The sequence below is a fragment of the Euphorbia lathyris genome, chromosome 10 (assembly GCF_963576675.1).
Source record: "Euphorbia lathyris chromosome 10, ddEupLath1.1, whole genome shotgun sequence".
NCBI classification, from domain to species: domain Eukaryota; kingdom Viridiplantae; phylum Streptophyta; class Magnoliopsida; order Malpighiales; family Euphorbiaceae; genus Euphorbia; species Euphorbia lathyris.
The window spans coordinates 47070299-47142387 of record NC_088919.1 but is presented as its reverse complement, the minus strand read 5'-3'; the positions used below and the strand labels follow the sequence as shown (position 1 = coordinate 47142387).

The window sequence follows — 72089 nt, the reverse complement described above, 5'->3', positions numbered from 1 at the left end:
CCAACAAAATATTTCAACACATAGTGCTGAAAGGTAAGACCAAAAAGTGCCTAAAAAATTATCAAAAAATTTTAAAACATGTAAAATATCATTTTAAGAAACTTTAATTCTTGGCTCAAAACGAGATTCATTACGGTTTTGACCTAATAAATTGTTGAATCACGTAAAATGGATAAAATTAAGGAAAACTGTAAGAAATCCTACTTCGACTCAAGAATTAAAGTTTCTCCGAATAATAATTTACATTTTATGGAATTTTTTGAGAATTTTCTAGGCTCTTTCGGGTTTCTCACCGGAAAACGCCCACATAGTCGCTGGATTCCGTTGATTTGGGACTAAACCTTAAGGAATCTCAATTTGAGTCAAGAATTAAAGTTTCTCAGAATGATGTTTTACATTTTCTGGATTTTTTTGAAAATTTTCTGTGTATTTTTTCTCACAGAAAAACAGATCGCGGGATTCCGTTCACCCGAAATTTTTTACCCGAGCTTCTAGGATCTTAAAATGACTGTCTAATTAAGACGAGTCCAACGGTATAATTTTTTTTGAAAAACGAGATTGGAAAAGTCGGGAAAATGCATTTTAAAGCAAAAAACTAAAATAATTTTCTCTTTCTTTTTATTTACAAATTTGCCACCTTCCCCTCTTTAATTACAAAATTGGTCATTGTCACATAGGGATGGACAAAAAAACCCAATCAAACCGGTAACCGAACCGAAAACCGACAATCCGAACAGTAAAAAGCGGTTAACCGAACCAGTGGTTTTCTTAATGGTTAAAAAAATAAATAAGTACCGGTTTCGGTTTCGGTTTCGGTTTCGGATTAGCGTGTTGAAAAACTGCGGTTAACGGTTAACCAAAGCGTTTAATAAATATAAATTTAAGAAATAATATATATTATATAACATTGAGTATATTATAAGATTAAAAAAAAAAAGCCTTTAACATCTATTAACATATATTGATGAAGTTCTTACATTATGAATAATTACATTATGTGATGAAGTATGGATTCTGTTCTTTTTGTTGTTAATGAAGTAATGTATAGTAATTAAATTTAATACATTCAGAAAACTCACCTCATTCCCTTGTTAAAAGTATTCAATTCCAAATTTTAGTATTTCATTATTATTTAAATATGGGTAATTAATTTATTAGTCCATATATTTTGACAAAATACACTGTTTAGTCTCTGTGTTTTTAAAAACACATGATAAGGTCCCTAAGTTTTTTCTCAGTGAACTGTTTAGTCATTCCGTCTGTTTGTTAGATTTTTTACCGTTTATGACTTCAGAAATGACTAAATTACCATTTACTATTTATCTCCAAACTTCAGAAGAGGAAATCAAATTTAGAAAAGAAGCTATTTGTATGGAGAACAAGAAAAAGAACAGACCTAATGCTTATGAATTTGAACGATTAAGAAGAAAATCAAGAAGAATAACACTCAAAGTTGATTTCAGATGCATTAGAGTTTAAAGGAAAGGAAAATAAAGGAAAAGAAGAACGCAAATCCAAATTGACTAACAGAAACTTCATGAGAGTCTAACGGCAGAGACTAAACAGTTCACCGAGAAAAACATTAGGGACTAAACAGTTGACCGAGAAAAACGTTAAGGACTTTACCATGTGTTTTTGAAAATAAAATGACTAAACAGTGTGTTTTGTCAAAATATAGGGACTAATAAATTCATTAGCCTTTAAATATTTAGGTTTAGTTAAAAAAATTATGGTTAATGGTTAAAAACTGTTAACCGAAAGATTGAACCGAAAATATTGGTTAACCGTTGACACGGTTAACCGGCATTAATGGACTGGTTTCGGTTCTAACATATTAAAAACCGATAGATTCGGTTCAGTTAATAAATTATTTTAATGGACTGGTTAGCCGAACTGTGCCCACCCCTATTGTCACACCATAAAAAAAAGTGTCACACTGGATCTCTTTTATATATATATATATATATATATATATATAAACATAAGCAATTAAGTTTGCATCTCGTCCCAAAAAGCTAATCAAATTATTCGGGTTCTAATTGATCCATTACTGTCTCTCCGGAGCGCGGTGGTCGGCTGCCGAAAGTTTGCCGGAGATGCCAGAATCACGAACCGAGATTATCACGAGATAGCCAATGAGCAGGGAAGTCCAAAAGTGCGTCCAAAAGTGCACTCATTTCACTACTAAAATCGCTTAAAAGGTCAGAATCTAACACTTTTTCTATAAAAATACCCGCCCGATGACCACATTTTTTTGCTTAGAAAAATACAAAACTAAGAGACAAGGGGACCAATGTTACCCCAATTCCTCACATCTCTTATTTACAATTATGCTATTTTAATCTTATTGTTTGTCCTTTTAGTCTAATTTCCTAAATTCCATATTGCCATTTCATTCCTATTCTACTCTAATATCTGTGGAATCTCAGTGGATAAATAAATAATACAAACAATAACTACTAAAACAGAGAAGATAATGTAGGTTTCCATTCCTTGTTTTCTAGCTTCTCACCTATGAATAAAAGATAAAGATTTAAGCTTTTCAGCTTTTTGGTACCTAAAAAACAAAACATTCACCTTTTTCTTTTGCTCAAACTTGCTATTTAGGTTTCATGATTGAATTTTGAAATTGGGTTGGTCTAATTCCCGCCCATTGATGAAGAATTTCAGTAGGAAAATAGGAAAATGGAGGTCAAATAATTAGAGAAAAAGGAGGAAAAGTGATGCTACATTATTAGCACAGTAAAAACCTATATATGTTCATGTCCTTGTCTCTAGCCATGTGATGCTATACATTTCTTATCTATACCAAATAAATCCACAGCCATATATGGACCATTCATGTACAATAATTAAATATTCTAGCCGCATGTATTACATGTGATAAATTGACTTAAACACTATTTGGTCCCTGATCTATTTGGTCATATTTGGTCCCCTGATCTATCCCAAATTGGTGAACTTTCATCTAATTTGGATTCAAACTTAACCGAATCATTATCTCATTGATAAGTAACGATATTTTGACACTTGAATTTAATAGATTTTAATTTAGGAGTTGTTTTTTTTGTTTTTTTAATCTAATTAATTATTTCCACATAATATGGAAAAAAACTTTAAGAAATATCACGTTTCAAGTTTAAGTGTCAAAATATAGTTATTTATCAATGAGATAATGATTCCGTTAAGTATTTATACAAATTGAGTGGAATTTCACCAAATGGGATATGTCAAGGGCCAAATGTGACTAAATAATAGGTCAGAGGTCAAATGACACAATTTTGGATAGATAAGGGGGCGAATAATGCTTTAAGCCGTGATAAATTAGTACAATATTCTTTGGAATTCTCTTAAATAAATAAATAAACAACTCTTGACATAAAAGGATAATACTTGGATCTAACGGTGAATGACCACAATTCATTTGGTCATCGGGATCCATGTGAATACTACTGTCCCCTTACATATCTCATACTCAATTTAAAATAGGTGTCATAATCATTCTACTTTAACTTTGAAATATAAAATAAAGAAGGTCAAGAGCATATTGAAATAAAATAATTATGTCACGTAAATTTAGTGGGAAATAGTTAAGGTTGTAGGTAGATCTATCTATTCCCATGATCATTCATAGCCCAAACTAGGGATTGGCTACTAAAAAAGTTTAAGAGAGTATTTGATTCATCTGTTGTTATTTACTGTTAATTGTTTGTTGTTAGTAACTAATAGATATAAGACGATTTTTCTTTGAAGAACTGAACCCCAAACCTTCTAAAAAGAGGCACCAATTTTTCACTGCTCCATCCAACCATGGGCGGAGACACGGGACTCGCGACTGTTGGTGCACCCCCAGTTTCCGAAAACCACCCTAAGAGCAACGCCTTTTTCTCCCAACTTTCGATGTCTGTATTTTTCCATGGGCCCGGTCTTTTATTCACATTGATAGTCACACTTTTGGGTTTTCATAGTAATTAAGAAAGGAATACCATAAAACCATAGTCTGGTAGGTCTGATATTTTATGGATCCTAGCAGAAATAAGAGTAAGGACGCTTTAATAAAAAAATTATACTTAAAAGTTTTGTCGTAACGCCTTGAATTAGTATATCCCGTTTCCTATTCGGAGTAGGATTGGGTTTCAGATTCCTAGTTGGATTGGGATTGAGATTGGGATCATGGGCTCCTAGTGGGATTAGGATCATGGGTTCCTAGTGGGATTAGGTTAGATTGGGTATTATAAATACCCCATTATGGAATCTAATCATTGTATTCTGATTTTCACCTCCCAATAATACTATTCTCCTTATGCCCGTGGACTAGCCAACACAACGTTGGTGAACCATGTAAATCTGTGTTTTTCAATTGTTTATTATTTTATCTTTCATTAATTCCGCACAACAAACTAGTATCAGAGCTTTTGGTTTCCGATCGGTGTTTTATTTTCTAGAGAGAAAGATGTCTGCGATGAACGTGAAAATCGAAAAGTTTACTGGGAGAAATAGTTTCAGTCTATGGCAGATCAAGATGCGGGCTTTGTTAAAACAACAAGGTCTGTGGACGCCGTTGAAGAAGGCAACGGGAGAAGTCACTGCTGAGATAACGATTCTAGAAGAAAAGGCACATTCAACAATTATGTTGTGCCTCGCAGATGACGTCATCACTGAGGTCTCAGACGAAGAGACTGCTACCAGTCTGTGGATGAAGTTAGAGAGCTTATACATGACGAAATCTCTAACGAACAAACTTCTTCTGAAACAACGCCTGTTTGGTCTGCGAATGCAGGAAGGTATGCAACTCAAGGATCATTTAGATCAATTGAACACATTATTATTAGAATTACGTAATATTGATGTGAAAATTGAAGATGAAGATGCTGCTTTGATTCTGTTGGTGTCTTTACCGCTTTCATATGAGAATTTTGTTCAATCATTTATTGTTGGTAAAGATTCTGTGACTTTGGAAGAAGTTAGGTCATCTTTTCATAGCAGGGAGTTGGGCTATAAGGCGAGCAATATAGGTGCAGATAATAAGGCCTCTGGATTGGTTGCCAGCGGCAGTAAGGGAAAGGGAAACGGTGGAAAGAAGAAGTCTAAGAAGCCGTTCTCAAAGGGTCCCAAGCCAGACGACACCTGTAATTACTGTAAGGAGAAAGGACATTGGAAAACTGATTGTCCAAAGAAGAAGAAGAAATCAGAAAATCAACCAGGTTCTGCTGCTGTAGTAGATGGTGACACCAGCTCTGAAAACGATATTGCTCTAGTTGCTGATGGACACACTCATCACTCTGATGTGTGGGTTCTTGATTCTGGAGCATCTTACCATATTTGTCCAATGAGAGAGTGGTTTTCAACTTATAAGTAGGTAGATGGAGGTAGCATTTCAATGGCTAATAGTCATGTCTGCAAAGCAGTTGGAATAGGCTCGATCAAGTTGAGGACACATGATGGTAAGTTCTGCACGTTGAACGAAGTCAGGCATGTTCCATTGATGGCGAAGAATCTGATATCTCTGAGTTTGTTAGACAGAAGGGGTCTCAGCTGGTCAGGAAAAGATGGAGTTCTACATGTCTATAAAGGTTCTGATGTGATTCTAAAAGGTGTGAAGCATGGTACTTCGTATTTCTTGTAAGGTTCAACTGTTACAGGTTGAACTAATGCTGCATCATCGGAGATTGATCAGGAGGATATGACAAAGATATGGCATATGCGACTTGGTCATATGGGTGAAAGAGGGATGCAGATTCTATCAAAGGATGATCTTCTTGATGGTCATAAGGTCAAGAGTCTGGAGCTTTGTGAACACTGTGTCTTTGGGAAACTACATCGCAGCAAGTTTCCCAAAGCTATTCACATAACAAAATACACATTTGATTACATCCACTCTGATTGTTGGGGTCCATCTTGAGTTGAGTCTTTGGGAGGTCACAGATATTTTATGTCTCTGATTGATGATTATTCAAGGATGACTTGGGTCATCATGATGAAGCATAAAAGTGAAGCTTTCAAGAATTTCAAGCAGTGGAAAGCATTGGTGGAAAACCAAACAGGAAAGAAGATAAAGAGGCTGCGAACTGATAATGGTCTGGAATTCTGTTCGTCTGAGTTTGATCAGTTCTGTAAGGATGAAGGGATTGCTCGGCATCACACAGTCAGGAATACACCGCAACAGTATGGTGTAGCGGAACGAATGAGCCAGACATTACCAGAGAAGGTGAGGTGCATGCTCTATAACGCTGGGTTAGAAAGAAGATTCTGGGCTGAAGCGGTGAACACAGTATGTTATCTGATTAACCGCGGACCACACACCGATATACAACTCAAGACGCCTACAGAAATATGGTCAGGAAAGGTTGCTGATTACTCAAATTTCAAAGCTTTTGGGTGCATAGTTTACTATCATGTTAATGAGGGTAAGCTAGAACCAAGAGCCAAGAAGGGAGTGTTCGTAGGCTATGTAGATGGAGTTAAAGGCTTCAGGATCTGGTCTCCATCAGAGAAAAGGGTCATTTTGAGCAGAAATGTAGTCTTTGATGAAAAATCTGTGCTTAGACCCATTGTGAAGCCTACAACTGCAACAGAAACTAATACCATTGATAAACAGGTGGAGTTTCAAGTCATACAGAGTGAGAGTGGCTTGAAGGAACAAGAGTTAGAAGCAGAAGTAGAGCTACCAGAGTCTACACCATCAGTTTCTCAACCATCTGAAGCTACACATCGTAGCTTAGCTCAAGATCGGCCAAGGAGGGTTGGAGTTAGGCCACCTAAGAGGTATGAGGACATGGTGGGCTATGCACTACAGGTTTCTGAAGAGGTGGACACTCGTGAACCATCAACTTACCAGGAAGCTGTTTCAGGCGCCAATTCTGAGAAATGGCTTGCTGCTATGGGAGATGAGATGGAGTCCCTTCATAAGAATCAAACATGGGATTTAGTCATACCACCTCTAGGGGGAAAGATTATTACTTGCAAGTGGGTTCTCAAGATGAAGGAAGGGATATCATCTGCAGAGGGAGTCAAGTATAAGGCTAGAGTTGTTGCTAGAGGTTTCAATCAAAGAGAGGGAGTGGATTATAATGAGATATTCTCACCAGTAGTCAGACACACCTCTATTAGAGTGTTGCTAGCTATAGTTGCACATCAGGATTTGGAGCTTGAGCAACTTGATGTAAAGACAACTTTTCTGCATGGAGATTTGGAGGAAGAGATCTACATGACCCAACCAGATGGTTTCCAGATTCCTGGGAAGGAGAATTATGTTTGCAAGTTGAAGAAGTCCTTGTATGGACTTAAGCAGTCTCCTAGGCAGTGGTATAAGAGGTTTGACAGCTACATGATGCAGATGGGCTACACTAGGAGCCCATATGATTGTTGTGTCTATTACAATAAATTGGAAGATGAGTCTTTTATCTATCTAGTATTGTATGTAGACGACATGTTGATAGCTACAAAGAAGAAGCACGACATTCAGAAGTTGAAGGGTCTTCCCAGCGCAGAGTTTGAGATGAAGGATTTGGGTGCAGCTCGGAAAATTCTAGGAATAGAGATTTACAGGGACAGAAGCAAAAGGAAACTTTTTCTGTCATAGAAGGGCTATATTCAGAAGATCTTGTCAAGATTTGGCATGTCTACCGCAAAGCCCATAAATACTCCTAGTGCTACAAGTGCACATCTGTCTATTGCTTTTGCACCTAAGTCTGCTGAAGAGAAGGAGTACATGTATCGAGTTCCCTATGCTAGTGCAGTAGGAAGCTTGATGTATGCAATGGTCTGCACTAGACCTAATCTTGCACAGTCTATTAGTGTTGTTAGCAGGTTTATGGGTGAACCTGGCAAGGAGAATTGGCAAGCTGTGAAGAGGATCTTTCAGTACCTAAAAGGTACATCTGATGTTGGTCTCATTTATAGAGGTGATACAGAGTGTTTGGTGACAAGTTTTTCAGACTCTGATTATGCTGGAGATGTTGACAGTAGAAGATCTATGACTGGTTATGTTTTCACTCTTGGCGGTTCAGTTGTCAGTTGGAAAGCTACTTTGCAGCCTACAGTGACTTTGTCTACTACGGAAGCAGAGTATATGGCACTGACTGAAGCTGCTAAGGAGGGGATTTGGCTTAAAGGACTGGTTAGTGATCTTGGTCTACATCATGATCAGGCTTCAGTGTATTGTGACAGCTTGAGTGCAATCTGTTTAGCCAAAGATCAAGTTCATCATGAGAGGACCAAGCATATAGATGTGAGGTATCATTTTCTGAGAAGTGAAAAGAGGGTCAAGGTGAAGAAGGTAGGCACTGCTGACAATCCGGCTGGCATGTTTACCAAGCCTGTTCCACAGAGCAAGTTTCAACACTGTTTGGACTTGCTAAACGTTAGAGATTATTAGTTGCCCTGTGGGGGCGACTCTGAGGCAGAGAGAGAAGTCTGTTCATCTGGCACTGTCATGGCTGCATCTGTTATGTTTTCAGGAGGATTCAAGTCAAGGTGGAGATTTGTCGTAATGCCTTGAATTAGTATATCCCGTTTCCTATTCAGAGTAGGATTGGATTTCGGATTCCTAGTTGGGTTAGGATTATGGGTTCCTAGTTGGATTGGGACCATGGGTTCCTAGTTGGATTGGGATTGGGATTGGGATTGGGATCATGGGTTCCTAATGGGATTAGGATCATAGGTTCCTAGTGGGATTAGGTTAGATTGGGTATTATAAATACCCCATTATGTAACCTAATCATTGTATTCTGATTTTCGCCTCCTAATAATACTATTCTCTTTTTGCCCGTGGACTAGCCAACACAACGTTGGTGAACTACGTAAATCTGTGTTTTTCAATTGTTTATTATTTTATCTTTCATTAATTCCGCACAACAAGTTTAAAATAGAAATTTGAATCCATTTCAGATCTAAAACATCATATTATTTAGTTCCGTTTTAGGTCTGAATAAGTATTATAACTAGAGTTATAATAAAAAAAGTACTATATATATATATATATATATATATATATATATATATATATATATATTATATGATAGAAAATTTGGGTCCCTTTTATCACTCTGCTGCCACACTCCTTTCTTATGTCTAGGACAGGCCCTGACCGCAGTAGGATTAAGATGCAAAAAATGGGATTAAACCTTTATTTGGGGCATTTTTACAAAAAAAATTACTTTATTGGATCTGATTAGGAAATATTTCTTTCTAAGGGACTATTTTTTTTAACGATAGTTAAAAATTGTATTTTTTTTTGAATTTTTTCTACTCATTCCGGCGCAATAGGCGCCGGAATGAGTAAGTGGACAGGAATCCAAGGATTCTTGTCCAAAAATAGGGCAGTGGCTTCGCCACTGCCCCAACAAATATTTAATTTTTTTTATTTTATAAAAATTAAAATTTTGGGATGTAGTGGTGAGGGGTAAGGGTAGGGGAAGACCTAAGCAAACTTGGAAGAGGGTGATCGAGAGTGATATGAGTTTACTGGGAATTGAGGAAAATATGGTAGTGGATAGGACGGAGTGGAGGGAGCGAATTTGTGTCGCTGACACGACTTGATTTCACGGTTTTATATGATGGTTCATGTTAGCCGACCCCGAATCATTTCGGGACTAAGGCTTTGTTGTTGTTGTTGTATAAAAATTAAAATGTATAAAATAAATCTTAAAAAGAAATTAATTTATCACTTTATAAAAATAAAATTATATATTATAATGATGTTATTAAATTTTTATTTTATAAAATTTTGATTAAAATTAAAATTTAATTTTACTTGAAAACGTTAGGATTAAAATTGCACAATTTCATACGTTATGGCTAAGTATGCACTTCATTTGAAACGTTACGAGTAAATATTTAGTGCATTACTAATAAAAAATATATTTAGTATATTAATAAAAGAGTAAAATATTTTACACATTTTCAAAGAAATTGTGATTAATTTATATGTAACAGATTTAATTTTTTGAAACTGTCTAAAATATTTTACTATATTATTAATATAGTTATGGAAAAAAATATATGAAACTGATTCAATTTATCAACAAATCTGATGTGGCTAAATAATAGTTAAATAAATTTTTTTCAAATTTTCAGTAGCGTATGGTTAAAATTGATCTTCATTGAAAACGTTAGTGCTAAATTTGCACAATTTCATACATTAGGGATAAAACTGCACTTCGCTTGAAACATTACGGTTAAATATTAAGTGCATTACTAACAAAAAAAATATTTAGTGCATTAATAATATAGTAAAATATTTTAGACAATTTTAAAAAAATTATGATTAATTTATACGTAGCAGGTTTAGTGTTTTTTGAAATTGTCTAAAATATTTTACTGTGTTATTAATACAGTTACAAAAAAAATGTATGAAACTGGTTTGTCGATAAACTGAAACAATTTCATACATTTTTTTTATAACTGTATTAATAACACAGTAAAATATTTTAGACAGTTTCACAAAAATAAACCTACTACATTAGAAATTCTAAACCAGTTTATAGATAAATTGAATCGGTTTCATGCATTTTTTTTGTAATTATATTAATAACACAGTAAAATATTTTAGACAGTTAAAAAAAAACTAAACATACTGTACATAAATTAATAAAAAAAAATTTAAATTGTCTAAAATATTTTACAATGTTATTAATGCGTTAAATATTTTTTTATTAGTAATTCACTAAATATTTAACCTTAGCGTTTCAAGCGAAGTGCAGATTTAGGCCTAACGTATGAAATTTTGCAAATTAAAAACTAACGTTTTCAAGAAAAATCAATTTTAACCACACGCTACCAAAAATTTGAAAAGATTTGTTTGACTGTTATTTAGCCACGCCAGATCTTCTAAACCAGTTTGTCGATAAATTGAATCAATTTCATACATTTTTTTTGTAATTATATTAATAATATAGTAAAATATTTTAGATAGTTTCAAAAAAAAACTAAACCTGCTACATATAAATTAATCACAATTTTTTTTACATTGTCTAAAATATTTTACTATGTTATCAATGCACTAAATATTTTATTTTTGTTAGTAATACACTAAATATTTAATCGTAACTTTTCAAGTAAAGTGCAGATTTAATTTTAACGTATGAAATTGTACAAATTTAATCCTTACATTTCCATACAAACTTAAATTTAAATTCTAATCAAAATTCTAAAAATTCAATAACTATCATTATAATATATAATTTTATTTTTATACAATAATAAATTAATTTATTTTATAAATTTTATTTTTATTTTATAAAATAATAAATTTTTTTTTAAATATTTGTTGGGGCAGTGGCGACAGGATTCCTGTCCACTTACTCATTCTGGCGCTTATTGCGCCGGAATGAGTGGAAAAATTGAAAAAAAAATACAATTTTTAACTCTAGTTAAAAAACAGCTCCTTGAGAGGAAATATTTCCTAATCAGATTTAATAAAGTAATTTTTTTTTATAAAAATGACCCCAAATAAAGGTTTAATCCCAAAAAATGAGAGCCCTTCTCCTCATCTACTTAATTAATGTTGTAAGTATTACCGACAAGCCGTCGCCAAATGTTCCCCACAGGTATGGAGAAAAGTGTAAAAGTATCAGCATCTCTTACCCTTTTGGGCTCGACAATCCCAATTGCACAATCAATAATAGCTTTAACTTCTCCTCCAACACTGGTCCTCCGAAAGAACATTCCGATAGTTAATATGTCCATGGACGACAACTTAACTTAACCTCTATAAAACTCCATGCAGTTGTCGAATGTTACAACAAGACAACACAAAACGGATCATAAAGAGGAAGACATAAAATTGGTAGATAATTTCGGATTCTTTGACGAACACGACAAACTTACTTCTTTTGGATAGGATAAGGTAGCTTTATTGAGCTAAGAAAAAGTAAAATTTACGACCAGTTGTCTTTCGATATGTTTTGTCAGAGATTTAATATAAAATTTATTCTTGAGCTTTATCAGCTTACACTTTAAGTTCAAACGGTTATCAGAGCTTCTTGGATGAGATATAAGTCAATCGCAATTTTATTTTGTCAAAGTTCAAAAATGTTTACTATGTTGCTAAATACAAATACTTTATAAGAAATGTATGAAACTACGCTTCAAACTTATAATAATCAAATAACTATCAAACCACTTTGTTAGACTAAAATTGATCTTATTTGGAAATATTTCGACTAAATTTAAACAATTCCATATGTTAAGATCAATCTATAATCCTAAAAAAGTCTAAGATTAAATTTAGCCGTTATCCTTAAAACAGTAACAATAAATAAGAGTAACCCTGATGCAAACAGATATTTTGTGCTAATGAGGGTTGGTCCGAGTGGTAAGTCGTTGTACCTCTGCTTGACAGGATTGAGATTCACTGTAAATTCCACTATCAACCTTCATCGAGGTCAGTGATTTGCCCTGACCTTGGGAGTGGGTAGACCTATTTATTCATGTTCTTGATACTATTCATTTCTTATAAGTCTCCCCATCCATGTGCCTAGTCTTTGATTGATAGTTACATGCTTAGTTTTTCATATTAAGGGAGAAAGGAATAGGATGAAGCATAACATGCAAAAAATGAGAGCTCTTCTCCTCACCTACTTATTAGTGTTGTGGTTTTCTATAGTATCACCGATGAAACTGTCGCCAAATGTTCGCGACCGGTGTAGAGAAAAGTGTGGAGATATCAGCATCTTCTACCCTTTTGGGCTCGACGAACCCAGATGCGCTATCAACAACGGCACCTCTGATTTCCTGCTAAAATGTAACTTCACCACTTCTCCTCCGACACTGGTTCTCAGAGATAACATTACCATCGTTATATGTCCATGGACGACGGCTTAATCTCTGTAAAACTCAATGCAACTTTCAACTGTTACAACCGTACAACACAAACGGAGTATCCCGAGCCAGCCATAATAAAATTGGGAGATAATTTCAGATTCTCCCACGAACACAACAAACTCACTGCTTTTGGATGTGATACCTTGGCTTTATTGAGTAGCGAAAAAATGAACTTTCTGACGGGTTGTGTGTCGGTATGTGGAGATGTAAAATTTGAAGAAAACGATTCTTGCTCAGGTAATGGGTGTTGCCAAGCTTCCTTACCAGAATCTCTTTCCACATTAGTATTTTCTCTTCAAAGCGTATTGGATTCTTCGGAAGCCTTGGGCAAAAATCAGTGTGGAATTGCATTCTTGTCCGATCAAAGGAGTTTTAAAGTTGCTGATTTTAGTCTCCCGATTGGCCGTATCCAGAAGAATATATGGAAGCGGAATCTGTAATTGAATGGGTGGTTGAAGAAAAGACATGCGAAAGAGCAAAGGGTTCAGTTTCATATGCTTGTAAGAATAATACAGATTGCGTCTACTCCAAAAATGGAAAAGGATATCGTTGCTCGTGCAAACCAGGGTTTGCTGGACATCCATATCTTCATGGATGCCAAGGTCTGGTCTAACGTTTTTTTTTTAAAGTATAGATACATCCCCAAATTAAGTAGTTATGGTTATATATCTTTCATATATTTTGTAGACATTAATGAGTGCGAGGATCAAAGTAAGCACCAGTGCCACGGTCATTGCAGGAACACAATTGGGAATTATACATGTCAATGCTCTTTCGGAATGTCTGGTGATGGCAAAGTCGGCTGCCGACGATCACGCTTCATGGAAGTTGCGATAGGTAATTCCCACTTTCTCTTCCACTACTAAGGAGAATTATTAGAATTTTAAGATTAAGAGGGTGTTTGTTTACCTACTTTTCACATCCTGTTTGCCTTTTTATTTTAAAAGGCAGAGTTTTAGATATTTGGCTAGACTTTTCGTGTTTGCCTTTTACAGTTGAAAAACAACATTAAGTGTTTGGTTAGTGGCCTCCTATTTGCCTTTTACACCTGAAAAGCAGCCTTTTGCAAAAACAAATAATATCTGCTTTTTGGAAAAGCAGTCTTCTCCAACAGCAAACATCAAACAGCAACAGCAAACAGCAAACCGTAACAGCAAACAACAAACAGCAACAACAAACAGTAGGTAAAACAAACGGGCCCTAAGCATTGAAACATTTTCTAAAAAAAAAATTTGTCAAACATGATTTCAATAAGAGAGAAAATAAAATAATAGATTTTAGAATTGTGTGTTAAGTTTTGGTAATATTTAAGGTTGTTTGCATTGGAGATGCTCCTACCAAGTCTAAGGTTTTTATTGCATTTTCTCTCGTTTACTAGCTTCCACCTCTATCCTCCTCCTCAAAATTCTACTTTAATTTATATTTTATTTTTTAATTTTTTTGTCCATATAGTATTTATTTATTTTTATCTATATATTATTTTTGTCCATATAGTATTTATATTTTATTTTTACTTTTTTTTATCTATATATTAATTTCAATAAATAAATAAATATATATATACACGCTGATATGTTCTATTTCATTTTGATTTATTGCAGTTGTAATCCTAGTCGTGCTGATTGGGATTTGATAACATGGTCCGGAAAGGCAGAAGGTGATAGAGGAAGAAATCGCCAAGCTCCAAAAGGCGGATGCCATTGAGGAGGTACTATACACCCAGTGGTTGGCGAACGTCGTGCTAGTCAAGAAAGCTGGCGGATCTTACCGCATGTGCATTGACTTTACAAATGTTAATAAAGCTTGCCCCAAGGATAACTATCCTTTGCCATGTATAGACATGCTTGTGGATGGAACTGCCGGTCACGCAATGTATTCCTTTACAGATGTGAAGTCAAGCTATCATCAAATCCCCATGGAGCCCTCTGATACAATCAACACCTCGTTCGTGACGCATCAGGCCACTTATTGTTTTAAAGTCATGCCCTTTGGGCTCAAGAACGCAGGTGCTACTTATCAGAGGATGATGAACAAGATATTCGTGGACAATAAGAACGGTAATTATTCTGTTTATGTAGATGATATGATTATTAAAAGCACAACTGTAGAAAGGCATGCAGAGGATATAAAGGAGGTACTGGACGTACTTCGCCACCACAACATCAAGTTGAATCCAGAGAAATGCACTTTCGGGGTAACATATGGCAAATTTCTAGGATTCATGATCAGCGAAAGAGGAATTAGCCCAAATCCTGACAAAGTCAAAGCAGTCCTAGAGATGCAACCGCCTCGGAATATCAGAGAAGTACAGCGCCTCAATGGGCGTATCATAGCCTTGGGCAGGTTTATCTCTTGCTCAGCTCGTAGATGTCAGCCTTTTTTCGAAGTCATCAAGGGGCAAAAAGCGTTTGAGTGGAATGAGGATTGTCAAAATGCCTTCGAAGGAATCAAACGGTTCCTTACAGAGCCACCCATGATGAGTCGACCTTTGAAAGGGGAGGATCTATACATGTATGTGTCGGTCACGGATAAAGCCGTATGCACGGTCATGGTACGAGAAGAGGATGGCCAACAGTTCCCCATTTATTACGTGAGCAAAGTTTTGAAAGATGCTGAAACCCGATACTCAAAGCTGGATAAAATGGCACTGGCTGTCGTAACCACGGCAATTCGCCTTAGGCCATATTTTCAGGCGCATACTGTAATAGTTCGAACCAATATACCAATGAGAAAGGTATTACAGAAGCCGGACACTTCAGGAAGGTTGATGGAATGGGCGATTCGCCTGGGCGAATTCGATGTAAGATATGAAAGCAGGTCATCTTTGAAAAGTCAAGTCCTGGCGGACTTCGTGAATGAATTCACTGACGAGGGGATATCTCATCCCAAGCCTCCGTTAGAAGAATGGTCAATGTACACCGATGGAGCTTCCTCTGCAGATGGGGCTGGTGTGGGAGTTGTGATCAAAGGTCCCCACTACATAAGATTGCGATACGCAGCAAAGTTAAATTTCCATGCCACTAATAACGCTGCTGAGTATGAAGCTCTGATATTGGGCTTACGTCTACTTCAGGAGATCACCCCAGAGCGGATCGTGATCTACAGCGATTCTAAACTAATGGTCAACCAAGTAATCAAGAATTACAAGGTGAAGGACGAGGTTCTGGCCAAATATGTAGCAGAGGTCAAAAAATTGCTGGATAACCTTGAAGCTAAAGAAACTAAGTGGGAATTGGTTCACATACCAAGAGAATCCAATACAGAGGCTGATCAATTGGCCAAGATGGCTTCTTGTGAGGAAAACTGGGCGGATCCGGATTGTCCCTTCGAAGTGAAAATGGCTCCAGCATTTGCTGCGGAAGAAGTGTCCGTACTCACAACGGTGGAAGATGATTGGAGGTCAGTCATCCGCCAATATCTACTAAATGGAACATTACCTGAAGATAAGGAAGAGGCGAGGAGGATTGTCAGGAGATCAGCTTACTTCTCCTTGATCAATGATGGTCTTTACAGAAGATCTTTTAGTCATCCTTGGCTAAAATGCATTCTACCAGAAGAAGGGCAGCAAATCCTCAAAGAGCTACATGAGGGATCTTACGGGTCGCACGAGGCATCCGCCGCGATCTTGAAGAAATCCAGGATATCAGGTTTCTACTGGCCCACAGCTGAGTTAGATGCCCAGAATTTGGTAGAATCTTGTCACAGTTGTCAGATTCACGCAAATGAGTCACACACTATCAAACATATCCAAAGGCCAATCATTGAAGGCCGTCCATTCGCCCTCTGGGGAATAGACATCGTTGGCCCGTTTCCCCCAACTCGTCGGCAAAAGAGGTATGTAATAGTAGCGGTTGACCATTTCACCAAATGGGTAGAAGCCGAGGCTGTTTCCTCCATTACAGCAGATCAGATAGTAGAGTTCGTCAAGGACAACATTGTGGGAAGATATGGCATTCCGCATACCATCATCATTGACAACGGAACACAGTTTAACTGTGACAAATTCAAGGCTTTTTGTGAGGGATTGGGCATCCTGAATAGATTCGCCTCCGTTTATTATCCTCAGTCCAACGGAATGACCGAAGTTACCAATCGAACGATTGTTAAGGGGATAAAGAAGAGGCTGGGAGAGCACGGCAAGAGATGGGCGGATCAGCTTACAAGTGTTTTGTGGGCTTATCGTACTACCCCAAGAACAGCTACGGGGGAAACACCATTCTCCCTTTCTCATGGAGTGGAGGCCGTGATCCCAGTTGAAATACAAGTCCCCAGTGATCAGGTGACCTTTTATTGTGAAGAAGACAACAACAAACGGCTAAGAGAGCGTTTGGATCAGGTTGAGGATCACAGGAACCAATCCTATCTACGCATGGCAGCATACAAACAAAGGATTGCGGCTTACCATGATAAGAATGCCAAGCTTGTGGATCTAAAGATAGGAGACCTTGTGCTTCGCAAAGCTGATAAGATCCAATCTCGAGAAGGCAAGGGCAAATTGGGACTAAACTGGACATGTCCATACCTGATAGTGGACAAGATCGGGCCAGCTACATTCAAAATACAAGATATGGAGGGCAATACACTACCACGCACGTGGAATCTCCAGAACCTCCGTAAATACTTGGTCAGAAAATGAAGTATGTCCATGGTCTTGAGTACTCTTTTTCCTTTAACAAGCTTTTTCCCACGTGGTTTTTCTTGTTAAAGGTTTTAACGAGGCTCATTTATAAAGACCTATTCACTGTAATAAGGTGTTTCTCCCATTAATAAATATTGTTGGTTTTATTATCCATGTTCTTTTTATAGTTTACTGCTGCAATATCAATATTCCAGTCATAAAAAGAAAGGGGGGCATCCAACGCTCTCCACATTCGCAATGTATCGCTATCTTAAAATACATAAGAGGATCAATCTTATGGGCGGGTCCGTCTCTGGGCGAATCCCAATCTCCAATAAGAGTTAAAACGGTCCTTGGACGCAAGGTCTTTACACTCTCTTATCCTTCTCAGAAGGGAAATCACAAGTCCCACGGGCGGATCATTTCACCTCAAAGATAGGTAGCAAATTGAACCCCTGGGCAGCTTTACTTCCTTCAAGAAAGGAATAGAACAGCTTCAAACCTTCACAAAGGTTCATATCATGGAGTATGGCTGGCCACCTACTCCAAACATAAGTCCTAAACATGCTTATATTTAAAATACTTCCCTGCGCAAGTGTAAAGGTAAAATAAATATATAGCAACGTGAGGAATTAACCAAATTGTACTTAAAGGGTTTTTACAAAAATCTCTAGCAAAAACTAAATAATAATAGGGGCATCCCCTTTTGTGCTTCCTTCGTCCCCGATGCTCGCTTGAGGATCCTTCTTCTCCACAGTCACAGATCCGCCATCAGGAGATACCTCCTTATCCCCTTTTGGTTCTGAATCAGCCTTAGACAGCATCTCTTGAGGGTCATCCACCACAACTATGGTAGAAGGTTTGGTTTCCTGCAGGGTTCCCTTCATCCATCTTCGTACATAGTTGCGGAGGTATTCCTTAGCATCTGGCATCTTCTTGAACTTCGCCACGTCTTCTGGTTCGGGGACGGCGAACTCGGGATCTGTGAAATCAATTCCAGGATGGGCCAAGGAGAAGTACGCCATAAGCATCTCTCCATAAAAAAATGCCTGTTCACCCGTCGTGTATTCAGCTTCCCCGAGAGCATCTTCATGGCTTTTAGCATCAGAAGCTATCTTTGCCTTTAAACTTTGTATCTCCTCGTCTCGGAGAACCAAAGCAGCTGTGGCGGAAGCTAGGTTCGCGTTGGCGGTGGCAATAGTGGAATTGGCATTCGCTATATCTTTCTCTAACTTTTCAATAGTTTCCCTATCCGCCACGTTCTGAAGGAGTCCATTTTCCAAAGTACGCAAGCGGGCATACAGCTGTAAAAGACAAAAGGATTTAGTCCAAAGGCGAAACGGAAGTAAAGAAATCATCACTACCCATATTCTTTTGATACTCACCGAAAGAAGCTCTGCTTTTCCCTTATGGACATGAATTGATCCAGGGATTTGGTCGTAGTTCCTTTGTACCTCTCCCACCTATCCCAGGGCCTCATCTAGGTCATTCAGAAGGGATTCATTCTCAAAAGAACCCTGGGCCCCCAATTTGGTGGACCAATATCCTCCAATATCAGGCTTAGCCATCTGCACAAATAGGAGAAAGCCATACGCCGCTTTAAAATCGGATGAGTAAAGAAGAAATCAAACAATGGATTGCCTGAATTATCTTCTCAGCAGGTTTGGCGGATCGCATCGCGTCTGCCATAATCTTAGTACTACCAACAGTATTAGGCCGCCTCTTCTTCAGTGGCGGATCAACAGCTGTCTCCATAGGACGCTTGCCTGTATCAGGTTGAGGGTTAGCCGCTTGACTTTTCTTGCGTGCTTCATCTTCTAGAAATTTCCTGCGCGTCTCTGCAAGAGCGTGGTTTGCCTTAGATACACCCCTGCCAAAGAAGACATCAAAATAATCAAGGCTCCTGAAGTAGCAGAAAGGTACCTTGATCAAACTGAGTAATTTTTGAATAAATGAATTGATCTTCCACTCGGCGGATCAGAGGAATGTCACTCATCATGAAGGCTGAGGCATCTGCATACGTCCATGCATCCGCCCTGATCTGCTTCATGAGATCCACCACCACTTCATCACTGTTTGTTAAGACTCGCATGTCACCCGCCATGTGTAGCGGACGGGAGTTCCAAACTGAAGGAAAACCTAACAGTTCATCCTCCTTTATCTTCACATAGAAGAAACTCTCATCCCAGCTATGCACGTTGGACATTTTGCGGTAAAAGGGCGAATAAACACCAAATTTGGCGAATGTAAGGTAGGATTCCAACTTCCTCTTAGAAGGCTTATGAAAGGCTCTAAAGATACGGCCATTATACACTACGCCTAAATTTGACGCAAGATAGCAATCTAAAGCCATGTCAAGCCAGCCATTAGGGTGTAGCTGACTGACGGCAATGTCAAAATATGAGAGGATATCCGCCAACATCTTGGGAAGAGGAAGGCGAAACCCCCTCTCAACATGACTACAAAATATGGTAAATAAACCTTTTGGCGGATTAGAGGGACGTTGATGAGAAGCTGCGAGTTGGGTTTCATAATTTTTGATCCACGGAAAGCGATCCGACAGATTCGCCAAATCCGCGGCACTCATACGAGACGGAGTGGACTCCGCTCGAGGATTCTTTTTCCTAAAAGAAGAAGAGGCCATTAAACCCAGAAACCGGTTACGAGCACCGGCCGGAGCAGCACCGGAAAAGAAAGAGGGATTTCCGGTGGAACGAGTCTGGTAACGGTTACGCGCCGAGTTATTGAACTCAGCTAAACCAGAATTAATCTCCCCAACAGAAGGTTGAGAGTTTTCCGATGAAGAGGTGGTCCAACTAAAATCTACTTCAATCTTAGGAGGAGGTATCGAATTAAAAAGTTCAGAAGTTGACCTAGAGGATGAAGATGAACTTCTAATCGTTCAGGATAAAATGAAAAAGCACTTACATGGAAATGCAGAAGCTTGAGTAGGATCTCTGAAAATTCTAGGAGAAAAAGCTTCGAAAAACGGAAGGAGATGAAAAGTGAAGAAGAAAGGGAACTCCGAAGATGAAGATGGTTTTTGAACGTTCCTAGGGCAGTGTGCTATTACACGTGTCGGCCATCAAAGGGAGTTGGAAAGAGTGCACATTAATGGAGAAGCATAAGACGGCGCGCAGAAGTCCAAAAGCCCTAAAGGGCTTTTAAGGCATTTTGGGGGGGGGGGGCTTCTGATAACATTGGGATATTATCATGAGGACCAAAAGAGATAATTGCCTTAAGTATGCCACGTAGCAAAGGAAGCCGGAGGCGGATCTCCCTGGATTAGCTCTAAGAGATCCGCTGGCGGATCTCTAAGGCGAATCTCTCCATTCACCTTGATAACGGCTGGCCGCCGTCTCGGCCATAAATGATCATTAAATGAATCATTAATTGTCTTACCCGCCAGGTTAAAAGTAACTTGTAACCGCCATTAAATGAGCATTAATGGAGACTTTCTAGTTACCTAGAGGTTACGAATTTCTCAACTATATATAGCCTACCTTTCTAGGCTATCAAGGTACACTCACTTTCTTACATCCTCTAAGCTTTGTCAATACAGTTTATTCTCCATATTCTCTACTGACTTTGGCATCAGAGTGTCCCCGACCGATCCCAGCGGCGCCTCACAGGGACGTGATCCGATAAGAAATTTCTCCTTTGTTATCAGGATTATTAGTATTTTAATTACCATAATGCTGAACAAGCGAGGAAAACAAAAAAACTTCTTAAGGAATGGGGGAAAATTATTGGAGCACCAAAGAGTGAGGATTTTTAGCGGCAATGAGCTAGCAAAGGCGATAAAAAATTACGACAAAAGTAACTTCCTCGGTGAAGGTGGCTTTGGATCTGTTTATAAAGGAAAACTTAAAGATGGTACTCAAGTAGCAATCAAGAAGCCTAAAGATTTCAATAAAACACTTATTAATGAAGATTTCCAACATGAAATTGGGATTATTTCACAAAGTAACCACAAAAATGTTGTCAAGATTTTGGGATTATGTTTGGAGACCAAAATTTCGTTGCTAGTTTACGACTTCATTTCAAATGGAAGTCTAGACCATTATCTTCACCATCAAACATCTATTCGGATAGTGAAAAATTGGGAAAATTGCTTGAGAATTGATGCAGAAGCTGCACTTGCATTTGAATATTTACATTCCCTCGCAGATCCGTCGGTGATTCATGGAGATGTCAAGCCAGCAAACATACTCCTTGATGAGCAGTACACTGCAAAAGTTGGGGATTTTGGACCTTCGGTGATAATTCCCCCGGATCATAAAATTATGGCTTCACAAATACGAGGGACTTTGGGCTACATTGATCCAGAGTATTTTACTACGGGTATCTTAACAGAAAAGAGCGATATTTATAGCTTCGGAGTTGTTCTTGTCGAGCTTTTAACCGGGGCGAAGCCGAACTCTGTGGTGAGATGGGGCGGAAAGAATATAATTCAGTACTTTCGGTCGGCGTTGGAAGATAATAGAGTTTATGAAATGCTTTGTTTTGTTGTGAATTCTGATGATGAGATGGAAGAGATTCAAGTGTTTGCAAATCTTGCAAACAATTAAATGAGAATGATTGGGGATGAAAGGCCAACAATGAAAGAAGTTGCTGAAGAACTTGCCAAGTTGAAGCAGCAACATAACAAGACTGAAGAGAGTGGCCACTCTATTGTTATGCAAAGGGATCAACATGATGAGGATGAAGAGACTGACTACTCGGAGACTTTCTACACTATTGCGGACCAATCATGAGAGGACATGTGTTCCGAGACCAAATCCTCCTAGACCAATCATGAGGTTGTGTTGATGTCTCAGTTCCTGAATGGTTCGGGACTAGTTGATCGTGGATCATTGCTTGATTATGACATAATATATTTCATGTTTTTACAAATTCAGATTTGGAATTTGTACAGGTTTATGTTTTCAAGTCTTATAGAATTATTGTGGTTATATATGTAATGTTAATAAACTCAATGGAATGCTTTGTTTTATGGTGATTTCTTGAGATGAGATGGAAGAGATTCCAAGTGTTTGAATATTAGTGTTTAAGAATATATTATATCTCTTTCGCATTTATCATTTAATTCTTTTATTATTTACTTGTATTTATCTTAAGGGTGTTGATTCATAAACAAAGGGTTAGTAAGACCGAGTGCTTCTAATAATTTGCCGAGTTAATGACAACTCTTGTTTGTAAGAGTTCACTACCACTCAATATACATGGTACAATCATCCATTTAATAACTTTATTTTATTAAACTATTCAATGGTTAAAACTCTATAACCACTCATTCATAATGGATCCACCAATCACAAAAGATCAATCAATTAATTAAGCCTATCATATTATTTTAAAATAATCAAAAAATATATAAAAATAATCAAAAACTCAATAAACATTGAATGATTGATAAATGTTCAATATATTAAACTTACTTTAATGAGAGATAATTTAATAAAAAAGTATAATGTGTGGTTCATTATACTCCATTGAAGATACTTTTAGATGAATAAAGAGGGTAAATTTCATCAATGGTGTATAACATTTGCCCTATTTCACATTTTGGTGTACAACCTTCAATTTGTCTCACTAATATGTACGAACTTATAGGTGACCTCCCACTTTGGTGTATAGCAGGTAAAAATGACCGGTCAATATGAAGTCAACGCGTCACATCAGCTACTTTTTACTGGTCAAAAAGTCAAAATTTGACCCCTAATATAAAATTACTTTTATACCCTCTTCTTCCTCCTCCCCATTTCCCTTTCTCTCTCCACCTTATTGCATTGTTTGTAAGAGTTTTGGTTCCCATTTCCAAGCCAAGAATAACGTCAAGAGTAGTAAAGTAAGCTCCTTTTTGGCTGTAAACAACTCCTTTTGTTTCTCAAGTTATTCCTGATGTGTAATTCAATGAAACTGGATCCCATTGGTCTTCGATTTCCTCGCCGGAGTAAGTCGGATCACCTTTCAGAAGGAGTTGTGCATATCAATGTCATCAATTAAAATTGAAGGTAAGGCGAACAGTAAACTGAGCGCCTTTTTAGCAAGAGGAAGAAATTGGTAATTAGCAAAGAAGAGCTTAGCTTCAGAATGGCGAAGAATAGTTGCGATGGTGTTGGCGTCTAGTCTGCAGTTGATGGTGTTGAGCACTGCTCCAGCCTTAGGAACGGTACATAGCAGGAATATTAGGAGCCAGAACAGAGACCTGCAAGGAAAATTCAAAATATGATTGTTTGTTATGATTAAAAAAGATGTAGTGATGAACTTACGACATCGTATTTGGCAATATTGAAAGAGGAAAGAGATGAGGAAAGAGAGCAACAACTTGTGTAAGTTTGAGTTTAGACCAAGTAAAATGGGTGGCTTCACAAATAAGAGAGGTAGATCTGCATACAGAAATTTAGGAAAGTCAAAAGGGTTAATGGAACATAATTTGCTTCACATTTAAAAAGGTTGTCCATTGTTAACTTATTTTCCAAAGATATTGAGATTATATATAAAATAAGTAGTTTTAAATAAGGGTGAATCAATTCTTACAAACAATGCAATAATGTAGAGAGAGAAATTAATAAGATAGAGAGAGGAGTTAGAGAGAAATAAAGTAGAGAGAGAGGAGTTAGAGAGAGAGAAAAATAGGAATGAGGAAGGAGGAAGAAGAGGATATAAAAGTAATTGTATATTAGGGGTCAAATTTTGACTTTTTGACCGGTCAACCGCTGATGTGGTACGTTCACTTCGTGTTGACCGGTCAGTTTTACCTGCTATACACTGAAGTGGGAGCTCACCTATAAGTTCGTATATATTAGTGAGACAAATCGAAGATTGTACATCAAAGTGTGAAATAGGACAAATGATCATTGATGAAATTTACCCTCAATAAAGATGTAGAAAGGTTTATAAGGATAAGACTTTTGGGTTGCGAAAGATTTCAAATTAACTATTCTTATGCACAAAATTAAATTTTCATATAAGTTTTCAATGTAAATATTTGTTAATATGTATCCCAAAATAGAAAAGGGAAAGCAAAAAGAATCTGAGAGTTAGAAAGCATAAGTTAAGTAGTGTTGATCTAGACCTTTAGTGACAAATAAGTTTATTAAATTTAGGTTTAATACATTATTTGCCTTCTGAACTTATCCAAAAAGTTTGATTGGACCCTCAACTTTCAAAGTGTTCTTACATCATTTGTTTTGTGTTTCCTTTTCAAAATTTACAATATCACTTCAATAATCCTCGCTAACGATTTGTTTTGTGTTTCATTTCCAAAATTTAGAGTACTTCAATAATCCTCACTAACGAATGAAACTAGGGATATATTTATCCAAAAGGGATGAACGTGTCTAATTTGATGAGGTGGAAGCAAAGTGAGTCAAATATGTTAATAGATCATTTGTTTTGTTGTTTACCTTTTACTGTTTGCGGTCAGTGTTAGCTGTTGTTAGTAGATAAATATAAGCCGATTTTTCTTTGGACACTAAAATTAACAAAACAGAGAATTGAACCTCAAACCTTACAAACAGAGACACCAATTCTTCACTGCTCTGGCCAACCACATGCCGAGACACAGGCCTCGCGGGTGCGCTCAGTCTCCAAAAACCACCCTTAGAGGATGGTTCAACGCCTTTTTCTCCCAACTTTCGATGTCTGTATTTTCCCAAGGGCATAGTCTTTCATTCCCATTGATAGTCACACCCGTAGTTTTCATATTAATTAAGAAAGGAATACGATGAAATTGGATAAGATGCAAAAAAAAAAAAAAAATTGAGAGCTCTTCTCCTCACCTACTTATTAGTGTTGTGGCTTTCAACAGTATTACCGATAAAACTGTTGCCAAATGTTCCCAGCAGATGTGGAGAAAAAATGTCAAAATATCATCATCTTCTACCTTTTGGGCTCGACAATCCCAATTGCGCAATCAACAACAGCTCTCATTTTCTGCTAAAATGTAACTTCACCACTTCTCCTCCGACACTGGTTCTCGGAAAGAACATTCCAATAGTTAATATGTCCATGGACGACATCTTAACCTCTGTAAAATAGAGGTGGCAATTTCTTACACCAAAACACGATTTACAGAGACAATTTCACTTACACGACATGATTGACATGGAATTCATTTTTTCTTTTTGCATTTATATCATATATGGTCATAGAATATAGATATATATATGAGATAACTCGATTTTGACACGAAACTCGAATTTACAGCATCTACTGTAAAACTCCATGCAGTTGCCGACTGTTACAACCAGACAACCAAAGTATTATGAATAAATTTAAACAATTATCGTCCTTGTGTTTGGCCTTGTTCATATCCTTGATACTATTCATTTCTTATGGAATGGACCATTCCATGTTTATTCCCGTACAATAATTAAAATATATACTCTAGGCACGTGTATATTAAACTTATAATTAGTTTTATTGAATAATTGAGTAGAATATTTTTTGGGAATGGAATCTATCAGAATTGTAACATGAAATTAAACATACAATCAGAATAATAGATTTACATAATTCGATGAAGCCATAGTTGGTAATCTAAAATTTGGAATTTTGTATTTGCCCATGTGCCTAGTTGATTTTTCATATTAAAGAAGAAAGGATTAGGATGAAGCCATAGTTGGTTCAGATGCAGAAAATGAGAGCTCTTCTCCTCATCTACTTATTAGTGTTGTGGTTTCGATAGTATTACCGATGAAACTGTCGCCAAATGTTCTCGACGGGTGTAGAGAAAAGTGTGGAAAATATCGACATTTTCTACCCTTTTGGGCTCGACGAACCCAGATGCGCCATCAACAACGGCACCTCTGGTTTCCTGCTAAAATGTAAGTCCACCACTTCTCCTCCAACACTGATTCTTGGAAACAACATTCCCGTCGTTAATATGTCCATTGACGACAACATTTTAGAGGGATTGCTAAGAATATATTGTATCTCTTTTGTATTATCTTAAGGGTGTCGATTGGATAGAGCGTTTGGACGGCTTCATAAAGAAAGGGTTAGTAAGAGTTAATGATAACTCTTGTTTGGAATGAGGGTAATTAAAGAGTTTATGAGGATAAGACCTTTTGGGATGTGAAGGTTTCAAATTAACTATTCTTATGCACAAAATTACATTTTAATATAAGTTTTCAATGTAAATATTTGTCAATATGTATCCCCAAAATAGAAAAGGGAAATCAAAAAGAATTTGAGAGTTAAATTTAAGTTTATTAAATTTAAGTTTTAGGATATTTTAAATCTCTACTTTCGGATTGTAATAACCCTAAATCCAACGGTGAAAATGCTACTGGAGAAAGCATATATATCACACCATTCTATGAAAAGTGACCATTTATAATTTCTTACCTTTGTTCAGTAAATATTTATGTATTGAAAAGTTTAGTTATGGAGTTAGAGTTTCCAATTATTGTGTGTTTGTAGATCTGATCCTATCTTCATGTGTTCACAAGACTTTTCATTTGTATCGTCTTTTATAATCACTTAATGACGCTTTTCATTTTTGTGAGAATTCTAAAAACTTTAACAACATATATGAAAAAAAATATCGGTATTTTTTTAAATTAAGGGCAGTTTAGAATTTATATCATTAAAAAGTCTCTTAATATTTATTATCTTAATTTGATTTTTTTTGTTCCATATTTAAAAATTCAACCATGATTTTTTGTTTGTGTCGTCTTTTATAATTAATTAATAATGCTTTTAATTTTGTGTCAGCATTTTTTAAAATTCAACTACATATTGAAAAAAACATCAATATTTTTGTTAGGAAAAAGTATAAAAATAAACCTTGTGGTTACACCTGTTTTCGATCGCAGCCTTGTAGTCTAAAAATTTACAAAATGGTATCTTGAGTTTCATTCCGTTAGCAAATACATATCAAATTGACTAATACTGTTAAAAGTTAAAAGGAAAAAGAGTTAATTTTGTCTTTATATTTGTTTATTTTATAAATTAACCCTATTATTATCTAATTATCACAAACAAATCCCAAAATAAAAAATAAAAATAAAAAAACACCATCTTCTTCATGTCTCTTTAATTTCTTATATTTTTTCTTATTCCTCTCTCTTCTCTCTTTCCTCTGTATTAATTTCTCTCTCTAAAATCACCATCTCTTTCTAAATCTATTTTTTAATTAGCCTACCATTCTAAATATATGACCAAATTAACTTAATTTTTGAGGTAATGACATTCCATGATTCTAAGCTCCCTTTATGCTAGTGCATCAGCATTGGCAATTGGATTACAATAAAAAAAATTTGGAGCATGATTTTTCCGTTCAATCGTGCTTAATTAGTTTTCTATGTAAAACTGTTCTTTTGATCCAAAGCCACACACTTTTGCTATTTCATACCTCATCAAGTTTTGCAGGTTGTCTCCAAAAGAAGCCCAAATAGCTTCTGAAAGTGTCTAAATCTTCAAAACAACTCATCTTCAAAATCATAAAAAAAAGTTAAAAATTAGATTTAAAAATAGATGGCAATTCAATTGATTTTAGAGGGAAATTAGCAAAGAGAAGAGAAAAAAAAAAAATTAAAGAGACATGGAGAAGATGGTGTTTTTTATTTTTTATTTTGAGGTTTGTTTGTGATAATTAGATAATAAGGGGTTAATTCATAAACTAAATAAATATAACGACCAAATTAATTCTTTTCTCTTTGACTTTTAACATCGTTAGTCAATTTGGTATGTGTTTGCTAACGGAATAAACATTAAGGTACCATTTCGCAAACTTTTAAACCACATAGGTGTTGTTCGAAAACAGGTGTAACCACAAGATTTATTTTTGTACTTTTCCCTTTTTGTTGTAATGAAAGACGGATTTTGTATTCTTGGTATTTTTTTAATTTAAAGATACTTTTTATTTTTGTTCCAATATTTAAAATTCGAACACTGTTTTTGTAATTATGCAAGTCTTTAATTTGCATCTATATTCTGTGTTGTAACCGTTTTTTTCTTTTCTTCTTTATAAGGTTGTAATCTTTCTTTTTTATGAATATTGAAAAATCCTTGAAGTTTAAGGATATTTTCCTTCATTTATCTTTTGACGGGCCCTAGAAAAAACAAGAAATAAGGACCATTTGAGAAAAAATATATTCATAAAAAGTACATTTGCTCACCCAAAATCAAAATAACGTTTTATAATTTCTTTATATTCAAATTTGTTCAAACCTTTTCGGCTTTGTTTATCCACATGATGCTTCGAACTATCGATGGGGAGAAAGCATGATCGATCCAGGACATCACTATGTTGTTGCAGCGCTCCCACTGGTTATACATGTTGTCTCCTATGACTAGCGATGTGATCGTTCCATCCACAAAGGAGTATTTGTTTTTGGACATCAGCACAACCTTCACCGATCGAGACCATATTGATGATAGTTTGGCCCAGTAAGGACCTGAAAAACCAGAGCCAAAGATAGGATTTCATTCTGTGGGAGATGGTATGGGCTGCTTGTGCTGATTACGGGTACATCCATTGGAGCTTGCTCTCAAATCTTTTAAGATGAGCAGAGTGGTTGCTCTGATACCATAAGAAAATGAATAAGGTAAAAACAGAAAACACTTTTTACTGTTTTGATTCTCAATAATTTAATAACCTATATGAACTTACTTATTTATATTGTTCTTAGATTTGCCTTACAAGTAATGCAATTACACTAAGAAATTAAAGGAAAAAAGGACAGCGACACTTGGAGCAATCTGGTGCTTTGATTTTAGGGCTTAAAATGAATGGTTGGGATTTGTGATGGTTTTGATTGTGTGATTTATGGTGCACTATACCATGTGCTCTCAAGCTTCTGGAACATACTATTAATGTGTTTGGGCACAATTGTCCTTGATTGAGTTGAGAAGACCGAAATGCCCTTAGCAACTCAAAAGTCTATTTCGGTCAGATAAAGACCAATGGCATGCTTGTGGCTCTTCATTTGTACTTTGTGATTTGAGACTCTTCTTCTTCTTCTTCTTCTCTTTTCCAGAAAAATAAGAACTCTTCGAATATGTCTCTGTATCTTGATAGATGATGACTTAATCTCTGTAAAATAGAGGTGGCAATTTCTGATACGAAAACACGATTTACAGAAACAACCCCACTTACAAGACATGATTGACACGAAATTCATTTTTCTTTCATTTACATCATATATGACCATATGGAACATATATATGAGATATCGCGAATTTGACACAAAACCCGAATTTGCCACCTCTGCTGTAAAACTCCATGCAATTGTCGACTGTTACAACAAGACAACCAAAGTATTATGAATAAATTTAAACAATTATTGTCCTTGTGTTTGGCCTTGTTCATATCCTTGATACTATTCATTTCTTATGGAATGGACCATTTCATGTTTCCCTACAATACTTAAAATATATATTCACGTGTATGTTGCACTTTTTGTAAGTTTTATTGAATAATTGAGTACAATATCTTCTGGAATGGAATCAATCTATCAGAATTGTAGCATGAAGTTAAACATAATAATAGATTTACATAATTCGATGAAGCCATAGTTAGTAATCGAAAATTTGGAATTTCATATTAAAGAAGAAAGGAATAGGATGAAGCCATAGTTGGTTCAGATGCAAAAAATGAGAGCTCTTCTCATCTACTTATTAGTGTTGTGGTTTTTGGTAGTATTACCGATGAAACCGTCGCCAAATGTTCTCAATGGGTGTAGAGAAAAGTGTGGAATTATCGATATTTTCTACCCTTTTGGGCTCGACGAACCAAGGTGCGCCATCAACAACGGCACCTCTGATTTCCTGCTAAAATGTAACTTCACCACTTCTCCTCCGACACTGGTTCTCAGAGATAACATTACGATCGTTAATATGTCCATTGACGACGGCTTAATCTCTGTAAAACTCGAAGCAATTCAAAACTGTTACAACCAGACAGCAGAAACTGATAATACCAAGTTAGAAATAACATTGGGAGATAATTTCAGATTCTCCCATGAACACAACAAACTCACTGTTTTTGGATGTTGATTTTAGCCTCTCCGATAGGCGGTATCCAGAAGAATATATGGAAGCAGAATCTGTAATTGAATGGGTGGTTGAAGAAAAGACATGCCAAAGAGCAAAGGATACAGGTACATATGCTTGTGGGAATAATACAGATTGCGTCTACTCCAAAAATGGAAAAGGATATCGTTGCTTGTGCAAACAAGGATTTGCTGGAAATCCATATCTTCCTCATGGATGCCAAGGTCATATTCTGAAATTAAGTAGTTATGCAGAATAATATATGAAAGCATAATCTGTAATTGAATGGGTGGTTGAAGAAAAGACATGTCATAGAGCAAAGAATTCATCAGGTTCATATGCTTGTAAGAATAATACAGATTGCATCTACCCCAAAAATGGAAAAGGATATCGCTGCTTGTGCAAATAATTAAGTAGTTACGCTTATATATCTTTGATATATATTGTAGACATTGATGAGTGCAAGGATCAAAGCAAGTACCAGTGCCACGGTCATTGCAGGAACACAATTGGGAATTATACATGTCAATGCTCTTTCGGAATGTCTGGTGATGGAAAAGTCTCATGGAAGTTTTCGTAGGTAATTACAACTTACTCTTCTGCTACTAATAAGATTCTCCTGTTGTTTTCATCTTATTAGTAACCGACTAAATCAATCACGTTAGATTTAGATTTATTAGAACGGCAGGATTAAAATTTTAATAAGACTAAATCTAATACGCTGATTGGTAAATTTCATTTCATGAGTTATTGACAATGTGAAAACCACCGTGAGATTCTCCAACTCACTGTATTCTTTATTCTTAAGGATAAGATACAAATTTTTAGCTTATAATTATTTGGTAATAGTAAATTTAGTCTACACATATAATTTTATATCTAATGTTTATGAGATGGTTAAATTTCAAGTTCCATTAACGGAAGATGAATTTTTATCATTAGTAAAAGATGTGTAATTTCAAGGGCTAATTACAAATCTAGCCCAATTAAGAGGAGTCTTTTACATATCTAACTCACTTTACTTCCATCTTACCAATTAGACACTTTCAACCATTTTGGATAAAATTACCCTTAGTTCTATTCAATCATCCATCTACTTCTTCTTCTTCTTCTTCTTCTTCTTCTTCTTCTTCTTCTTCTTCTTCTTCTTCTGCTTCTGGTTCTTCTTCAGTTCATCTTCTTCAATTTCTGATACCAATCATTATCGATTTTTGAGATTATTGACGTATTATTTTCAATTTTTCGTAGAAATGGTATGTTTTTAGCTTATACGCTTGTTTTTCTCGTTGGTCTTGCCTCTTTTTTCATCTGTAATAGTATCGTTTCAATTTCCTCTATTTTTCACAATTTTTCACAATTTTCCTCCATTGCTGTCGTTTTTGTGATGAAATTTGTCGCATTTCGTCACAAATGCGACAAGAGTTGTCGCATTTCGTCACAAATGCGACAAGAGCTGTCTAATTTGCGACGAATGTGACATTTGCGACGAATGCGACATTTGCGACGAATGCGACAACTCTTGTCGCATTTGTGACAAAATGGGACAAATTTCGTCACAAATGTGACAGCAATGGAGGTGTTAAAACACATTTCCACATGATTTTAATTTGACAAAATTATTTAAGTACATGATAAAAAAATATTCTAACACATTAAATTTAAATGCTTTGATTTATTCACACTAATGTGTTTGTTCAATGTTGAGTTTATTGATTTATAAGACATTAAGCCTAAAGGCCCACAAGTGTAAGTCAAGCCCAAGCCAACAGATCAAGACCTCACGACCCAAGAAGATAAAACGCAGTCGTATCAAGTGAAACGACGACTCAGCATGAAGAAGGATCGAGAAGCCTTCTAACAAAAGCTTCAAGAGGAAGCTGCTGAGTTAAGCCACAATGCAGTCAGGTCAGCGGCAGAACAGAACTAACTTATAGACAAAGTATTTCTACTTTGGGTAAAGTTCAGAAGGCGCAGGAAGCTGTATGGAAGACTTTGCCGTAAATGTCGAAACATTATGTTTATCTGACGAAAAGCTGTTGAGCACTGCCGTAGACAAAAGATGAAAGAATCTCATTGGCCAACGACACTGAGCACGTCCTGAGTGACAACGACAGGAAGCCATTAGCCTCCAACGCTTATTTCGAAATTCGAAATTACCGGTGCTTGAAGTGTCACTATATAAAGGCCTCTCAATTGCTTCATTCGATGCAGATCTTCAATTAGTCGAAACGCTGACCAAATTCATAGTTGAAGTTCTGTGAGAAAAGCAAAGCAAAATCTTACACCAATTTCCAATCATTGTGTAAAAGTCTAGAGTGATTTCATTCATCTAAAGTGTCTTAGCAATTGTTGTTTAAGACAAACACTTTATCATTTCTAGAAGAATAGAAAGGAGAAGCTGAGTACTCGGTTATAGTACTCAGCGGTAGTTATAGGAGTGAGTAGAGGTATAGAGGAATGTACTCTTGTATACTCAGCTTCTATTGTAAAAGGTTTCGTGCTCTACCTTTAAAGAGGTCAGTAGAGAATTCAAAAAGCTCGGAACGCGTTCCGGGGACTGGACGTAGGCGAAGAGGCCGAACCAGGATATGTGTGCTGAGTAACATATTTCTAACCCTTAAACTCCTTTATATAATTGCTTGCTATAAAACTGACTAAGTAACGAACTCACGCTGAGTTGAGTGCACTAAGAAGCTGAGTTCAAGAATAGACTCAAAGTGCTATCTCCTGACTCACAGAAAGAAACAGTCTTAGTCACCAGTTGACTAAGCTTGTGTCTTAAAAATACTTAGCGCCGCTGTGTAATCCTTTTCTTAAGAAAAGAAGTCAGCCTTAACGGACAAAATTTCAAATTAGTTCCTATCCCCCCCCTTGGAACTAACCTTGTCACGTTATACGGGACTAACAAGTGGTATCAGAGCTTAAAAGCTCACTGAGCAAGATATAACTATCTTGAGCTGATCCCCACAATGGCTGAGAACAACACTCGTTTCCTCCCAGGAAATCAGACAACTCAGATTTTACCTGAGGGACTGTCCATTACTCGGCCTCCTCTGTTCTTCGGGTCTAACTATACCTTCTGGAAGAACAGAATGAAAATTTTCATTCAGGCAACAAATATGAGTGCATGACTTTCTATTATCCAAAACCCATTTGTTCCTGTTGAAACTATTGACAGTCAAACGGTTGTTAAAGCTGAGACTAAGTGGACATAAGATGATCTCAAAAAGCTACAAAATCATGCTTCGGCTATAAACATGCTTAACTGTGCGTTAGATGCTGCAGAGTACAATAAGATTTCAGGTTGTGAGCCAGCACAGGAGATCTGGAAGAAACTGGAGGTCACCTACGAAGGAACCAACAAAGTTAAGGAGTCCAAGGTGAACCAGCACATGAGGTTGTATGAGCTATTTGAAATGAATGATGATGAAGGAATCTCTGACATGAACTCAAGATTCACAAACATAATCAACGAGCTCAAGAGACTTGGCAAGATCTTTACTGAGGAAGAGCAAGTCAAGAAGATATTGAGGAGTCTTCCTAAAAGCTGGCAAGCCAAGAAAACTGCTGTTGAGGAAGCTTAAGACTTAACCACCTACAAGTATGATGAACTCATTGGCTCGCTTCTGACCTATGAGATCTCAATGAAGAACTTTGAGGTGAAGGAGAAGTCTGAAGACAAGAAGCAAAAGTCTCTTGTCATGAAAGCTGACTCCACTGATGGGAGCTCAACAGACGATGAAGAAATGGCAATGTTTACTAGAAAGATGAAAAGGCTGTTCAGAAAGAATGATAAATATTCCAAGAATCCTTACAAGAAGTTTGACAAGTACAAAGCTGAGTCCAGCGACAGCAAGTACAAGAAGGACAGCTCAAAGCCCATCACATGCTTTGAATGTCATCAAACTGGCCATATCAAATCAAGCTGCCCTACCTTGAGGAAGGAAAAGAAAAACGGCAAGAAGGCAATGGTGGCAACCTGGAGTGATAGTGACGAGTCATCATCATCAGGAGACGATGCCACTGAGTCAGTAAAAATCTGCTTCATGGCAGATAAGCTTGCTGAGCCTTGTGTTTCTGAGCATGCTGACCCCTCTGTTGCATCTGACGATGAGGCACACTCAACTGAGGTAATATCACTACCTCTGCTCAGAAATGAAATAATAAATGCCTTGAGTGACCTCTACACACTTATCAAAAAGTGTAACAAGAAGGTAAGAGCACTCAACATGCGATGTGACGAGATTGAGGAGGTCAAACTAAGTGACATTCGTTATCTTCTCCAAGACAACTCAACTCTGCATAGCAACGTAGAAATTATGCAAAAGTTTATCTCTGAGGTCCAATCAGATTCTAAGAAACTGAGAAAGGATGTCACATCTATTTAGAATCAACTCAAGGTTCCGAATAAAAGAAACATTCCTCTGAACACTCAGTACCGAAGTACTAGTCAGCAGAGATGGAATCTTTAGCGGAATGTCCAGTGTGACTTCTATGGGAAGAAGGGACACACCACAAAGGTGTGCTGGCATGCTCAGCACTGGGGTGTTGACCAGTCAGTGAGATATCCCAAACGGAAGGTCAGCTGTGACTTCTGTGGGAAAAATGGACACACTGTCCAAGTGTGTCGTCATAAGATTAAATATGATGCTTTACCTGCTAAGCCTAACAAATAAGGACCCAAAAAGACTTGGGTACCTAAAGATAACTATCTATATTGTAGGTAAGCCTGAGGTGTGCTGAGAAGTCAAAGATGTGGTACATTGACAGCGTATGCTCGAGGCATATGACTGGTGATGAAACTCAGTTCATCACATTTGTGCGTAAACGAGGTGGAAGCGTAAGTTTCAAAGACAACAAAAAGTATAAGATAGTAGGGTCAGGTACCGTTGGTGGTAATCCTACTATTGAGTCAGTCTCCCTAGTCAGCGGACTCAAATATAACTTACTCAGCATAGCTCAGCTATGTGATAATGGGAGAAAAGTTATATTTGATGACACTGGATGTAAAATATTCGAGGGTAAAACAAATGAGTTGATTTTAACTTCCCCTCGTATTGATAATGTCTTTATGCTGAATTTAGAAAAGAAATTTTCAAAAACTGTATGTTTAGTGTCAAAGGAAGAAAATTCCTGGCTATGGCACAGGAGACTTGGTCATGTAAGCATGGACCTCCTGACCAAATTGGCAAGAAAGCAATTAGTTGAGGGACTGCCAGAACTTAAGTTCGAAAAAGATCAATTACGCAACGCTTGTCAAGCTGGAAAACAAACCAAACAATCTTTTCATAGTAAAAACATTGTCTCAACTAAGCGTCCATTAGAGTTGCTACACTTCGATCTCTTCGGTCCAGTCCAACCGCTGAGCTTGGGTGGTAGAATATTTTCCTTGGTCATTGTAAATGACTTTTCTCGGTACACTTGGATCATCTTGCTGAGTAGCAAGGATGAAACCTTTGAGATGTTTTCAACTTTAGTAAGAAAACTTGAAAATGATAAAGACCTTAAGTTAGCTCACATCCGAAGTGATAATGGTGGAGAATTCAAAAACCAACAGTTTGTTGAATTCTGTGAAGCCAACGGCATTGACCATAATTTCTCTGCTCCTAGAACGCCTCAACAGAATGGGGTTGTTCAAAGGAAAAACAGAACCTTGGTTGACATAGCCAGGACAATGCTGAGTGAGCATAGGTAGGGCTGTGCATCGGTTTAAAACCGAACCGAACTGAATTCACCGAATACCGAAATATCTAAAAATCGTGTACCGAACTGAACCGACGTAAGAACATAAACCGAACCGAATCGAACCGAACCAATTTTTTTCGGTTCGGTTCGGTTTTTCCCAAATTAACCGAATTATATAAAACTTTGCAAATAATCTAAAAAGCACAAAGCTTTAATTCATATACTAATAGTTATATTAAATGTTTTTTAAGGTAAATAGGTGTTAGATTAGAATTTAATGGTTATATTAAATTCAAACTTAAGGTAAATAGATGTTAGATTAGAATTTAATGGTTATATTAAATGTTTTTTTTAGAATCATAAATTCAAAAATTAGATAGGTGGTGTGTATAAATTTAGGAAGGATTATAATTTTTTTTTTCCAACTATACATGTTTTATACAACATAGTAACAACTAATCGGTACGGTTCGGTTATTTCGGTTTTTATTAGAAACCGAACCGAAAACCGATATTCACCAAAATAACATACCAAATCCGAACCGTATAATAATAAAACCGAACAGTGTCGGTTCGGTTCGGTTTTGCGGTTTCAAACCGCATAATGCACAGCCCTAAGCATAGGCTTCCAACGTACTTTTGGGGAGAAGCTATCAACACAGCGTGCTACGTACTTAATAGGGCTCTAGTTAGACCCGTATTAAAGAAGACCCCCTACGAACTTTGGAAAGGACGAAAGCCCAACATTGGATACTTTCGTACCTTCGGCTGTAAATTTTTTATTTTAAATACCAAAGACAGCCTATCTAAGTTTGACTCAAAAGCTGATGAAGCTATCTTTTTAGGCTACTCAACAAACAGCAAAGCATACAGCGTTTTCAATAAACGAACTCAGGTCTTAGAAGAGTCAGTACACGTTGAGTTTGATGAAACTAACTCTGCAAGAAAAGACAAGCATCTGACTGAGGATGATCCATACTAGCACCCGCTGACCAAGAAACAGCCGCTGAGTCACTACCTCAAGGGTTGACCAAAGGTAAAAGCGAAACTCAAATTATTTTCACTAACCAATCTACACCTGCAAAGATTGTTGAAACACAACCAGCTCAAGACGTCACTCTACCCAAAGAGATCAGAATACCAAGAGGTCACTCAGAGAGTGCCATTCTTGATGCTGCTGAAAACACCCTGATGACAAGAAATCAACTCAGGAGATACCTCAGCAACGTAGCATTCGTCTCAGTTTAGGAACCAAAGAACTTCGCTGAAACTTAGTACGATGAGTTCTGGATGAATGCAATGCAAGAAGAACTTGATCAGTTCAGAAGAAATGAAGTATGGGACTTAGTGCCAAAACCAAGAAACCAAAAGACCATATGAACAAGATGGGTCTTCCGCAACAAGCTTGATGAACAAGGGAACATGGTTAGGAACAAAGCAAGACTTGAAGCTCAGGGCTACAGTCAGCAAGAAGGTGTTGATTACGGTGAGGCCTTCGCCCCAGTGGCAAGGCTAGAGGCTATAAGAATTTTATGTGCGTATGCAAGTTATATGAACTTTAAATTATTTCAAATGGATGTTAAAAGTGAATTCCTTAATGGAGTTATAAACAAGGAAGTCTATGTTAATCAGCCTCCAGGGTTTGAGGATCCCAAGTTCCCAAACCACGTTTATAAACTCAAAAATGCTCTGTATGGTCTCAAGTAAGCACCACGTGCTTGGTATGAGAGGCTGACCAGTTTCCTGTTGACTAGAAATTATGTCAGACGTAAATCTGATACAACCTTATTCATTAAGAGGAAGGGTAAAGATACCCTACTGGCTCAGATATATGTTAATGACATTATTTTTGGTGCCACTAACGAGTCAATGTGCAAGGAATTTAGTAAGCAGATGCAGACTGAGTTTGAAATGTCAATGATGGTAGAACTCAACTTCTTCCTTGGACTTTAAATCAAACAAGGGAAAAATGGCATCTTCATCAGTCAAACTAAGTATGCTAAGGAGATATTGAAGAAGTATGAACTTGAGAATTGCAAGTCAATATCTACCCCTATGGGCACTGACACTGTCCTCTGCGCTGATGAAAATGGTAAGTCAGTAGACAGCAGATTGTACCGAGGTATGATTGGTTCTCTACTCTACTTAACTGCTAGTAGGCCGGACATTCAGTTCTCAGTATGTTATTGTGCTAGATATCAATCTAACCCTGAGGAATCTCATTACATAGTTGTAAAAAGAATCCTTAGATATTTTCAAGGCTCAGTGAATGCAGGTTTGTGGTATCCTAATACTCATGATTTCACACTCATTGGATACACTGATGCTGACTACGGACGAGACAAGCTTGAACGAAAAAGCACCTCAAGAGGATGCCACTTCCTTGGAAGCTGTCTTGTGTCCTAGTTCAGCAAAAAGTAGGCATCAGTAGCCCTGTCAACCACTGAAGCTGAGTACATTACTGCTGGAAGCTGTGTCGCTCAAGTCCTATGGATTAAGCAACAGCTTGAAGATTATGGCGTTCAGACTAAAACAATTGAAGTCAAATGGTGGCAACCTGGAGTGATAGTGATGAGTCATCATCATCAGGAGACGATGCCACTGAGTCATCAAAAATCTGCTTCATGGCAGATGAGCTTGCTGAGCCTTGTATTTCTGAGCATGCTGACCCCTCCGTTGCATATGATGATGAGGCACACTCAACTGAGGTAATATCACTACCCTTGCTCAGAAATGAAATGATTAATGCCCTGAGTGACCTCTACACACTTGTCAAAAAGTGTAAGAAGAAGGTTAGAGCACTCAGCAATCGATGTGACGAGATTGAAGAGGTCAAACTGAGTGATATTCGATATCTTCTTCAAGACAACTCAACTTTGCATAGCAACGTAGAAATTATGCAAAAGTTTGTATCTGAGGTCCAATCAGATTCTAAGAAACTGAAAAAGGACGTCACATCTATTTAGAACCAACTCAAAGTTCCGAATAAAAGAAATATCCCTTTGAACACTCAGTACCGAAGTGCTAGTCAACAGAGATGGAATCCTCAGCGGAATGTCCAGTGTGACTTCTGTGGGAAGAAAGGACACACCACAAAGGTGTGCTGGCATGCTCAGCACTGGGATGCTGATCAGTCAGTGAGATATCCTAAACAGAAGGTCAGCTGTGACTTTTGTGGGAAAAATGGACACACTGTCCAAGTGTGTCATCATAAGATTAAATATGATGCTTTACCTGCTGAGCCTAACAAACAAGGACCCAAAATGACTTGGGTACCTAAAGATAACTAGCTATATTGCAGGTAAACCTGAGGTGTGCTGAAAAGTCAAAGATGTGGTACATTGACAGCGTATGCTCGAGGCATATGACTGGTGATGAAACTCAGTTCATCACATTTGTGCGTAAATGAGGTGGAAGCGTAAGTTTCAAAGACAACAAAAAGGGTAAGATAGTAGGGTCAGGTACCGTTGGTGGTAATCCTACTATTGAGTCAGTCTCCCTAGTCAGCGGACTCAAATATAACTTACTCAGCGTAGCTCAGCTATGTGATAATGGGAGAAAAGTTATATTTGATGACACTAAATGTAAAATATTCGAGGGTAAAATAAATGAGTTGATTTTAACTGCCCCTAGTATTGATAATGTCTTTATGCTGAATTTAGAAAAGAAATTTTCAAAAACTGTATGCTTAGTGTCAAAGGAAGAAAATTTCTGGCTATGGCACAGGAGACTTGGTCATGTAAGCATGGACCTCCTGGCCAAATTGGCAAGAAAGCAATTAATTGAGGGACTGCCAGAACTTAAGTTCGAAAAAGATCAATTACGCAACGCTTGTCATGCTGGAAAACAAACCAAACAATCATTTCATAGTAAAAACATTGTCTCAACTAAGCGTCCATTAGAGTTGCTACACTTGGATCTCTTCGGTCCAGTCCAGCCGCTGAGCTTGGGTGGTAGAAGATTTTCCTTGGTCATTGTAGATGACTTTTCTCGGTACACTTGGATCATCTTGCTGAGTAGCAAGGATGAAACCTTTGAGACGTTTTCTTGAAAATGATACAGACCTTAAGTTAGCTCACATCCGAAGTGATAATGGTGGAGAATTCAAAAACCAACAGTTTGTTGAATTCTGTGAAGCCAATGGCATTGACCATAATTTCTCTGCTCCTAGAACGCCTCAACAGAATGGGGTTGTTGAAAGGAAAAACAGAACCTTGGTTGAAATAGCCAGGACAATGCTGAGTGAGCATAGGCTTCCAAAGTACTTTTGGGGAGAAGCTGTCAACACAACTTGTTACATACTTAATAGGGCTCTAGTCAGACCCATATTAAAGAAGACTCCCTACGAACTTTGGAAAGGACGAAAGCCCAACATTGGATACTTTCGTGCCTTCGCTTGTAAATGTTTCATTCTAAATACTAAAGACAGCCTTGCTAACTTTGATTCAAACGCCGATGAAGCTATCTTTTTAGGCTACTCAACAAACAGCAAAGCATGTAGAGTTTTCAATAAACGAACTCAGGTCTTAGAAGAGTCAGTACATGTTGAGTTCGATGAAACTAACCCTGCAGGAAAAGACAAGCAGCTAACTGAGGATGATCCATACTCAGCACCCACTGACCAAGAAATAGTCGCTGAGTCACTACCTCAAGGGCTGGCCAAAGGTAAAAGCGAAACTCAAATAGTTTTCACTGACCAATCTATACCTGCAGAGATTGTTGAAACACAACCAGCTCAAGACATCACTCTACCCAAAGAGATCAGAATACCAAAAGGTCATTCAGAGAGTGCCATTCTTGATGCTGCTGAAAACACCCTGATGATAAGAAATCAACTCAGGAGATACCTCAGCAACGTAGCATTCGTCTCAGTTCAGGAACCAAAGAACTTCGCTGAAGCTGAGCACGATGAGTTCTGAATGAGTGCAATGCAAGAACAACTTGATCAATTCAGAAGAAATGAAGTATGGGACTTAGTGCCAAATCCAAGAAGCCAGAAGACCATAGGAACAAGATGGGTCTTCCGCAATAAGCTGGATGAAAAGGGAACGTGGTCAGAAACAAAGCAAGACTTGTAGCTCAGGGCTATAGTCAGTAAGAAGGTATTGACTACGATGAGACCTTCGCCCCAGTGGCAAGGCTAGAGGCTATAAGAATTTTATATGCATATGCAAGTTATATGAACTTTAAATTGTTTCAAATGGATGTTAAGAGTGCATTCTTTAATGGAGTTATAAACGAGGAAGTCTATGTTAATCAGCCTCCAGGGTTTGAGGATCCTAAGTTTCCAAACCACGTTTATAAGCTCAAAAAGGCTATGTATGGTCTCAAGCAAGCACCACGTGCTTGGTTTGAGAGGCTGACCAGTTTCCTGCTGACTAGAAATTATGTCAGAGGTAAAGCTGATACAACCTTATTCATTAAGATGAAGGGTAAAGATACCCTACTGGCTCAGATATATGTTGATGACATTATTTTTGGTGCCACTAACGAGTCAATGTGAAAGGAATTTAGTAAGCAGATGCAGACTGAGTTTGAAATGTCAATGATGGGAGAAGAAGATATTGAAGAAGTATGAACTTGAGAATTGTTGGGGTTTTGTGTCCTATAGTCAATTGTTGCAGGATACAAACTTATTGTAAATGAATTGTTCTTTATATCATTTGTTTTAATGAGATATGTGTTTTATAAATATATAAAGACAATCCCTTTTAAGCACTAAATAAAGTCTAATAAAAGGAAATCCGTAAGTTTGTTTAAAGTGATTATAAAGTGTTCATACAAGCATGAAGTGAGACAAAACTTTATAATAAACTAATAAACTTAAAACCACCCCAAGTCAAGTGATATATTTAGGATTGATATAACACAGTTGAGACTTGTATGTAACAATGTCTTCTGTCCGACAGAAAGCTGATCTCACAAGCTTCACATATATAGATATCTGGACAGTTACATAGATCCGGTGAAACATTGTTCATTAGGATTGGGGATCCGACTTGATATAACAGGATGGGTAGATTCATCCTTGTCAACTGTTCATCTCATTGGTATTAATAGGTATAACTAATCCTCAAACTCAAAGGAATGTTAATTGGTCATCCTGAATTACTGAATGTGAGACTTTGATCCTGTGGTCCCACGATCCTTAACAGAGATGACTCTGGGGTGTGAACTGCAAAGGTTGGGTGTCACAGGAAGTAATTTTAGGGTAGTTATACATTGGATTGAGCATTTATCACTCCCGATTAATGGGAGATACATCCAAGGATCGCTTGTGGAAGACTCGACTCTAAACCCTTGCAAGGTGATAGCTTAAGAGTAGAAATTTGGATTTCACTTAACCTATCTTTTTGAGTTGACTCGGCCAATAACAAGTAAAACGAACGTCTCGCTATATGTGACTTGACATTACCCATAGTCATAAGATTCAGTTCAAGGATGTAGTTGATAAAGGATCGTATTATACCGTAACTAATACGGAAGGGTTAACGACAGAATCAACCTGTTGATTTTCTGACAAGTTCAAAAGCTTTTGACAAGTTCATCGAGGTGGCGAATATGTTTCTGATGATTGCTGAATTATCTAACTGAATGTGGGATATGCTCACAATGGACACCTCCCTATACACCACAACACAATGGTGTATCCGAGAGGAGAAACCGTACCCTATTAGATATGGTACGATCCATGATGAGCATGGCCTTACTTCCAAAGACGTTCTGGGGCTATGCCTTAGAAACTGCCCTCTTCACCCTAAATCGAGTACCGACTAAATCCGCTAGTTCCACACCATATGAATTGTTCGTTGGTAGGAAACCCGTGTTCTCTTTCATGAGAGTATGGGGTTGTTCAGCATATGTCAAACGCGTTGCGTCCGAAAAATTAGATTCTAAATCTGATAAATGTTTCTTCATTGGATACCCTAAGGAAACTATGGGATATTACTTCTATCATCCAGATGATCAGAAAGTGATCGTATCCAAACACGCAACCTTCTTAGAGAAAGAGTTTCTCGAAGAAACACAAAAGGGAAGCGTGATTGAACTCGATGAAGTTCAAGAGGAAGAAACACCGACTGAAACAACGGAGGCGGTCGAGGTACCAGAAGAAGTCCCATTAGATGAGACTCTAGTGGCACCTATTCGTAGATCACGAAGAGTTCGTGAACTCCCAGTTAGATATGGTTTTCTAGTGGGAGATGATGATGAGGTTCCCGTGTTAGACGACGAACCCGAAAACTACGAAGAGGCTCTTACTAGTCCAGATTCTAAAGCATGGCTTGAGGCCATGGATTCTGAAATGGATTCCATGTATACTAACCAAGTTTGGACTTTGGTTGATCCACCCGAAGGGATAAAACCCATTGGGTGCAGATGGATCTTCAAAAAGAAGACTGACATGGATGGAAAGGTTAGCACCTACAAGGCTAGGTTGGTAGCGAAAGGATATCGTCAAAAACAAGGTGTTGATTATGACGAAACCTTCTCTCCCGTTGCTATGTCCAAATCAATCAGAATCATGCTTGCAATTGCCGCTCATTTTGATTATGAGATTTGGCAAATGGATGTGAAAACAACTTTCCTAAATGGAAATCTGCTTGAGGATGTATACATGATGCAACCTGAAGGTTTCATATCAAATGATGCAAATAAAGTTTGCAAACTTAAGAGATCCATTTATGGACTCAAGCAAGCATCTAGAAGCTGGAACAAGCGTTTTGACGAAACCATAAAACAATTTGGTTTCGAACAAAATTGCGAAGAAGCTTGCATTTACAAGAAAGCAAGTGGGAGCTCTATAGAATTTCTCATACTATATGTGGACGATATACTGTTAATGGGAAATGACATTGCTCTTCTACAGTCAGTGAAGATATGGTTATCCGGTAACTTCTCAATGAAAGACCTCGGTGAAGCAGCCTATATACTTAGTATAAAGATCTATAGGGATAGATCGCGTAGACTGCTTGGTCTTTCACAGGCTACATACATTGAAAAGGTGCTAAATCGGTTTAGCATGCTTGAATCGAAACGAGATAACTTACCCATGGTACATGGAGTAAAGTTAAACAATCATCAATGTCCTAAAACTGATGATGACAAACGACATATGGCTGTAGTCCCGTACGCCAGCGCGATCGGTTCGATTATGTATGCTATGCTATGCACTAGACCCAACGTAGCGTTCGCGTTATCTGTAACGAGTCGTTACCAAGGGAATCCGAGAGACGAGCATTGGATTTCCGTCAAGAACATTCTTAAGTACTTGAGAAGAACTAAAGATATGTTTCTAGTGTACGGAGAAGGAGATCTGAAAATACAAGGATTTTCAGACGTTAGTCATCTCACAGATGAGAATGATTTTAAATCCCAATCAGGATACTTGTTTATCCTAAATGGGGGCGCGGTCAGTTGGAAAAGTTCCAAGTAGGGAAGCGTAGCTTTCTCTACGACCGAGTCAGAGTACATCGTTGCTGCGGAAGCAGCAAAGGAAGCAGTTTGGATTAGAAAGTTCATTACAGAACTAGGTGTGGTGCCTAACATTGTCAATCCCATTACTCTGTACTGTGATAACAATGGAGCCATTGTGCAAGCAAAGGAACCACGGTCTCATAATGCATCCAACCAATACCTAAAGCGATACCACATTATTAGAGAGATTGTGGCTAGAGGAGATGTGAGAATAGAAAGAGTACCTACAGAGGACAATGTTGCAGATCCGTTGACAAAGCCTTTAACCTAGAAAGTACATGATCGTCATTTAACTTATACTGGGATAAGTTTTAGAAACAATTGGCTTTAGTCCAAGTGGGAGTATGTTGGGGTTTTGTGTCCTATAGTCAATTGTTGCAGGATACAAACTTATTGTAAATGAATTGTTCTTTATATCATTTGTTTTAATGAGATATATGTTTTATAACTATATAAAGGCAATCCCTTTTAAGCACTAAATAAAGTCTAATAAAAGGAAATCCGTAAGTTTGTTTAAAGTGATTATAAAGTGTTCATACAAGCATGAAGTGAGACAAAACTTTATAATAAACTAATAAACTTAAAACCACCCCAAGTCAAGTGATATATTTAGGATTGATATAACACAGTTGAGACTTGTATGTAACAATGTCTTCTGTCCGACAGAAAGCTGATCTCACAAGCTTCACATATATAGATATCTAGACAGTTACATAGATCCGGTGAAACGTTGTTCATTAGGATTGGGGATCCGACTTGAGATAACAGGATAGGTAGATTCATCCTTGTCAACTGTTCATCTCATTGGTATTAATAGGTATAACTAATCAAAACTCAAAGGAATGTTAATTGGTCATCCTGAATTACTGAATGTGAGACTTTGATCCTGTGGTCCCACGATCCTTAACAGAGATGACTCTGGGGTGTGAACTGCAAAGGTTGGGTGTCACAAGAAGTAATTTCAGGGTAGTTATACATTGGATTGAGCATTTATCATTCCCGATTAATGGGAGATACATCCAAGGATCGCTTGTGGAAGACTCGACTCTAAACCCTTGCAAGGTGATAGCTTAAGAGTAGAAATTCGGATTTCACTTAACCTATCTTTTTGAGTTGACTCGGCCAATAACAAGTAAAACGAACGTCTCGCTATATGTGACTTGACATTACCCATAGTCATAAGATTTAGTTCAAGGATGTAGTTGATAAAGGATCGTATTATACCGTAACTAATACGGAAGGGTTAACGACAGAATCAACCTGTCTTCTTAACGGACTCTGGGGGAATGATTACGGACTTGCCAATAACATACTCTGTACATCATTCCGTTATGCAAGGGATTAAATATAATTCTTGAAGAAATTATTTAATAGGTTGCATACGGCCAGAAGTAGTAAGGACCTAATGGATCACATATAAGACTTGGAACCAAAAGAGAGATGGATATGATTAATAGATGGAAGCCCAATTAAGCCCAGTAAGGCCCAAATACTAGGAGGGGGCTGAAATTTATATATGTTAGTAAGGAATTAATTTTATTCCATTAATCCTAATTAGATTAGGATTGTGAATTAAATTAATTAAGAGATAATTTAATTAGGAGTTTTAATTAGATTAATATTCTTCTATTATTATCCAATTAGGTTATTTATTATTATCCTAATTATATTAGATATATAGTGGATAATAATTAGGAATCCTTTTCCGAATCGGATTCCTATTAAGTAACCTATTCCTATCTAACTAGGGTTTAGATACAAGCTAATATATATACCCCTCCCCTAATGAATTTCGACTAAGCCTATATCCCTCCCCTTTGGCGATTTTCGAAATTGCTATTAAAGAGAGAAAAAGAATTCTATTCCACAAGTTCGTGGATAAGAATTCATTCGGCATTCCATCGATTGATTAATCTTATTCATCCCTCTTTCTCTTTGATCTTGTGTTGGTCTATTAGAGGCAATCTATTTTGGTTGCATCTCATAAGGGTTGATTTCATCTTAGCCTCACCGTATTAAACTTTGTGGTTGGAATCTCGGAGAAGAATTGTGGGCGCTTCTTTAACAACGGTAGATTGTTCATCGAAAGGTATTCCTTCTTATCCCTCCTTATATGAAATAACGATTAACGGATCCTATGGTTAAAAGGAAGTAGGCTAAAAATTTTATATTTCCGCTGCTATACCTTAGCCTTAATTTACTACAAGAATTGCAAGTCAATATCCACCCCTATGGGCACTGACAATGTCCTGTGCGCTGACAAAAATGGTAAGTTAGTAAACAACAAATTGTACCGAGGTATGATTGGTTCTCTACTCTACTTAACTGCTAGTAGGTCGGACATTCAGTTCTCAGTATGTTATTGTGCTAGATATCAATCTAACCCTAAGAAATCTCATTACATAGCTGTAAAAAGAATCCTTAGATATTTGCAAGGCTCAGTGAATGCAGGTTTATGGTATCCCAATACTCATGATTTCACACTCATTGGATACACTGACGCTGACTACGGACGAGACAATCTTGAACGAAAAAGCACCTCAGGAGGATGCCACTTCCTTGGAAGCTGTCTTGTGTCATGGTTCAATAAGAAGTAGACGTCAGTAGCCCTGTCAACCACTGAAGCTGAGTACATTGCTGCTGGAAGCTGTGTTGCTCAAGTCCTATGGATTAAGCAACAACTAGAAGATTATGGCGTTCAGACTAAAACAATTGAAGTCAAATGTGACAACAAGAGTGTCATTGACCTATCAAAGAACCCAATCCAGCACAGTAGGATGAAGCACGTCAGCATAAGACATCACTTCATCAGAGATCATGTACTCAAGGGAGAGATCAAGGTGACCTATGTCCCAACGGATGAGCAGCTTGCTGATATCTTCACAAAGCCACTGGCTCGTGAGCAATTCAACATACTTAGAGAAGTCATTGGTATGTTTAATCCTCTTCAATAAATTCCAAGTATAATATGTGATATATGCATGCTGAGTGAATTACCATGCTGAATGATTTGTGTTAAATCAATGACTATTACATGCTGAGTAGATATACACACTGAGTGGTTATCTTAAACTGAGTGATTAAACACACGAATTATTTCTTTGCGTAACACTGACTACTCAGAACTTTAAACGTTTGGAATCCTTAACACTGAGTAAAGATCTGTTGCAAAATTTAATGCGAAACACACGAATTAAATAGCCACATAGGATGACATAAGCGTAATAATTAGAAAATACATGCGCCGAATGTGTCATAAATGCCAGAATCTTTGTCGATTGAATATATCGAGGTCAAACGTCCACCTCAACGCTTCAGATCAACTCGACACCTCTATAAATAGTGGACGATTTCCCACTTTTACCTCTTTACGCTTAGAAATTTCTGGTATTCAAATCCTCTTCTCTCTAAATTCCCAAACTTCTCAAATTTCTTTGAAAATCATATCGGATTCTCAGAATCTCTCCGGAGGCTGTTACAATGACGATAACCGCTCCGATGAAAACCCTCCATCTTCTGCTCAGCAGGAATATGGCGAGACTCCCACCAAGTCTCAAGAAACTAGTCAGCGTGACCACTCTAAGGTCACTACACCGAGGAAGAAAACCAAAGCTGACCAAGCTACCTCCTCGAAAGGGAAGCAAAAGCAGGATAAGGAAAAGACACCCGTTGAACGCACCTACTCTCTAGTTTACGAGAGTGTGACGGGGTATAAGGTTGACCACTCTCGCTGGTTTTCAAAGGGATTCGTGGAAGCTGAGCAACCTTTCTGTGAGTGGATCTCAAAGAACGGCTGGACCGAGCTGTTCTCGGTTCGAGAAGCCACCTATCCTGAGTTAGTGAATGAGTTCTATGCTAACCTCAGAGCCGCTGATGATAACCGGGACTACATGGTCACCAAGGTTCGAGGGAAGGATATCTTCATCAACCCTTCTTACCTTGCCTCACTGCTAAAACTGGAAAACGAAGGAGCAAAACTTTACAAATCAGGTGACCAAGATAAAGTTGAGTATTCCGCTGATTTTTGTAAACCTCCTGGTCATATAGGGGAAATTTCGAGTACCTCCATAGGTCAACAACAAAAGATGGCCCACTACATACTGACCAATTTCCTCTTTCCAAAGGTCAACTCCACCAACTCAGTGTCAAACTTTGAGCAGTGCTTCATCTGGCACATGCTGACCTATAAGCCAATCAACATGCTTGTCTTTATAATCGGTGGGTTTCAAATAAGTACTGGAACCCTTAGGTTAGGCTCCATTATCACCAGAATCCTTAAAGATCACCGGGTGAGCTTGGTTGAGGAAATCCACACCTGGGGTACATAAATTACTGCAGCTGCATTGTTTGGTCTATTCTACGATCAACCAATTGTGCCCAAGAAAGGAAAAGGGGCCGCTGTTCAGGAAACTGAGGGGATGCAGACCCAAAAAGGGAAGAAGGGAAAGCAAGTTCAAGCTGACAAACAGGACCGAAAGAGAAAAGCTGTTCAGACCTCTTCAAAAGATGTTGCTTCTCCACCGAAGAAGGTTCTGTTTGTGTCCAGAGGAACAAAGCCTCAAGTTGCACAAGGTCAAGCTGAGCCTAAGTCAGCAGAAAACCTCAAAAGGCAAGCTGAGCCTGAGGAAAAAGGAGAAAAAGAGGACACTACTGATGAGCAACCACTTAGGAAGAAGAAAATCTCTTCTGGGTTAAGTCTTATCAACGTAGCCCCACTTGGAGTCGTCATTTATGAAGACTCTCATTATGTGAGAAGTCAGGGCATTGTTCTTGAGAAAAATCCCACTGACCAAGATCAAGAAGAATTGGGTGGTCAGTTTGATGCTGAGGAGACAGCAAATGTTGAGCAACATGAGCCATCAGATGTTGACCAACATGAAACAACCTACACTAAGCAGGTTGAAGAAGAAGCTGAGCCAACAGCAAAGGATCACACTGATCAAGGGACAACTTCACCTACTGACTCAATTGAGTCCATTCCTACTGACCCCTCTCCTCAAAAGACTAAGAGATTAAGGAGACTTAAGAAGAAGGCACATAAATACCCTGTCATTGACCTTATGAGTGACTCACCTCTGCGAGATCAGATCACTGACCTTTCAGATATGCAGTTTAAGTTCTTCTCAAATGCCACTGAGTCTCCACCAGAGCAACAGGAAAAGCAAGCCTTTGTTTTTCAGCCTAAGGAACATGCCGACTCAACTGCTCCTTTAAGCCAAGGTGATACTGAGCAAGTGCTCGAAGTTCCTGCTCCTCAACATGTTGAGCTAGCTAAGGAAATAGCTGCTCAGGTCAGTGCTGAAACACCTCAACCTCCTCAAACCAGTCAGCTTCAGTCTGACTCTGAGAAAGTAGATAATTCTGCCGATCATCCTCTTCCACAAACACAAGTGCAGAATATCAACCAGTCAGCTCCTGCTGGCAATATCAACTCAAGACCAGCTGCTGATCATGCTGTCACTTCTAATATTGAGCAGAACCAAACACCTCCACCATCCGGTTCTACTCGTACTCCGGCAACTGAGCCAAATAATGATGGATCCTACTCTTATCTGAATGCCTCTGAGTCTGGTCGAAGAATCATTGACTCAACTCAAGCTCTACTCCAGGACCTCCATCAAACCAATGCTGATGCCGCTAGGTCAATTCCTATTGAGCCAACTCAACTTCCGTCTGTCACTCAGCTTCTCACAGAAATCAAAGGTCTTAAGGATCTTCTGAGTGTCATAACTTCACTTCAGTCTCAACGGCCCAGACAGGAATCAATAACAAAGCTGGCCGAACTCCAACTGACAATGGTCAATCACATGAACTCTCTTCAGGGTCAACTTAATAATCTGTCAGTTGCGAACACAATGTATGCAACTTCTGCTAAAGTTCATCAACTCTTCAACCAGCTTCACACTGAGCAACGAGCAACTCTCTTCCTCCTCCCAATGCTCCATTGAGTAAATCAGTGAGGCTGTCCGTCTACTCAACTTGAGTAAAGAAGAGATGGAAACTGACCAACTCAAGACGAATGAAATTCTGAAGTACTCTCGAGTCACTTTCAACCATGTGCGCCACTCAAATGTTCAACGTCAATATTATGACTCGGCTTTGCTAAAGATGTTTCATCAAGCCTATGCCATGCTCACTAACAGTATAACCTGAGTTGGAAAGTCTCAAGCATACATCCTGAGTATGCTCAGTGCCTCGGCTATCAGGATTCCACGTTCTGTCTTGGATGAGGGTGTTCCTGTTTTTGATGGCATCAATGAAAGCACGCGCATGCTTAAGGCATTCTCTGGCCGATTAACTCATGCTGCCCTCAACAACACCTACATTCGTCCTCCTCCCGATGCTGACAAAATGGGGGAGAAAGAACAAGCTCAAAGAACTCAACAATCAGAAGAAGCATCATTTAGTCAGCAGAAATCCAAGGGAAAGGGAAAAGCTAAAGATGATGTCCAAATTAACTACAAGAAAAAATAGCTTGACTAGGATTGCTAGATTTAGTTTTTAAAGAACTTATAGTCTTTCCCTTATGTATTTTGTTGTGCTGACCCTGAATACAAAACTATGCATGCATCTACCTTTTTCAAAATTAACCAATCTTATGTGATGCTTACGTATGTTTTGTGCTGAATAGTTAACGCATCTTTATTAAATCAACTGTGTTAATTGTCTACATTGCTTTATGATTGTCTGCTGTGTTGATCTATAAGTTGACCTCTTTTATATGTCTTCATAACTAAAACACATTGAACAAAGATATACTTCGCGCTCTCTGATATCTAAATCTTCCGCATAATTTGAGTTAAAAAGAATATGTTCCATGAGCTGACCTATTTCTGAAAACTGACCTTAGACTTACTTGATTAAACCTTGAAATATTTAAAGTAAAACTAAGTCAGTAGCTCAACCCTTATGGGGGAGTATCTTGAGTAATATAAGGTCAACTATCATTGGGGAGCTCAACACCGAGTTCTTCACTGAATATTTTTGCCAACATCAAAATGGGGGAGTTTGTTGAAACACCTTTCCACATGATTTTGATTTGACAAAATTATTTAAGTACATGATAAAAAATATTCTAACACATTAAATTTAAATGCTTTGATTTATTCACACTAGTGTGTTTGTTCAATGTTGAGTTTATTGATTTATAAGACATTAAGCTTAAAGGTCCACAAGTGTAAGTCAAGCCCAAGTCAACAGATCAAGACCTCACGGCCCAAGAAGATAAAACGCAGTCTTATCAAGTGAAACGACGACTCAGCATGAAGAAGGATTGAGAAGCCTTCTAACAAAAGCTTCAAGAGGAAGCTGCTGAGTTAAGCGACAATGCAGTCAGGTCAGCGGCAGAACAGAACTAACTTATAGATAAAGTATTTCTACTTTGGGTAAAGTTCAGAAGGCGCAGGAAGCTGTCTGGAAGACTTTGCCGTAAATGTCAAAACATTCTGTTTATCTGACGAAAAGCTGCTGAGCACTGCCGTAGACAGAAGATGCAAGAATCTCATTGGCCAATGACACTGAGCACATCCTGACTGACAACGACAGGAAGCCGTTAGCCTCCAACGGTTATTTCGAAATTCGAAATTACCAGTGCTTGAAGTGTCACTATATAAAGGCCTCTCAATTGCTTCATTCGATGCAGATCTTCAATTAGTCAAAACGCTGACCAAATTCATACTTGAAGTTCTGTGAGAAAAGCAAAGCAAAATCTTACACCAATTTCCAATCATTGTGTAAAAGTCTAGAGTGATTTCATTCATCTAAAGTGTCTTAGCAATTTTTGTTTAGGACAAACACTTTATCATTTCTAGAAGAATAGAAAGGAGAAGCTGAGTACTCGATTATAGTACTCATCGGTAGTTATAGGAGTGAGTAGAGGTATAGAGGAAGGTACTCTTGTATACTCAGCTTCTATTGTAAAAGGTTTCATGCTCTACCTTTAAAGAGCTTAGTAGAGAATTCAAAAAGCTCGGAACGTGTTCCGGGGACTGGACGTAGGCGGAGAGGCCGAACCAGGATATGTTTGCTGAGTAACATATTTCTAACCCTTAAAATCCTTTATATAATTGATTGCGATAAAACTGACTAAGTAACGAACTCACGCTGAGTTGAGTGCACTAAGAAGCTGAGTTCAGGAATAGACTCAAAGTGCTATCTCCTGACTCACAGAAAGAAACAGTCTTAGTCACCAGTTGACTAAGCTTGTGTCTTAAAACTACTTAGCGCTGCTGTGTAAACCTTTTCTTAAGAAAAGAAGTCAGCCTTAACAGAAAAAATTTTAAATTAGTTCTTATCCCCCCCCCACCCCTTGGAACTAACCTTGTCACGTTATACGGGACTAACAGGAGGAAAATTGAGAAAAATTATGGAAAATAGAGGAAATTGAAACGATACCATTACAGATGAAGAAAGAGGCAAGACCAACGAGAAAAGCAAGCATATAAGCTAAAAACATACCATTTCTATGGAAAATTGAACATAATACGTCAATAATCTCAAAAATCGATAATGATTGGTATCAGAAATTGACGAACATGAACCGAAGAAGAAGAAGAAGAAGAAGAAGAAGAAGCGGAAGAAGAAGAAGATCGATGATTGAATAGAACTAAGGGTAATTTTGTCCAAAATTGTTAAAAGTGTCTAATTTGGTAAGATGGAAGTAAAGTGGGTTAGATATGTAAAAGGTTCCTTTTAATTGGGCTATAGTTGTAATTAGCCCTAATTTTAGAATATACTAAAAATTAAAAGAGAGATATTAAAAGTCTAGGAGAATACTACATTTATCCCAAAACATATTATGCTAATTATGTGATGAGGGGATTAATGGGAACTACAAATCAGACCTTTGAGCATTCTAAGAACTACACAAAATTATAGGATTAATTAATGTCACAAAATCTAATTTTTTAACATCAAAATTACTCAATTGTACATTTGGATTTTTTTTTGGTAGTCATTTTATCCAGATTTTGGCAATAACAGTTACTGAAAATGACACATAAGCCACATCTTTTAACGTGATTTAAAAAACAATTAAAAAATATCTAGTTTTGCATTGCTAGGTTTTGTTAATTTGAGAAATGGAAAAGGAGGATAAAATCATCATGACTGAGTTGGGTTTGGTATCATGTAAATACGTGTATAAAATCGAGCTTATTGTTCGTGTCTTTTCCAATTACTGTAGTTGTCGGAATCTGTGTAAGTGGACTACATGAGAAATCAAAACTATAACAATTAAGTTTTGTAGTATTAGTGTTCCATTCCTAATACTTGGAGAACCGTTAATATAATTAAAACTATTTATATAGAAGTACGAGACAATCCTCTAATTTTGAGATAGGTTTTAAAAGTAACAACTTCCATATTTCACAATATATGCTAATATGTTCTATTTGGTTTCGATTTATTGCAGTCGTAATCCTAGTTGTGCTAATTTGGATTATTAGTATCTTAATTACCATAATGTTGAACAAGCGAAGAAAACAAAAGAAATTCTTAAGGAATGGGGGAAAATTATTGGAGCACCAAAGAGTGAGGATTTTTAGTGACAATGAGCTAGCAAAGGCGATCAAAAATTATGACAGAAGTAACTTCCTCGGTGAAGGTGGCTTTGGATCTGTTTATAAAGGAAAACTTAAAGATGGTACTCAAGTAGCAATCAAGAAGCCTAAAGATTTCAATAAAACACTTATTAATGAAGATTTCCAACATGAAATTGGGATTATTTCACAAATTAACCACAAAAAATGTCGGCAAGATTTTGGGATTATGTTTGGAGACTAAAATTCCATTGCTAGTTTATGAGTTCATTTCAAATGGAAGTCTAGACCATTATCTTCATCATCAAACATCTATTCGGATAGTGAAAAGTTGGGAAAATTGCTTGAGAATTGTTAGCATATATCACTATACATTTTACTATATACTTCATTTTACTGCATACTCATGGGACTATCAAGTTCCTCACCACACATTAGCTTTGTTTCTTTATTTTTCATCTGTATTTTACTTTTCCCCAAATGTATTGAATCTATTAGCAAGTATAAAAGCAAAGCTTGCCTAATAGTTTTCTTTGAGAGATTATTCAATAAGAATACAATATCTACTCCATTTCTAGATGGTATCAGAGCATTAGGTTTCTAATGGTAAAAACTAGAAGAAATCAGCAGATTCATGATGAGGATGAAAATCCTTTTCATAATGAGGTTGAAGATGATCAATCTTATGAATCAACAAGAAGATTCTCATCCGGATCCGAAAATCCAGGTTTGGTTCTAATCAACATTTCACTAACTAGTACAAACTATCTATCATGGAGTAATGCGATGATTCGTGTGCTCACCGCAAAAGGAAAACTGAGCTTCATTATCGATGATGAAGAAATACCTGCATCTGGAACTCCGGAGTATAAACGATGGCAAAAGAACGATTGCCTTGTGTCATCCTGGATAATTAACACGATTTCGAAGGAAGTCGCAGACGGATTTGTCTATGTCGTTTCTTCAAGAGATCTATGGCTAGAGCTTAAGTGAAGATTCGACGACAGTAATGGTCCCCTGTTGTACAAGATTAAGCAAGAGATCGGGTCATTTCATCAAGGCAATCTTACACTTATGCTTTATTTCAACAAATTAAAGCGATATTAGGATGAATTGTTGTTGTTGCGCCCTATTCCCAAATGTCACTGTAATGCTGCTCGAGAATGTGTTTGCAATGCTTTTAAGAAGATTACAGATCTGACAGAGGAAGATAAGTTGATTCAATTTTTAATGGGCCTAAATGAGTATTACGATCACGTTAGAAGTCAGATTCTCCTTATGGATCCGCTGCCTAATATCAATAAAGCGTATTCAATGATTTTGCGTGTGGAAAAACAGAATGAAGTTTCAATAGATCATCAACTGGAAATTGCTAATTTCAGTAAATCTTCATCTAATCTCAATGATAACAAAGGCAAGGGTAAACGTGATCAGGAGGATCGATTCTGTGACCACTGCAACGTACCCGGACATATGAAGTCATCTTGTTTCAAGATCATAGGTTATCCTGATTGGTGGAAAGATCCTAAATTGCAAGGCAAGAAGCCAGCCAAGGCATGTGCAGTTCAAACCTCAACAAAACAAAATCAAATGAATTGGATGATGATTCAATTGACATCAAAGGCATGAATCGAATGATGGCAGAGATGTATAAAATGCTTAAGGGAAAGGATATTGTAGCTGAATCTCCAATCCTTGATTTCAATGCATTTGCTGGTTATTCAGGTAACAAAATTCCATGTCCCTCGTCTTTTTGGATAATTGATAGCGGTGCCACATCGCATATGTGTTATGAGCAACATTGGTTTGCTGAAATGCACAAAACCACTGCAAATCAGTTGATTACTCTTCCTGATGGAAGTCTTAAAACTGTGAATCATGTTGGTTCAGTTACACTTAACCAGTCATTGACCCTTAGGGGTGTGTTATATATTCCCATTTTCAAATACAATCTCTTATCTGTAGGACAGCTGCTCAGGCAATCTAAAATTGAGATTGTGTTCTCTGAAAATTACTGCTATTTGCAGGACCTCACCTCACATAAAATTCTTGATGTTGCTTGGAAAGTTGCAGGCTTATACCTCCTTGATCATACTTCTTTCTCACCACATGTTATTCATACTTTCCAAACCTGTAATTCAATTCAGTTTCCTATTGCTTGTAGTATTTCAAATACTGTTGACAATTGGCATTTGAAGTTGGGTCATGCCTCTTTTGATTGTTTAAGCCATATTCCTGGTATCAAATTAGTTAGTAATTCCGCTGCTTGTGAAATCTGTCCTTGTGCTAAAATGCATCGAATTCCTTTTGGTACTAGTGAAATCAAATCAATAAGCATTTTTTAGTTGTTACATGTTGATGTGTGGGGTCCTTATAAAACACCTTCTTTAACTGGAGCTAAGTTTTTCCTCACTCTTGTGGATGATTATAGTAGAGTTACTTGGGTAATTCTGCTTAAGTCCAAATCCCAAGTTCATACAGCCTTGTGTACTTTTCTGGCAATGGTTCATAACCAATACCATACTTCGGTTAAGATTATCCGTAGTGATAATGGAGGGGAGTTTCTTAGTTATTCTTGTAAAGAATTATTTGCTACACATGGTATTCTACACCAAACAACTTGTTCTTACACGCCCCAGCAGAACGGGGTTGTAGAACGCAAACACCGTCATCTACTTGAGGTAGCACGTGCAATAACCTTTCAAGCATGTTTGCCTTCTAATTTTTGGGGAGAGGCTGTAATGATGGCAGCTTCCATTATCAATGTGCTACCTAGCAGGGTACTTGATTGGCAAAGCCCTCATCAACGTTTTTTTCAGACTGAGGTTGATTATACCTCATTCCACATTTTCAGTTGTTTGGCGTTTCACAAAACCTTACCTGTTCCTGATAAAATGGCTCCTCGAGCAGCAAAGGGAATTTTCTTGGGCTTCACTCATGGTAAAAAAGGGTACAAGATATTTGATTTGGACAGCAGCACCATAGTCACATCTCGTGATGTTATTTTCCATGAGGATTCATTCCCTTATAAATCTAAGCCATCTATTAATATTGATTCAGATCATTTTACTCCAACACAGCATGATTCGACTTTTTCAAATCCTATTGATATACACCCTGAACCATCAGATTCTGCCGATATACACCCTGCACCATATACCCCCACCTCAGACAATCCTAATCCTATTCATGATGTCCAACAAAATCGAAAGTCTACCCGCATTTCCAATCCTCCTTCATGGATGAAAGATTTTGTTGCTAATTCCATTGCCTGTGCTGCTGATCCTGTTATATCTGTTCCTAATCTACAGGTTTTTAGCGCAAATCATAGTGCTTTTGTAGCAAATTTGCTTCAACATAAGGAACCCAAAAATTATAAAGAAGCTCTAACTTGTCCTGCTTGGATTGAAGCTATGAAGGCTGAAATTCTGGCCTTGGAAAAGAACGAAACATGGATCCTTACTCCCCTTCCTGCAGGCAAACGGCCAATTTCATCTGGTTGGGTGTTCTGTATAAAATACAAGGCGAATGGTGAAGTTGACAGATTTAAAGCCCGCCTTATGGCCAAGGGGTATAATCAAGTCTTTGGAATTGATTTTCACGAGTCCTTCAGCCCACTAGCTCGTACTGTCACTGTCAGACTCTTCCTTGCCATTGGTACCAGTAAGAATTGGTTGATTCACCAAATTGATGTTAATAACGCCTATTTACATGGTACAGTGGATGAAGAACTCTATATGACCCCTCCTCCTGGATATACCAAGGCTGCTCCTGGTCAATTTTGCAAACTAGTTAAGTCCTTGTATGGACTTAAGCAGGCTGGTCGTCAATGGCACCGAGAATTGTCATCTCAGTTACTCACTTTTGGCTTCACACGTTCTGAGAATGATCATTGCTTATTTCTGTATCAATTCGATCAGACATTTACAGCCCTCCTCATATATGTGGATGACATCCTACTAACCAGTTCTTCTGAAGCTCATATACAAGTTGTCAAGGCTTATCTTCACAAATTGTTCACAATCAAGGACATTGGTCCTGTAAAATATTTCTTGGGCATAGAAATTGCAAGAGCAGAAGATGGTCTCCTTTTTTCTCAAACTAAGTATATTACTGATCTATTGCGTGATACTGGCCTGCAAAATGCTAAAGCCGTTCCTAGCCCACTACCATCAGGTGTTCAACTCTCTGAACCTGGTGAAATCCTCTCTGATCCTGCTCCTTATCATCGAATTATTGGCAAACTCCTGTACCTTGGGTTTTCTCGGCCTGATATTGCATATTCAACTCAGCAGCTCAACCAATATATACAGGCCCCATGTGTCCATCACTTAGACGCTGTTGTTCACGTTCTTAAGTACATTAAGGGCACTATCAATTATGGTATTTTCTATCCTATCAATACTAATCTTCAACTTACAGCTTACTGTGATTCTGATTGGGGTGGTTGCAAAGCTACACGCAAGTCGTTAACTGGTTACTGTGTTTTCCTGGGATCTTCCTTAATATCCTGGAAAATGAAGAAACAATCCACCATCAGTCGTTCATCTGCGGAAGCTGAATATCGCAGTATGGCGTCCACTTGTTGTGAATTGAAATGGGTCACTTATCTCCTTCAAGATTTCCGCATTCCTGTAAAATTGCCAATCCCCCTGTCTTGCGATAGTCAAGCTGCCATCGCTATCGCCAAAAACCCTATTTCTCATGAAAAGATCAAGCATGTTGCAATTGATTGTCACTTCTCCAGACACTGTGTTGAAGAAGGCTTTATTACTCTTGTTCACGTTTCCACCCATCACCAAATTCCTGACCTCCTCACTAAACCTCTCAGCCATAACATCATGTTACCGTTTTTATCCAAGATGGGCATTCTCGAATTGCCCAATGCCTCATCTTGAGGGGGGGGATGTTAGCATATATCACTATACATTTTACTATATACTTCATTTTACTGCATACTCATGGGACTATCATGTTCCTCACCACACATTAGCTTTGTTTCTTTATTTTCATCTGTATTTTACTTTTCCCCAAATGTATTGAATCTATTAGCAAGTATAAAAGCAAAGCTTGCCTAATAGTTTTCTTTGAGAGATTATTCAATAAGAATACAGTATCTACTCCATTTCTAGAAGAATTGCTGCAGAAGCTGCACTTGCTTTTGAATATTAACGTTCCCTCGCAGATCCGCCGGTAATTCATGGAGATGTGAAGCCAGCAAACATACTCCTTGATGAGCAGTACACTGCAAAGGTTGGGGATTTTGGAGCTTCGGTGATAATTCCCCCGGATCATAAAATTATGGTTTCACAAATACAAGGGACTTTGGGCTACATGGATCCAGAGTATTTTACTACGGGTATCTTAACAGAGCGATGTTTATAGTTTTGGAGTTGTTCTTGTCGAGCTTTTAATGGGGGAGAAGCCAAACTCTGTGGCGAGATGGGGTGGAAAAAATACAATTCAGTACTTTCGATCGGCGTTGGAAGATAATAGAGTGTATGAAATGCTTTGTTTTGTTGTGAATTCTGATGATGAGATGGAAGAGATTCAAGTGTTTGCAAATCTTGCAAACAATTGCATGAGTATGATTGGGGATGAAAGGCCAACAATGAAAGAAGTTGCTGAAGAACTTGCCAAGTTGAAGCAGCAACATAACAAGACTGGAGAGAGTGGCCACTCTTATATTGTTATGCAGGAGATTTCAAGGGATCAACATGATGAGAATGAAGAGACCGACTACTTGGAGACTTTCTACACTGTTCCGGACCAATCATGAGATGACATATGTTCCCAGATCAATTCCTCCTAGACCAATCATGAGGTGACATGCCACTTGTTTGATGTCTCAGTTTTTGAATGGTCACGACTATTTGATCGCATAATGTCATGGTTTCACAAATTCAGATTTGGAATTTGTAGAGGTTTATGTTTTCAAGTCCTGTATAATTATTGTGGTTATATATGTAATGCTAATAAACTCAATGAAATGCTTTGTTTTATTGTGAGTTCTTGAAATGAGATTGAAGAGATTCAAAGTGTTTGAATGTTGGAGGATTGTTAAGAATATATCTCTTTTAGAAGGATTGTTTGAATGTTGGTGGATTTTAGAAGGATTTTATATCTCTTTTGTATTTATCATTTATATTTTTTATTATTTACTTGTATTTATCTGAAGAGTATTGATTGGATGGAGCTTTGGATGGCTTCATAAAGAAATGGTTAGTAAGAGTTAATGATAACTCTTGTTTGGAATGAGGGTAATTAGGTATGGAAATGTTTATGAGAATAAGACCTCTTGGGATGTGAAGGTTTCAAATTTAACTATTATTATGCACAAAATTACATTTTCAAATATGTTTTCAATGTAAATATTTGTCATTATGTATTCCTAAAAATATTTACTATGAAAAACTTTTATAGCTGGAATTTTAATGTTACTATTGTTCCGACTTGGAAAAGCTTCATTTGAAGTCCGTCAATTCTGCCATCTCACTCTTTCGTTTGCTGGAGAGCCTCACTCGATGCTTTGCCAACACATGATAGGCTACGAGTCTGCAGAATTCAAGTGACTTCTGGTTGCTATTTATGCTCTGCGGATGTCAAAACTCATGAGCACTTATTTATCCATTGTTCTTTCTCCCGTCAGCTATAGCATGGGGTTAGCTCTTTATTTGGCAGTTCCGTCAAGACTGACGGCACAGTTCAGGAACTTTTAGAAGCAGCAGCTTCACAAAGATCCAGCACTCAAATAAGAGTGCTATAGGTAGCCGCAATCATTAAGAAATATATTAGAATATAATGAAAAGACAAAAATTAAATTAAACTACAACTAAAATTAAATATTATATTTACGATATAAAAGAATTACAATCTATGTTAAACAAAAATTAAATTAAACTACAATTAAAATTAAATGTTATATTTACGATACAAAAGAATTACAATCTATGTTAAAATGGAAGCAATATCAATATATTATGTTATAAACTATTACAATCAATACTTTTTTAATGTTGCACATGAAGAAACTTTTTCAATTCAATATATACATATAAAAAATATAAAATTCATAAGAATTAGTCACAAATTCATCTTGATGATAATCATTTTGCTTGATAGAATTTCATGATCACCAAGTATTTGAATTCAATTATTCATTCTGCTATAATAACCCAATATATCTAATTGAGAATCAGCTTAAGGTGATGATTTCTCATATTTTCATCTCGTAATATTTATTAAGACATTCAATCAATTTGTTCTTCATTCTTTTACTGTATAAAATATCAGTCACGCTTCCAGATATCACTTATTTGACTTCATTAATATTTTCTAATAATTATATATTCTTGAATTTCGTAAGCAAGAAAAACCAATAAAAGAATAGAAAACAAAAATGAAAGGACAAAAAAGATAATTAGGAGATAACTATCTTCCTCTCGTTTTTTTTTCGAAAATAAGAGAGAATGCCAATATATAAGCATATAAAGAGGAGAATGGAAATATTTTTTGCCCATTAATTAAATACTAGCTTTCAACCCGCGCAATGCGCGGATTTATTTCAATATATTTTTATTTTAAATAAACTTTTTTCTTTTAACTTTTTTCTTCATAATTTTAGTAAAAAAAAGAAAATAATCTGAAACATATTAATAAATATACAGAAATAGAAAAGTAAAACAAATCAATAAAAATAACATCAAATTCAAAGTGCAAAAATAAAAAAAAACAACAAATATATCTTTTCAAGGGGATAAAAATATATTAAACCGAAAATATATTTTCATCTAAAATTGTTGTGCCAATGCTTTTAAAACTATTGTTATGCTTATAGTACTTTTTTACACACTTATGATCCGGGCTTAGAATGTCCAGTTATTCAGATTAATTTTTAGAATAGTCATGTTGAGACATCTTCTATTAGAAACAAAAATAAAATAAAATAAAGTAAAATTTGAAATGAATTAAAAGAATAAGAAACAATGTGTAAATATAATAAAAAAAACAATTTCAAATGGTGAAAGAAGCAATTAGAAAGTAATAAACACTGCAATTTTTATTTCTTGGAGCATTAGAGAGTTAGGGGACGTTTGTTTCAGTTTTTCGGAGCAACATTTAACGTTTTACTCCAAACCGTGGGAATTATTGTGTTTGGAGAGTTTGTCTGACCTAACACCCGAACCAAATAGGTCTTATAATCTTAAATTTGAAGAGTTTTTTCATTATTAAATCTCCACCTTAGTATTCTAATAAGTCTAGATCTAACAATAAATGATCAAATTCATTTGGTTATCATGATCCATATACTAATATCCTTTATAATTGATCGAATCCAATTCTAATCTATAGTTTTTAATTTTTTTTTAAAAATCTAAATTTTATTTCAATTCTTATCATGATAATGATAATTTGCAATTAACTTCTTGGTACGTAAATTAATTTTCTAATATTTATCATATTTATTTGTCGCAATATTTAATTTTCTAATATTTATCATATTTATTTGTCGCAATATATTTATATTCTCTTACTACGTAGGAAAATGCATGCGAAAAAAGACCAAAAAGCAAAGATCGTACTGTAATTTTTGCACAGGACTCTGGTTTATTTATTCTAGGATAAATAATTTATTACTCCACTCATTTTTAGCACATTTAGTCCTTCTATTTTAAAAAACACATTATAAAGTCTCTATCTTTTGTCAATACTAACTATTTGGTCATTCTGTCTATTTTTTTAAAAAATTGCGCACAATGCGCTTACATTAAAGAAGAAAGAAAAATCCCCACCAGACCCGGATGTGATTCGAACCCATGACCTCCCAAGGCATAAATAAGCTCTTAACCAATAGGCTAAGAGCTTCACCACAAAATATATGGTCATTCTGTCTATTTATTTTTAGATTTTTAATCGTTATATTTGACATAAACAGATAAACCTAAAATAACATAGTAACATAACCATTTTGTATAGTATTATGGCTATTCTTAAAATTAAGATATATTTAGTTAAAAATCTAAAAAAATACACAAAAATACCAAATAATTAATATTGATAAAACATAGAAACATTGTAATATGTTCTTCAAAATAGGAAAACTAAATAGATAGTGTGTTATGTAGAAAGATGGAGACTAATAAATTATTTAGCCTTTATTCTAATCTAAAATGAAACTCAGTTAATAAACCGAATTCATTCTTTATTTAAAAAATGATATCTACCATTTAAGAATTCGATTATTTAGCTTTAAATTAATATAAAAACACAACTTTGAGTCCATTCTTTCATTTAGGAATCTAAAATGATAACCAACCATTTTTAATTAATATTGATAATTGAACGTAATAATATAAAATAAAATTACAAATTATCCAATTAATACCATAAAAAGTAACTATTATATATTTTACATTGCAAAGACGAAGTAAGAACCAATCTTCTCCTTTAATCTGAATTTCTCACCATTTAATCAGCCTGTAAATCTAACATCAGAACACTTTTTCTTCTTGCTTCTTGATGCCCTAGTTTATGTACCTCTATGACTGAATAACGATCCTAGAGAATGCGTGTCATTTACTTTCTTTCTTGTAAACGTTCACCAACTTCCACATATCGAACATTAAGGTTTAATACGTACCAGTGAGTGTACCGATATGGTGATAATCCGGATAAGCAATCAGTTACGTCAACAAACGCCGATTCTTTTTATAAGTCATTATGTGTAAGGCGATATAGGAGGCATTATGGTAAATATGAACAAAGATCTCATGTTTGTACTTCCTTTTGAGAACAATATCCGAGAAATAAAATCTATTTGGGAATGTCTCCACCTGAAAACAATTGTACAAATTAATATATGGCATGTGAGGGGCTCAATTTAATGAAACGGTATCGCATTCATTTTGTATATATGGAAGAACTTGCAAGCTTCCAATTCTGACTTCAAAAGGCAAGTTAGAGCCAAGAATAGAATTGGACGCCATTTTTAGATTGGTTTAATTAATAGGGTTTTACTGTAAATAGAAACTCATCATCTTGCCAAACCGAAGTGGAAATATAATGAAATGAACTGTAAATGAGCATAAAAAATTATCAATCTTTCAGAAGAAACTAAACTTTAAGGATAATTTGAACATATATTAGAATTTTCATATAAAGAATCTCTTTGTGGGTAATTTTGAACAAAAAACAGCAAGGAACAATATCAACAGGTGTGTGTGTGCAAATAAGAGGCAGGATATATAGTAAACAAAACTAAGAACATAAACAGAACAATCACAAAGCAATAATGAAACTAATAGTTGAGAGTCACTGAATGTGCAGTCCTTATAAGTTCAAGGTGACTTGAGAGCATGGGCTAAAGTAACTCAATTTATTATATAATCAGTACTTAATCAAATTGTTATAAACAGAACTGAAAAACTTACCGGAGAATGCGGCAGCTGAAGGTACTGATTCCAGAGTTTTTCGCTAGGACATTGGAATGACAATTGTTCTTTTAGCGTCTAGTTGTTAGCAGTAGATTCAAAAACTAAAGTTCTATAAAGTGGAGAAGGCAATAAAAATGAAACATTGTATATTATGGGGAAAAGCAAGGTATTGAAAATTCAGAAATATTTCTGGCAGGACATCAAATTTTCTATCTACAAAAAAAAAACAGACAGAAGACAGTCCACTTGAACCACATCTATCCAACGCTCCAAGACTAACTCAAGCTCAAAATAGCATAAACCTTACCATTTAGTTTCTGAGAAGGCAGAGCCAAAGAGAGCAGTAATACATCCCTCTCTTGCAGTGAAATGCATGCCAAAATCACAGAGACTGGTAGCAGTTCCAAAAAGTTTGCATACCTAAAGCACAAAGTTGAAAGCAATTCTAAAACATTAGATAAATGCAGTTCTTAGCTTAAACGGCCCTCAAATCCAATTGTTTAAATTCAATTTTCTGTAAAAAAAAAAGAACAAAACTCTTAATCCCATAACAAATTAATAAACATGAATGCTTGATTACCTTCCTATATATCATTTGTTTGTTGAAAATCAATACGTCTCCATACAATCATCAAGGGGATTTTTCTATTCTTTTTGCATAAGCAAAGATCTTTTATATTCACACAAGAAACGGAAAAAACCTTAAAATTGATTTCCGGTTATCCTCCTCGAACCATAAAAGTTTCAACAATCATTTGGTGAACCAAGTTGGTTAGAAAACTCAAAACATAAAAGTAACGAATGCCTAAATATCCAACAATGTTTCTTCACCCAAAACAATTTGATCTAAATATCCTACATAAAATTTCTTCTTACTCTTTTTGGCTTCTAATAATAGTTTGAAACTTACTGACCACCAACTCATCTTTGAAAAGGAGGTATACAGACAAATTTCAAAATACAAAAATATATAAAGGAACCCACCACAAATACCATAACAAAAATAACTCAAAATTCTCTAAATATTAACTCCCCCCCCCCCCCCCCCCCCCCCTCAGAAGCATAAGCTACCTTATGCATTATCATGCCCTCAACTGCACTTATAGCTCTCCGTGACCCACTGATTGTGATGAATATCCAACATAGACTTTTGGTATTAGAAAGACCAAATTTAGATCTGTTTCTCATACCTATCATTTGTTCCAGACAGGAAATCCCCTCTATCTGATATTTTTATCCTCGCCCTGCTCACCTGCCAATACAAAGTGTCTTGAGGGTGACCATTAGTTGGTTCAGATCGAGAAGAGCATACTTGAAAATCATCTGCAATAGCAAGAATTGAATGGAAAATAGTACTTTTAGAACCATCTTTAGTGAAATGAAGTAGACTAAAACTCAAGTGTTCTTCCTGCAGAGTATGATTGCTGATTTGCACAAAAAATTCGATAAGTCGGCATTTGAAATCCGATAAGTCTAAAGCCGAACTCATTCATAATCTGGATTCAAAAGCAAGAGTAAAAAAACAGAAATCAGATAATTATAAGAAGCTTAGCCATAAAATCTTAGTGAAGCTCAAAAAGAACAATATGAACATGAGTACATAATTCCTTTTAAGAAACAAAAAAAAAAATTGAGGAGATAAAGCTAATTAATCAATCAATCAAACAAAATTTCATTTAGAGAAATTGTTTTCAGATAATAGTGCCAATTGATAAGTCATGTTGTGTGTTAGAGATAAGAAAACAAAATTTCATTTCCTTTTCATTATGGATCTGTTACTTTCTTGAATTGTATTTATCTTAAATCAGAATTAGAACGTGGTTCTCCAATACCAATAATAATCAGGTTTATAGCATAAATTGATCAGGAAAACAAAAAACAGAGAAAGAACACGATTCGCATTGATAAGAAAAGAAAAGTGGATTAGGTTAATGCGAAATGCTTTTAATTGGAAAATTTGGGTTTGAAATGAAGAAGACATGCAAGTCAAAAAATGGAGACACCATATAATCAATCGAGGAAGAACATGTTTACCTTATGAAAAATCAAATTGAGGGAGGTGAAGATGAAGGTGCGTACAGTGAGAGGGAGAGAGCAGTTGAGATATATGGATTAAGAGGGATAAAAAACTGTTCATAGAGTGCATAAGTAGTTGGGTCTAATATCTGTAAATGTATGTGATCATGGAAGGGTTTGACGGGAGAGGAAATAAAAGAAACTGTTGATTAATAGTAATAAGTAATAATTTTGAAAAACTACAAAAATTACACATCAGTCAAGCTTGTATTAAGCTGACACGTGGCAAATGAGGTTCCTGCTTTAATAGTATAGATAGATGTTTTTTCTTAATGAAGTGTTAAGTCCATAAATTAATTTTAGTTAAATAGAATTAAATCGCAGTTGTAACCATTCAGTACAAAAAAAAACATTTTATAATTAATATGTGAAATTAATTCTATTAATTAGAATCGTTATGAAGAGATTCAAATAATAATATTTTTTAATTAATATTTTCCAACAACTTATCCTATGATCATGTTTCATTTTCGTCTGTTAAAACTCTTGAAATACTAACAATTTTATACAAACCACAATATAACAGTTAAAAACTATATAAACCAATGTTGCAAAAGCAATTATCTCAATATCTCATAATTAATGTACATTTTTAGAATTTTGAGCATCAAAATTTATTTTTATTTACGTTCATTTTGAATTCGTATCTAGCGTAATCCAAATTCTTCAAGAATAAACATCTTATCAAATGTATTAGACGCTTACAATATTTTTGTCTAGAGAACTGGGAAAAAATAACTTCTTGATAATAATAATAATAATAATAATAATATAACAAAATTTATAATTGAAATAAATTTCATTGTAAGTATAATATTGGGATTGAAACCCTATAAAAATTATTGTCACTCTCACACTTACTTTTTTGCTTTCTGTTCTCTCCACAAGTCTTCAGATTTATAATTATTTAGAGAGTACTGCTATTAGATCCTCCTCTAAGAATCATTAATTTAAGAAAAAATTGTAGTTTGATATACTCATGCTAGGTTTATCAGAAAATTGACGAGTTTGAGCTTAAGTCTATGCAAACTCAGATTATGTCTTTAATCCAATTGGTTAATTAGATTGAATATTGTATTATCGTATCATTCTGTTCTACTATCAGAGTGTTTGTTTTGCGTAGGATCAACTTAGGAGTAGAATAACTTAACCAAAAACCCAATTCAACCGAGTAGTTTGGTAGTTGCGATATAAATTCGAGTAATAACTTAACTAAATAACGTTATAAACCGAGTAGTTTGGTAGTTGCGATATAAATCCAATGGATTCGATACCTGGACTTTCCATTTTTATTACTCGATAACGACGAGGTGCACTTATCCCTTAGTAAAGCTTTGAGCATCACCTCAGGGTACATCAAGTTTTTGGCGCCGTTGCTAGTGATTTATCTTCCAGCATGTTAGCATATCACTATACATTTCACTATATACTTCATTTTACTGTATACACATGGAACTATTATGTTCCTTACCACACCTTAGCTTTGTTTTTTTACTTTTACCTGTATTTTACTTTTACCCAAATGTATTGAATCTATTAGCAAGTATAAAAGCAAAGCTTGCCTAATAGTTGTTTTTGAGAGATTATTCAATAAGAATATAATATCTAATCCATTTCTAGATGGTATCAGAGCATTAGGTTTCTAATGGTAAGAACTCAAAGAAATCAGCAGATTCATGATGAGGATGAAAATCCTTTTCATAATAAGGTTGAAGATGATCAATCTTATGAATCAACAAGAAGATTCTCATCTCGATCTGAAAATCCAGGTTTGGTTCTAATCAACATTTCACTCACTAGTACAAATTATCTATCATGGAGTAATGTGATGATTCATGTGAAGGATTTGAAGCGGAAGCATGTTGGTATTTAGGAACGAATTTCAAAAAAATTTCCCTAAACAAACAATCAGTGTGATCCAATCACTCTGATAAACAATCAAACATCTGATGTCTGACATCAAATCCTTAACCAAGATCATTAAGTTCTTCAATAATCAAATTGATATTTATACTATGAGATTGGAAAAATATCTCTTGTAGATTCCAATCCGGTATTAAAGCTTCTCTATTAGTGAAGCCTCTAGTCAGTCCACTAAGTCGATTAGATCAAGCCTCGAAGAAACTGATTAACCTTGCTCAAAATCGAAAACTCATTCCAGATCCGATTTTTCTGAACCGCAAAAATCGTATCACTATTATTATTCCGTAGTATGTATATATATATATATATCATTTGATATATATATATATATATATATATATATATATATATATATATATATATATATATATATATATCATTTGATATATATATATACTTTGTTTCAATACAAAGGGATTGGACTAACAATAGAAGGAACCACACCAAGTTCGGTGATAAAGTTCTTCAACCACACTGCTTCTTTAGCGGCACTTGAGGCGGCAATATATTCAGCCTTAGTAGTGGAATCGGCTACAGTATCTTGTTTAGAACTTTTCCAAACAACTGCAGCTCCATTACATGTAAACACATATCCTGAAGTGGATATAAGTTTCTCCTTATCTGATTGAAAGCTAGAATCTGCAAAGCCTTCAATTAACAGATCACCTCCTCCATATGTTAAGATCATATCTTTAGTTCTTCTTAAGTACTTAAAGGTAGCCTTAACAGCAATCCAGTGAGCCATACCTGGATTTGATTGATATCTTCTTGTTAGACTAACAGCAAATGCAATGTCTGGCCTTGTACACAACATAGCATACATTAGACTTCCTATAGCAGAAACATAAGGAATCTTGGCCATTTCTGATCTCTCCACTGGAGTTTTAGGTGATTGCTCCGTGGAGAGTTGCAAACCATGTCTAACAGGTATCAATCCTCTTTTGGAGTCTTCCATTCTAAATCTCTTTAGAATTTTCTCCAAATAGAGTTTTTGAGATAGCCCTAATATTCGTTTAGCTCTATTCCTATAAAGCTTAATTCCAAGAATATAGGCGGCTTCTCCCAAATATTTCATCGAGAAGGTAGAGGATAACCAGACCTTAACATTAGTTAACATACTAATGTCATTCCCAATTAACAGAATATCATCAACATACAAGACAATGAAAGTGATCGCTCTCCCACTAACCTTCTTGTAAACACATGGCTCATCAAGATTTTTGACAAACTCATAACTCTATATGGCTTCATCAAATCTTTTATTCCAACTCCTTGAAGCTTGCTTAAGTCCATAAATGGATCTCTTAAGCTTACACACTTGAGAACTTTCCGTGGATATAAAACCCTTCGGTTGTTCCATATAGATTTCTTCTTCAAGAAATCCATTGAGAAATGCAGTTCTAACATCCATTTGCCAAATCTCAAAATCAAAGTGTGTTGCAATAGATAAGATTATTCGAATACTTTTAAACATAGCTACAAGAGAGAATGTTTCTTCAAAATCAATTCCCTCCCGTTGGCGATAACCTTTTGCCACAAGCCTTGCTTTATAAGTATCCACAATTCCTTCAGAATTCAGTTTGCGTTTGAATACCCACTTACAACCTATAGGAACTATTCCTTCAGGTGGGGTAACAAGTTCCCAAACTTCATTTTTATACGTGGAATCAATCTCACTTTGCATTGCTTCTAACCACTTAGAAGATTCAGTATCACATACTGCTTCTTCATAAGTAACTGGATCATCAGGATGGTCAGTACTACCAAAAACAAATAACACTTGTTCATGGTCAATAATTAAACCATACCTATCAGGAGGATGTGAAACCCTTTCAGACCTCCTAAGAGTTGGAGTGATGATATCTGTTGTTTTGGTAGGCTCATCTGGCTGATCAATTTGCATTGGTTCAGCATGTTGGATTTCTTTATTAGATGATTCCTCATCCAATAAAATCTTTCTACCTTTACCACCTTCTCGCAGAAACTCTTTCTTAAGAAAAATGGCATCCGTACTGATAGTAACAATTTGTTCATCAGAGAGATAGAAATAATAACCCATAGATCCTTTTGATTTAGGGTATCCGACAAATCGGCCTTTCGTAGACTGTTCCTCTAATTTTTCTGTTTTCTGCTTTTTTATATAAGCAGGGCAACCCCAAATTTTAACATGATTCAAAATTGGTGCCCTTCCAGTCCATATTTCATATGGTGTGGTAGAAACAGATTTAGAAGGAACACGGTTGAGAATGTAAAGTGCTGTCTCAATTGCATATCCCCAGAATGAGATAGGCAAATCAGTATAACTCATCATCGATCGAACCATGTCCAACAAAGTCTGATTCCTCCTTTCAGACACTCCATTTAATTGTGGTGTGTAAGGAGAATTGAGTTCAGAGATAATTCTATTTTCCTTGAGGAAATCATCAAATTCAGTACTCATATATTCACCACCTCGGTCTGACCTTAGTGATTTAATATTTTTCCCAATTTGATTTTCTACTTCGGCTTTGAATTCTTTGAATTTTCCAAAAACTTCATATTTGTATTTCATTAAATACAAATAACCATATCTTGATTTATCATCAATAAAGGTTACGAAGTAGTGATAACCTCCACGAGCTATTTCACTAAATGGCCTGCAAACATCAGAATGTATTAATTCTAATATTTCATTGGCTCTCTTCATTTGTCCCACAAATGGTTTTCTAGTCATTTTTCCCTGTAAACATGATTCACATGTTGAATAATCAGATTGAGAATTTAGATGCAAAATTCCCATCTTATCCAACTTAGTGAGTCTATTACTAGAAATATGTCCTAGACGGAGATGCCATAAATATTTTGAATTAAATTCTGATTGTTTATCAGTGGCATTATTATTCATCTCTTTTAGGTTGCCAAGCAAAACTTGCTTATTTTCATTTTTGTTATTTGGTATATTTTTATCAACATAAAATAAACCACGATGTAACACACCAGAACCGATAATCCCATTATCAAAATATATTGTACAAGCTTTATTACAAAATCGGAATTCATAATTCCTTTTTGTCAAACTAGATACAGATATTACATTTTTATATGCTCCTGGTATATACAATACATCTTTCAATAACAAAACATGATGGTCTAACAGAAGTGAAATATCTCCCACTGCCCTGGCTGCAACCCTTGCACCATTTCCCAGTGTGAGTTCCACTTCACCATCTTCCAACAACCTTCTATGTGCCAGATCCTGAACATAGGAACAAATATGAGAAGTTGCTCCAGTGTCCAAAATCCAGGCATGAGATGAGTTATAAGAAAGATCATTATTTAAATCAACATTTAAATAATTATTAAGAGAAATACCTGATGCAGAAGCTGCACCCTTACCCTTCTCTAAACTTTTCAGAAAGATTGGGCAATTTCTCTTAAAGTGACCTTCCATTCCACATTGGAAACATCCCTGCTTAACAGCACCCTTAAGTTGTGTTGAAGCTTTTGGCCTCACAAATGATGGACTTGT

General features: G+C 36.6%; 1 protein-coding gene and 2 pseudogenes across 4 annotated transcripts; 2 read left to right on the top strand and 1 right to left on the bottom strand.

Annotated features, from left to right (window-relative positions):
• The first annotated feature begins 13246 nt into the window (after window positions 1–13246).
• On the top strand, window positions 13247–22263 carry LOC136208115 (wall-associated receptor kinase 2-like; annotated as a pseudogene).
• A 7789-nt stretch (window positions 22264–30052) lies between these two features.
• On the top strand, window positions 30053–59928 carry LOC136208114 (wall-associated receptor kinase 2-like; annotated as a pseudogene).
• Window positions 59929–63454: 3526 nt separating this feature from the next.
• On the bottom strand, window positions 63455–66770 carry LOC136208386 (uncharacterized). Of its 4 annotated transcripts, none has more exons than XM_065999236.1 (6): window positions 66617–66770; window positions 65939–66078; window positions 65773–65851; window positions 64890–65002; window positions 64580–64622; window positions 63455–63982 (listed from the first exon to the last, which is right to left on the bottom strand). In XM_065999236.1, exons 2-6 carry the CDS (start codon window positions 66069–66071, stop codon window positions 63868–63870), a joined length of 483 nt encoding a protein of 160 aa, XP_065855308.1. In that variant the 5' UTR covers window positions 66072–66078; window positions 66617–66770; the 3' UTR covers window positions 63455–63867. The 4 variants fall into 4 exon arrangements, with proteins under 4 accessions (XP_065855308.1, XP_065855309.1, XP_065855307.1 ...); XM_065999237.1 differs by having other exon boundaries at window positions 65773–65834; XM_065999235.1 differs by having other exon boundaries at window positions 65773–66078.
• Window positions 66771–72089: the final 5319 nt, after the last annotated feature.

Excerpts from the sequence above, each read along its gene's own strand:
- LOC136208386 (XM_065999235.1), bottom strand. The coding sequence starts at position 66,071 with ATGAGTTCGGCTTTAGACTTATCGGATTTCAAATGCCGACTTATCGAA. Across the intron at positions 65,003-65,772 it reads CTGTCTGGAACAAATGATAG|GTATGCAAACTTTTTGGAAC; the intron begins GTATGAGAAACA and ends TTTGTGCTTTAG. Across the intron at positions 63,983-64,579 it reads TTCAGCTGCCGCATTCTCCG|GTGGAGACATTCCCAAATAG; the intron begins GTAAGTTTTTCA and ends AATTGTTTTCAG.